General features: G+C 32.8%; 1 protein-coding gene across 1 annotated transcript; it reads left to right on the forward strand.

Moving 5' to 3' along the window:
- Positions 1-4,244: 4,244 nt before the first annotated feature.
- Positions 4,245-51,838, forward strand: LOC124372492 (cytochrome P450 4C1-like). Its single transcript, XM_046830896.1, has 12 exons — positions 4,245-4,442; positions 16,812-16,921; positions 28,684-28,774; positions 37,782-37,964; positions 39,958-40,027; positions 40,965-41,091; positions 43,069-43,267; positions 46,253-46,356; positions 47,188-47,256; positions 47,601-47,775; positions 50,837-51,013; positions 51,290-51,838. Exons 1-12 carry the CDS (start codon positions 4,286-4,288, stop codon positions 51,448-51,450), a joined length of 1,623 nt encoding a protein of 540 aa, XP_046686852.1. The 5' UTR covers positions 4,245-4,285; the 3' UTR covers positions 51,451-51,838.
- Positions 51,839-72,089: the final 20,251 nt, after the last annotated feature.

Raw genomic sequence — 72,089 nt, forward strand, 5'->3', positions numbered from 1 at the left:
CCTGTCTTACAATTGACCCTATGGTTATGTTAACTCTATTTAAAAATTAAACAATATCAGTTAGAATTGATTTTGAAATGCTTCTGTGAGTAATTTTGTTAACTACCGATGAGTACACTCTGCCCTTAGTAGTCACTTAATGCAGTATCTAGCTAAGACTCACAACTGAGAAAAATAGGTTCAAAGTTAAGAGAGTATTACTTTTAAAATAATATCCTAAATCTAGTTTTTTAGTTATCAATATTTCAAAATAATTTCTTAAAATTTTCATTAGAATATGAAAGTTCTTTTAATTCCTCTCATTTTAAAAGTAGCTAACTGAGTTTTTGCTTAGTAATCCCATCTTGGTCTCCAAAGTTGCATTACAACAAACAAATACTATTGATTGAAAGAGCCTGTTAAATGTAATCAACTGTTCTGTCTAACCATTGTTTTATGACAGCATAACCATATGTTTAATAAATATAACTTCTATTTTCAATTAGAATACAAGAAATGTTTTCTTTCTTTTGCCGCTCATTTATGGCCTTTGTGCCTTTTGTGTCTTTTGTGTCTAGTGTTTTATGTATACTTATACATAAGATCTTCTGTCTACTCCAAGACTTCTATCGAAATAATTTCTTTGTTCTCCAGAAATCTTTTGCAATTCTATAGAGAGCAAGTTTCATTACAAGGAGCCAGGATGTTATACTTTTCCTTTAACATTTTATTTTAGTTCTTACTTATTTCTTCAATTATTTCTCATTTTATTACTGTCTTTCTTTGTTAGCTGAGACCTAGTGTCCACATTATTGTACTATGCCTGATCTCTGTTTTGGATTAATCCAGTATTTTGTTCACCACTGGTGAGGTTTGGGGCGGGGCTATCAAGACTGCATAATTACCCTGCACTGTATCTGCTGCAGGCTCCACTAAGTCTAGACCTACATAGAGATTATCATTGCAATTCTAATGTTATCACTGCCAAGTTAATTTAAATAATTAGGCATATGTAGCTTGTTTTTTTTTCAATTTGCGCACTTAGACCAGTCTGATCTGGTATTTCCAAGACTATAACAACGCATTGTTTAATCATGGTTCATGTCGTGATCATCATCTACACGTTTTTCAGTAATAAAGTTGTTCTCACTTAAATTACAACAAATGATACGGAAGATATAACTTCCTCTACGATCCCGTAATATAAATTATGACAAACAATATTTGCTTTCGTAGTAAAAAAACATATGATTCCAATAGTTTAGTCCAAAACTTTAAAATTTTATGTTCGAGGGCCTTTCAACGTCAAGATGCGTCAACGTTAACGTAAGTTGTGAATTCGAACAGTTTGAAACATTATAAATATTCTTACAATATAGCAAACTTACCAGCTGAATCTTAATAAAACATATATGTATCAATAAAATGATATTAAAATTTTTGGTACAAACATTTGTTATATTGTTTAATGAAAACGTTAATTTCACACACACACACACACACACACACACACACACACACACACACACACACACACACACACACACACACACACACACACACACACACACACACACACACACACACACACCACACACACACACACACACACACACACACACACACACACACACACACACACACACACACACACACACACACACACACACACCGCACGCGCGCACACAATGTATCAAAAGTCAAGATCTTCCTAATTTTAATAATTTTTAAAAATATTAATGAATTTTAATTGATGTTTGCCAATAGCTGATACACTAGATTGTCTGTTTTCTAAGACCTCACATTCCTAAAGTAATTTTTATAAGTCTTTTTGTTAGAGGTATATTTTTTAACTTCCACTTTTATCTTCTTTAATTCATTTATATTTCCAAGTATATTATTTATCTTACTTGTTTTAGAATTGGTTATAATTATGGTAAATACTTTTTAAATAGCTTTTAATTTCTTATAAAATGAACCGTTACTCATAGATTGCTGAACAAATTTGCCACTCTTTAAAGTGGTTATTAAATTTTTTGATGAATCCTTCTTTCTTTGTTTCTAAAAAAAACTTTATTAATTAGGCTGAGAATTCATTGAAAACTGCTATCAATTTTATATTATTTAATTCACTGGGTACAAAGGTGTTGTAAGTAATCTGTTAGTTATGGTGTGGAAAACAGCTCGTTTGGGAGGAGGGTGAGTGGTTTGAATCATGTGGTGTGAATTTGCAATAATTACAAGTGGGGTTTCTGTAAATTCCGTTTTCTATATTGCCTATATTCTAATTACTAATACATATAAAACTGGTAAGGATAGATTTGTTTCAATTCCGGAAGTAAATTTGATTTCTGGTTGGGTCATTTGAATTTATTTGATGAGTATTGGAAAAATTTTAAGATCTTATTCTTTATTAAATATACCAAACATATCATAAACATAATGAAACCAAACTCTGAGAAATTTTTTTATTTAAAGTTTTAATTTAAAGTATTGAAAGTCATATTTTATTCCACATTTAGTTCAAAAATTGCTAGTAAAATGTTTATAATAAAAAATGATATTGCGTTAAATTTTGATGTTCCTTTAGCCTGTTGTAGAATTGGTTTTGAAATTGAAATGCGGTTTGAGACATGTATGAATCAGTTAGAATGAACTATACATTCTAATACTATTAACTATTATACTATTAACTATATACTATAACTATTCGTTAATTTCATATTGTGTTAAGTCGCTAGATATGAACCATGTCTTTATAATATTTAAATTAAATTTCAGAGTGACATTGAAACACTGATGTTGTGGAAATGTTTTGAATTGCTGAATTAACCATTTGGGTAATAAGTAAATGGGTGAGCTTACCCATGATACTATGAACCTCATTTTGTTTTTTGCCTTGTGGATCTTAGGTAAGCAATACAAACGCGGTAAACATCACTTTGAAATTATTAGTTTTCTGCATTATACTTTGTTCATGAGCAAGAACTTGTTAAGAAGATTTTTAGTGATTTTAACAAAAGGGCCTTATAAAAGTATTTCTTGAATTCACCTGCAATAATCAGTTTTTTCATAATGACTACAGCACTAATGATATTAATGGAATACTTTGTTTTCAACCTCATTTCCAAGAGGTTTGAACTGATATACTGGTTCATTCTGTGTATTGATAGAGCATATTTTGTTTCAAAATTATAATGACATCTTGGCCATTTCTTTAGTTCTACTCCTAAACATACGTTACTTTTTGTAATAGTTCACAATAGAGGTTTTTCGACGTGTGCAATAAAACCAAAGGGTACACAAATACAATAGTAACAAAATCAAATTTTAATTTTTGAAAATTATTTATTCATCCAAATTTGGGTTTAGATTGGTTAGATATAAGAAAGCACACTTCTAAATTTAAAAGGTACGTCTGAATGTAAGAGGTTGATTCATGTGGTTTCTTCTAGAACTTCAGGATCGTCATACATTAAGATACATAATTTTCTGTCTACGCCTCCTAAAACTTACCTGATGAAAACCACGAGGTTTTACTAGAACTAGAAGACAGGATTGCGTGTGAGGATAGGGGGGTTTTGTTTATTTATTTATTATTTAACTATTTATTATTTTTAGTGAAAGTTCGAAGGTCATTCCCATTTAAAGGTCTATCTCCCATAATAACCGGTAGCAGGACGATATGGTGCTTTCTCATAATTATATATTGATAATTAATATTAAATTTATATTTTTACCGTCACTAAAAATTATATATTGGTGACATTTTTACAATACCTTTGGCTTAGATTAGAAAACCAAGAGATCAAGGCTGGCCAAACTAGACGAACAAGGATCCGGAGGTGATGTACAGTACTCTCAATGGCTATCGCTAAATTCAACGACTACCCGGAATATACAGTTCAAATCGTGTTGTAGATAGTGCTTCTGATGGACACCACGAAAGGAATCAAAGAGGATCAAGGCTGGCCAAACTAGACGAACAAGGATCCGGAGGTGATGTACAGTACTCTCAATGGCTATCGCTAAATTCAACGACTACCCGGAATATACAGTTCAAATCGTGTTGTAGATAGTGCTTCTGATGGACACCACGAAAGGAATCAAAGAGGATCAAAATCGAACTCTTCCCCTATGTTATCAGCAAGTCAAGTACAAATATTGCTTATGACACAATTTGATGATCGATGTGTGGATTGCCCCTTGAGCTAGGACTACCGTCGTGGATCTCCAGTGACGTGAGTGGGGGTATATATAAGACCCAGCAGACACCGACACCACACTAGATCGGGCTCGGGACACGATGGTAGTGGCGTTAGTGTTGTGGCTGGCGGCGGCGCTATCCGTGCTGCTCTACCTGATCGTAAGGCGTATGCGCTTCACCCAGGCATTCCACTTCCCTGGGCCACGCGCCTGGCCACTCCTCGGCAACTGTCACCTCCTCTTGGGCACCCAGTCAGGTGAGACCTTCCAAGAGATCAGGATTTAGTTTTGAAAATAATTAATTGTATTCAAACTTAGTTAGCGTAGTTATGTTGAGAAATTGTTAAATATAATAATAACTCAAATGTTAGGATATTGTTCTACGGACCAAGAGGAGCCAAAATCTAAATGTAGTCCATAAAAATGTCCTAAAGGCAGTAGTCCATCTATTTTCGTTTTCCGTCTGTCTGTGTGTTTGTTTTTTGAAGTCATATTTTTAAAAGGATAGCATTCAATCTCAACCAAACTTTAGTAACACTCTTTATGTTACTCAATATCATCTATAATTAAACGTAGTTTGGTAGAATATGCAAATTTAATTTCTAAATGGTGACCATTTAACATGCTAAAACTAAAACTTCTAAAAATGTACAAATTTACGAGATAGTAACAAAATTAACTTTTTGCACAGCATTTATCACCAAATGAAATGACAATTTAAATGTTGATAAGGGTAACAAACAACTGACTTATTGAATGATGGTCCGGCCATGCAAGTTCAAACTAAAGTTTCTTCAAAATTATAACAGTTTAACAATAGACCAGCGTAAATATATTAAATCATGCAAAATAATTTATTGGATGTGATTTGTTCCATTGTACAATTATTACCTTTTTTGCGAAGAAACGTGATATTGGGTATGCATGGTCGGATGAAATTTTCAGAATGTCATTTATTGTTTACCCGATCTATTTCAACATTTGAAGTGTCATTTAAATTCTTGATAAATGTTGGACTAAAAATTAATTTCTTAATTTTTCTATTTTTTAGATATTTAGTTAATTGCCCTTTTGAAGTTTAATTTGCAAATTGATTCATAGATCCTGTCATGAAGAAGAGTTTAATGAAGTGTGGTGAACGTTAGTTGATTAGTTTTAAAAATATGGCTTTTAAATATAAAACACATATACTCAGATGGTCGCTGAAAGTGATAAACCAATGCTTGCATTAAGTTTTTAGCTCTTCTTGGGCAATAGAACAATTTCCTGAGTGAAAGTTTTATACCAATCTATATATAGCATAATATATTTTCATTAAAAACATGCAGCTTAATGTAGGTACCCTTTTATATCTATTGATTGAAATTTGGCTAATAGGACAGTAGAGTTGATTTCTAAAGAGCAAATATATTTTAGAATGCATTTAACGGATTCCCTTTCAATTCAAAAGTAATTAAAAGAAAACAAATCAAATCAAAACTAAACGCTTTCAAAATCTGTTATGCAATCTTATTTGTTTTTTGTCGATCATAATTTTGTTTCTGTATGATAAGTCTAATAATACGTTGAATTGCAATGCAAATTTGTATTTTGTAAAGAACTAACTAAAGTCATGAATAATTTTAACAAGCCACATTATAAAGCGGGTTTTCGTAGGTTCTTTCTGGGATATACCTGTATAGTCCTATTTTGTTTATTACAAACCCAAGAAATGTAGCATAGGTGTTTTCTTTTAAATAAAAAAAATGAAATAAAAAAAGATTTTAGGTACTCTAAAAAAACATTGTAGAGTTATATTAGTAAGCTTTTAGTATGTAATTAGCTTGATTAAGTTTAATTAATTAGGCTAGTAGCTCAGTAAAAACTTACTTCGTCGCTAAAGATGATACCGTATAAATCAAGTAATTATTCGGTAATAATTATTCGAATAATATTTTAGGTCTAAAATCCAACCAGTTTTTCATAAAAGTTGTTTGTTTATAAATAAACAACAGTAACTTTGGCGTATTTGATTTATTAGAATTTAATTAAATTTTCTTTAATGAAAGAAAAACAAAACAATAAATATTTACATTTTATGGTTTATGTTAGGAGACCATTGGAGGGTCTCCTTATCAAGATGATGTGAGTAGACTATTATCTCCTGATCCGTCAGCTAGTATCCTTGGACTTTTTCTACTGCGTTAGTTTGCCTTTTAAAGGAATGACTTTAAATGTATACTTTTAGGAATGATTTTCATTGTAATGTAGGTTTGTTTGATATGGTGAAGTCTCATTTAAAACTTCAGAAGTGGAGACAATATTGCCATCATCCCATTTTCCCCATTCTAAGTAATAGTAACATTAATATCAATCTTTACATCTACTGATAAACTACCGCATATAAATTGTTTAGTTGCAATAAACTGAAATCAATCAATCAATAAGAGAGAAGGAGATTATGACTCTAATCCGTATTTACTAAAGTCCAACGTACAAATTGTACAAGCAATTGTAATGATTTTGTAAATTCCCAAAATAAATTATAAGAAGAGCAAACGAACAGACTTCGCTTGTTTTCCTTTCTGTAGTAATGTTACTATGACCTACTATGTAAATTCACACAACCTTTTAATTTGTAATTGAAGCAATTACGAATAAATGTTCAAACGTACAGCATGGGGCAGAGATTGATGAAAACCCTCAAAGATTTAAAAAGCATTATTAACAATCAACCTCATACTTTCTAGTAGTACTACCTACAATAATTTAAAAGGTGTTTAAAAACTGTTTGTGTGTAGCGTAATGGTTAATCTTGGGTTCTTCTCGTTTATTATGTACAAAATAATTAATGAAGTAAGATTTTACTGTTTTTAAATCATAACGGGAATCAGTATGTTAGTTGAACATAGTTAAAATTACGTTGATTAATGATAGCAAGTGATGCTATGTATATTACTGGAATACAAAATAAGGCAAATTAGCTAGTTATTTCTTATTAAATGTTAACCAGAGAAGTATTAGTGATAAGGAAGAATCCGATAAATGGTCTGTACACAGTTCAGATCTCGAGCATAAATAAATAGTTCCTGCAATGATGCATTTGAAATGTGTTCACTGTTATTCACTGAAAGGTACCTTAATGCGATAATTGATATACAAGAAGAAGGTATCATAGTTAAATTTCAAAACGAAATCTAAAATAGACACGGAAGAAATTCAGAGGATGGCCGTGTATTAAGTAGGCCAATGTCACGCAGAGACAAGCGGCCGAGACCTACACCACTTAGTAAGTAGTAGCCTAGTAGGCGCGTGGATGGCAGGCAGCGTGTTCTGCGACGACTTGCGCTAGGTCGTGTTATCTAAACTAGTAGTTGTATTTTAACATAATTTTATCTGTTTATTTTATCATGACATGATTGGACCGGGTAGTGAAGATAATATAGGTGTGTTATTTCCACACAACTGAACCGATACCTATGTGTGAGATAAATGCACGAGATGACGAGGATATGTTTTCAGTCTGATTTACGATTGCATCAGATTACCGAAAACTTGGCAGTCTGTAATAAAAAGCCGTATTGCATTAAAAAGTAATCACTCTTAATTCACGAATAAACTATAAACATTTAAATCTATTGTGTTTATGCGGCAGTTGCCATGGATATAGTTTCTTTTATGATTGGATCAGATTACAGAAAATTTGGCAGTCTGCCGTATTGCATTAAAAAGTAATCACTCTTAATTCACGAATAAACTATAAACATTTTAATTTATTATGTTTATGCGGCAGTTGCCATGGATATAGTTTCTTTTATGATTGGATCAGATTACAGAAAATTTGGCAGTCTGCCGTATTGCATTAAAAAGTAATCACTCTTAATTCACGAATAAACTATAAACATTTTAATTTATTATGTTTATGCGGCAGTTGCCATGGATATAGTTTCTTTTCTGATTGGATCAGATTACAGAAAATTTGGCAGTCTGCCGTATTGCATTAAAAAGTAATCACTCTTAATTCACGAATAAACTATAAACATTTTAATTTATTATGTTTATGCGGCAGTTATCATGGATATAGTTTCTTTTATGATTGGATCAGATTACAGAAAGTTTGGCAGTCTGCCGTATTGCATTAAAAAGTAATCACTCTTAATTCATGAATAAACTATAAACATTTTAATTTATTATGTTTATGCGGCAGTTGCCATGGATATAGTTTGTTTTATGATTGCATCAGATTACAGAAAATTTGGCAGTCTGTGATACAAAGTCGTATTGCATTAAAAAGTAATCACTCTTAATTCATGAATAAAACTATAAACATTTTAATTTATTATGTTTATGCGGCAGTTGCCATGGATATAGTTTGTTTTATGATTGCATCAGATTACAGAAAATTTGGCAGTCTGTGATACAAAGTCGTATTGCATTAAAAAGTAATCACTCTTAATTCATGAATAAACTATAAACATTTTAATTTATTATGTTTATGCGGCAGTTGCCATGGATATAGTTTCTTTTATGATTGGATCAGATTACAGAAAATTTGGCAGTCTGCCGTATTGCATTAAAAAGTAATCACTCTTAATTCACGAATAAACTATAAACATTTTAATTTATTATGTTTATGCGGCAGTTGCCATGGATATAGTTTGTTTTATGATTGCATCAGATTACAGAAAATTTGGCAGTCTGTGATACAAAGTCGTATTGTATTAAAAAGTAATCACTCTTAATTCATGAATAAACTATAAACATTTTAATTTATTATGTTTATGCGGCAGTTGCCATGGATATAGTTTGTTTTATGATTGCATCAGATTACAGAAAATTTGGCAGTCTGTGATACAAAGTCGTATTGCATTAAAAAGTAATCACTCTTAATTCATGAATAAACTATAAACATTTTAATTTATTATGTTTATGCGGCAGTTGCCATGGATATAGTTTGTTTTATGATTGCATCAGATTACAGAAAATTTGGCAGTCTGTAATAAACAGCCATATCAATCTCTAGTTGGTCAGATTGATTGTCGATTCATCTTCAAAAGTGCATTATTGTATTACCAGAAATGGTTTAATATTCGTTGACTAAATATGGTTCTGCAGAGCATCGTTAAAATATTTCAAGATCTGTATACAATACAAGAATTACAAAGTAGTCTTAAACTCGGTTACTTTACATTAATTTACATGTAAATGTTTATTGTTTTGTTTTTCTTTCATTAAGGAAAATTTAATAAAGGTCTAATAAATCAAATTTTTTATTTTGTTTGTAATGTATCCAATCAATTCCTGTTTTATCAGGTCCGGTAGATGTGCGGCGACTTGTCCATAAAGCAAATAGATTCGCCGGTGCCTCTTTTCGTAGTTGCTCTGGTTGGCAGGTATAGTAGTTCATTCGAAGACGTAACTATGACCAGTGACATAATATTTTAATATAGACAATTTTCCATTAAACTGATATAATAATCGATAACACGAGAGACAATTAGTTTACTCTTTAATTATATCATGTAAATGTATAAACAAAACCGTCTTGAAGAATGAAATTTAGTCCCAAAGCGAGACTTTCCACGATCTATTTGGAATAGACTCGTGAAGTTAAATCTGTGGAATTTATGAATAATTCAAGTTTAGCTTTCTAAGCATTAGAAATAGAACCATTTCTTCTTGTTTGAACTTTGGAGCATTGTAAGTAACACTTATGCGATAGAGAAGAAATAAAGGCTCTGAAAAATTCAAACCAAGGTAAAGGTAGACAGATGGATAATTGAGTCCTTTCCATAATCTTAGCAAAGGCAGAGTAGTCTTGAGTAGTAACATTTATGAGAGTGTCTCGGGATACCCTAATCTTCATTCTCAGATTATGAACCAAAGCATCCATAAAAATATTAGGATAATTATGAATAAAACTTTAAATTGAACTAGGAATCAAATTACGATTCGATTTATAAGTTAAACTACAACTATAAGTTATGTACCGAAACAACAACGGTTCGATTATGACTCTAGCTTTGAACCGGACCATTAACCACTCTATGACCCAAACCTTGAATTGAACATGAGTTAAATTATGAATTAAACTACGACCCAAATCATGACCTGAAATATGAGCTGAACTATAAACCAAAAGCCGAATTATGACTCCAGCTGTGAGCCGAACCAATCTATGAACCGAACCTTGAGTGGAACCGTGAGTTGTTAAATCATGAATTGAACTACGACCCGAATCACGACTTGATCTATGTCTGTTTCTGAACTGAATTATAAACCAAGAGCCGAACTATGATTCTAGTTGTGAGCCAAAATCATTGGTATCTATACATGACCAAAATACGATAAATGTGATAGTACAACCGCAGATCGTAGATACAGCCATAATTACAGTATAAATTAATGATTATATTAAACTTGAAAGTTATTAATATAAATTTCTGCGTGCAATTAGCTTAAACAATTAACATATATTTTCCTACGTTTTTAAGATTTCTGAAATTATTATAGCTTCTAGTATATAGCCTTCATTATTCGTCAATCATATAAGTTCGTGGGAGCATTTGAGTACGTTCGGAGCACCTGGCAAGCGGCCCAGCACTTTACATGAATATGCCGCCGTCTTCTTGTCGCGCACATTCTTGTGGAGAGGTAGCTGTTTGAAACATGAACGTGTTGGAAATAATCTTGACCTGGAATTCCTTAGTAAGGTTAAGGCCAGAAAAGGTGAAAAACAGCGAGACAATGGGTGTGTACGCGAAAATTGGAAAATCCCACGTGCTTTTTTTCTTAGGAATTTTACACTTCGCCTGTAAAGATATGGTAGAGCAAAGTGTTACTTAGTGCCTTGAATTCAGGCAAAAGGGTTCATCTGAACGAAACAGGATGTGCTAGTATCAGGTTTATGTTGGCTTACATATATGATATACAACCATTATATTATATGATTATATTAATATTAATATAATATTTTAATAATGTTTTGTACTGCGTGAACAGTCTTACAATTATATTACATGTTCAGTGAAAACTAGTTCTATATATTTAAATGTTCCCACTATATGCAGAATTAATACTGAAAAAATTATAAAATTGTTCAACACTGACGTTCTGTATTGTTCAGTTCGAAAGTTGTCTTTGCCTCGAGTCTCTCATATTTATGGATATCCCGTCTTGGACCAACTCGCACTAGGGTCGACAGTACAAGTTGACCTCTAAGATATAGAGACAACGTAAAGTTAACAACTTAAAGTTCCTGAAATAACCTTTGCACGAATCTCTACATTCAGTTTTGAAAGAATTCTTCCTTTTGTGATCTAAACACGCCTCCAAATGAGCGTCGACGACCTTCACTGCGATACTATAATCTCGTCCTTGTTACTGTTGAACATATTCATCACGATTGATTTGAGACTGTTCGTTTCCAAATTGATTTTTGGAAAAATAATTAATGCATGTCAACTGAATGAATCACTTTATTTTTTAGATGCTATTTTGATTTTTATCTGATAAGAGTCGTGTGGTTAGCATATTGTATGAACATTCAATTAAATTTTGGATTGAATAAATGAGGACAAAGACCCGGTCCCAATATTGATCCTTCAGAGACACTGTGGTGCATCTCGACCCTACTTGACAGAACGTTGGAATTATGGACGCACTGCTCTCTATGTTTTATACAAGACAATAGTCATTCGCGCGGCAAACCACGAATACCACTAGTTCACAAATGGTGCAGCAGTGTAGCCATGGTGCACAAGATTAAAGCGGCCCATACACTAGACGTGCAATGCACGCCGTGCCAAAATTGGACGAAACGTGCCAGTGTGTGGAGGTCTCCGTGCTAAGCACGCCGTGCATTGCATGGCACGATGGCAATCAAGATCGGTTTGATTTTCGGCGTGCTGTGCCACCTGCCGCCGTGCCATCCTGCAAGTGTGTGGACCAGTCCCGCGCTACGTGCTGAGAGTGCAGTGTCTTTTGAGGTTATTTTTCGTTCTCTCGCGGCAAATACTCTCCTATATTTATCACGTCGACTGCTGACACAAAAATTTTTCGTGGCAACTAACCGTTGTTCCACCGTTATAGCTTTTCTCAGATTAGTGTCTTGTCTTTCGATGCGTGGCCTAACCTTTTCAACACATAACTAAATGTTTCGTCATCCATTCGCAAGTGGATCCTGTAATAATTTTTATGATTTTCACGTAAGCCTTTCAGTAGTCTCATATCAGAATACATTTCTCTCTCTTTTAACTAATTTTTCGTCCATAATTGTCTTCTTCTCTTCTTCACTTTGCTATCGTCATGAATCGCACCAATCAACAATACTGTTAATGCTTTATGTTTAGTAGTAAAATATAAGAGGCATAGTAGTAAAATATCACAGCACGACAATACTACACAATATATCAATACCACAACCAACTTCTAGCACGTCACGGGACTGACTAAACTGTCAGTGTGTGGGGCACAAAGTGCCATGCCAAGCACGGCGTGCCAGTATAAAAAACTGCACGGCGTGCAATGCACGTGTAGTGTATGGGCCGCTTAAAGGCTTTGGAGAGGCCGAAAAACCTATTCCTCATATTCACATATTCTCTCCTCTCCGGGTCATCTAAAGTACTGTGGATGAGTTCCGTTACGACATCGATGGTTGGTTTGTTTTTCCTAAATGTCGGCCGCTTGAGCCCGCCAGTAACATTTCCTACATTGCGTTGCTATCTGGCTGTGGTTGGCTACACACAATTCCAGAATAAATCCAACTGAAATTCGCTATAACCCGCTGGTTGAATTGTTTCACGACAAACATACATTGCGTTGCTATCTGGCTGTGGTTGGCTACACACAATTCCAGAATAACTCCAACTGAAATTCGCTATAACCCGCTGGTTGAATTGTTTCACGTCAAACATACATTGCGTTGCTATCTGGCTGTGGTTGGCTACACACAATTCCAGAATAACTCCAACTGAAATTCGCTATAACCCGCTGATTGAATGGTTTCGGGTCAAACTTACGTTGGATACACATAATTCAAGAATATCTCCTTTACTTTATTTGAATTAATTTTTGTTCTAAAATAATAACAAAGTTGTATTTTTAGTAGTATAATGGTAAGAACAACTGCTAGTTTTTAGCCGCGTTGTGTCAGGTTCGATTCCCGTGATAAGATCAATTTTTGTTTAGAAGGTTGAGACTGTTACTGTAAAACTTGACCACAGTGCCTCTGCTATGAAATAATTCATGCGATAAAGTGACAAATCAAAAGCAACTTCAGAACCCTAAAATACCTATTGTTTAAACCCCTGTAGTTAAGTTGCTGTTTTATATGTTCTTGATATCTGTTATGCTTGAACTCTGAACCCTGGTTGAAGCACATGGACAGGCGTTCATGAAGGAAGATATGTTGATACTCAAACGATACAATAGCAGTCAACTAGCTGTTCTACATCTTTTTACACACCGATATGTTATTATACACCGATACTGAACAATTTGTATCACATGTGTAACTACACACAGTAATTAACTAGCAACAGTGATATTGAACTAATATTATGTGTTGTTACACGAAGTTAGTTAGCTAGCTGTACTACATGTTTGTACACAATAATGTCAATTGTAGCTGTACTGATATTCAACTATAGCCGTCTAGCTAAATTTATTGTTACACAATTATAGTCATATAACACTAATATACGCTTTTAAGAAACGGATGCTGAACCGTATGCTGCTATATATCAGACCGAGTGAGAATTTATAATCGTTACTTTTCGTAGAAAACGCGATAGCGAGAATTTGAAGGAGGTCAGTATTCTGATTAATTAATTAATCAATGCCAGACGGAAAAAATATTATCTCTGACAAGAAAGGGTCAATTTATCGCCTGTGACCCCGGTAACAGACATCGCTTCAGACTGATTCGGCAGATTTAGCACAGGATTATAGACTGTCGGTTGTTCCTAGAACCGCTGAATACGGTACAGTCCGTGTAAAGCTCTTGTTGATGCAGTGTGTATTGTAAACGCCAGAGAGTGTAATACTGGTCTGCTATCATTATGCGTGAAGCGAACAACACATTTCATTCATTCCGTCCATGTTTTATCACGTTGATAATTTCACAATTTTCCTGACGTACCTTTTGTAAATAATTTTCCTTTACAGAATTGTAAAGGAGAAAAGCATTAGTAAATTTGAGTGTTTAAATATATCTGAACATCAGACGCGATTGGATAGTATGTTCGACTATGTAAGCCAATAAGCCGTATTGGAGTCCCAGTTGTTTAAAGATAAATCAGCGCCAGCCAACGATACGAAGATCGATTATTTGGCCAATACTAGCAGCTTTCAGTCTGTCTTGTTGGTTGACGTGATATAACTATTATTTATGTTCCTGACGGTCAGTTGTGTGTGGGTCAAGCTAAATATAAAGCATGATAAAAAGTATCGTTTTCTATTTTTAACACAATAGCAACACCTCGATTTCCTCAAACAATAGATTCTGTGTTTGTACAATATGCAAATACGCCCTCGTTCCCTAGACTAACTACAAGTGGAACACTCATTCTGCAATTTATCCGAGTTCATCATATGTGCACCATGACGTTATAGGTGTAAGTTACAGTCTCTGGAACGTATACATTCTCGGGGTAGTAGATGGCACATGCTGTTAACCTCTAGGTTTGAGAACGACCTCTAGGTTATTACGTCTCTTAGAATAAGAACGCACGACGTAAATCTGAAGGTTATGGCTGTGTACTGCTCAAGATAGACTTTTTTCCAGTCCCGCATTCCTGACGAGAAGGACCAATCAGTTGATAGGCGTGTGGCAACAGCTTTCCGGACTTTGGTACATTTTCAGCCCAAAAAACGCGGTGTCGTATCGTTTGTTTGAAAATCGCAGGAACAAACGAGGGATTGTGACCCTGTAAATAGAAGCTGCCTTCCCACCGAGTAACAAAAAGGTTTTATTTTATAGGGTTTCTGCACTAATCTATCAAAACTAGTAAATATCGTTTCTCAAACCAAATGTATTTCCTAAGTAAGTCTAACAGTTTTATACTATTATTTCAAAATAACTTTTTTGTATGCAGCTTATTGCTATTATTAGATTGGCATGCTTTTTAGATATATGAAATATTTGGAATGCGAAAGAATGATTAGAGAAATATTATTCTAGTAATTATAATCCAACGTGGTGAAAAGTATTTCTTTTGAGAATAGGAGTTACGGTTCGTTGAAACAATGTTATATGCTATATATGGTTAACTGTAGTTGTACATATGACTAATGAAGTAAAATGTATAATTTAGCTGAAAAGTTATGTTGTAAATTTAAGGCTTTAGAGTTATAACTTATATTGTTGTATTGTTTTTTTGTTCATATAATCCTGTTTAATAGAAAAGTAATTAGTAACGAAGAATTGGAAAGCGACCAAGATTTGACTCTCTTTCTCTCTTGTCTATGCTTATGGACAAAAAATCATTCTTAAGATAGTACATTGCCACAATCTACGGCTAATTGAAATCACTAACAAGATGTCGCTTAACCTGATTCCAGATAGTGACAATTTGTCTGTAAACTTTTTATGAAGGTATCATACGTAGCCTATTGTGACAAACATCGGAGATTTCGTTTTTAAACCCTTTCCAATCACCGTCCTGCATACATTTTCTGTTAACACACCTGTCTAGTCTTCACTAATTCCTTCGACGATTTAGAATCTTGTGTAAAGTTATAGTTTATTAGTACTCCTGGGCGACTAAACAATATAATCCGGGTTTAAGAATTTGTATATGTCAGCAGTCTATCAAAATAGCCAAAACAGAAATATTCGTGGGTTGAATTCTATGTAAAATTTCAATTCTCTTGGAGGATTTACTTATGGATGGTGTATACCTGTATATGTATAATTGAGCATACACTGTGTACAGCTAAAACTAACTTACATCTGGGCAACTCCTTTAATCCCCATGAACGGCATATTACTGACTGCTTAAGTTCAGATACTGGGTCAAGTTTCTTGTGAAGGGTTCCTGTTGGAGGGGGTAAGGCTCCTTTAGCATTAAATGTATTTGTAAGCGTAAACATGAAGAAGTAGCATCACTGGACGAGGCAGGGACAAGGCTAGATCTTCCCTTCTACCAAAATGACATGATTGAGATATAGTGCTTACTATCCCTCCTCATTGTGAGTATAACATGGCATCTTGACTGGAGGCGGCCCCAAACTCCTAAATTAATCATCCTGAAAATCCTGTCACTTCGGAAGCATCGCAAAAGCCCTTTTGGAACTAAGTGCAGTGATCGGTTTCTTTTCCAATTCTTTTCAGCTTCTTATATTCAGTACAAAGACTTCACTTCTCTTGCTAAGAAACATCGAATCTTAATTTAAAGTTCAGTGACAATGGAGAATTTTAAGGGATAACAGGATATTGGATATTTTCCATCGTGAACGATGGGAAAGATAAGAAATCCCATTACACATCCAATCTTACACGTAACTACTTTACATCTCTTTCTCATATACTTACATTTATGTATCACGGATCCTTTTCTCAAGTTCAATTCAAAATACGCATTTTAATATTTCGGTTCTTCAAATTTTGATATTTGGTGACATCTTAGTAATTGGAATATTTTCAGATTTCTTCCGCTTATGCAACCGCCTCGGAACGGAGAACCCTGGGGGTGTTTTCCAACTGTGGGTGGGAATGCGACCCTTCGTATTTCTCTACAAGAGTGACGTCATTAAGGTAAGTACTCTTTGGAATGCGTCGTGATGATAGCTTTAAACAAATTAGTGGCTTCTTAATCTTAAAGCCGTCGCAAAGATGCTAAACTTGTGCTGAGTCTGTAAATTAACAACACTAACATTTATTAGATGTAGAGTAACTAGATATTATTTCGATCCGCCAATAGGAATAATCCAATGAGAGATATAGTGCTATTTAGCGGCGAGACAATTGCATATTGGCATTGCCTAGATCATGGTGATTATGGTGATCAGTTCAACGCACTGTATTTGTGGCAACCCTAATGATGTTGACTAATTTAACACAGTACTTATAAAGGTTAGATTAGTGGCAATGGTTCAATTGAATTGCTAATGCATTAATATTAATACTCTGTAACTGAGTTATTTAACACACTTATTTCCCAATTATCCAATTTTCCAATAATTTGCACACAGGCCACTAATTTCAAATAATTATGTGAAGTTAATATTTTCACACACTAACTTGCTATCTGATAGAATAATGTATTTTTTGTAAATATTTTTGATACATTTCTGAATGATTTAATATTAATTTGCAAAAATAATTCATTGTATTTAGTTGTAATTATATATACTAACTTAGTGTTGATTAGAATAATTATAATGATGTAGTTACTTAGCTGTTAATTAACAGATTCTTTCAAACATCTATTGCTCATTAAGAGGAATTTTAATGTAAATCACTTACAGAAATGTATAATATAATTACATATAAGTTTTGCCAATCAGAAGAAAATGTTGAAAAGAATATTGGCTAGTTAGACGCCAGTTCACGTATTTCTTTCTAATAGTGATAATAGTCTCACAAACTGACCTTTTTTGGACCGGAATAACTAAACTATTCCTAAGTTACTTATAAGATACCAATACTTATGAACAATTTTAAAACTAAACTTTATTGTTAACATTTTGTACATCTTGGACCGTTGGCAGACTTCTCCATTTTTTTGTAATTGATAAAAAATAACTTCCCACAGGTAAGCATTAACGAACAACGTATTCTCTGGCGTCATTCATGTTTAAGTCTATTGTTGACAACTTGTTCAATCGATTTAGTTTTGCATCTATTAAATATGTGGTTAAATTCGAGTGACATTTAAAATTTGTTTTTATTCTATTTAGGTTCTAAATGATTAAGTCTTAGGTATTCACAACCATTGATTTGTATTTGCTTGTGCCTCAATTCGTATAGTTAGTGATATCTGACTCTTACAGTAAACATTAAATTCAATCTGTTTAATTTTCCATGTTTGTTAGACGGATCTGTGTGTGAAAAATATCACTGCTTACTGCTTCATTAGCATTTTATCTATTATATTTGGTACAAAATCAGTGTATTTAACGAACAACGCAGTAAAATGTATTGTTTGTTTCTGAAAAATGTTAAACTATTATACATGTTTAAGAATTGAAATATTGTATAAAGATATTTAAGTATTTATGCTAGAGTGTAATAATAGAAATAAAATTATAATAAAATGTGTAGTGTAGTACAATAGATTTATCGAAATTAAAATTAACGACTTCTAAAAAATGAAGAATTAAATAATTGTACTGAATGCGTTAAGCATTCTACAATTAAATGCACTGTTGTCTTGTCCTTAGCCACTTATTGCTATTGATGTCCAAAGAGTAAACAAACAGGTTCATAGCATGTTTACAAACAAGTCCCTTGCCAATATTCATTATAACCGCTCTGACATTGCCGTCGGCTCTTGGCTGTTATTGTTCCATGACGGGTGTTATTATTTGCATTAAGGACTTATAACTAAGGCCTGGCTTGGCTGGATTTTAGGCGCACCAGAAGTCCCCTTTGCCTTCGTTGGAGCTATGAAAAATAGTCTTTTTGCCGTTTATATAACGAACTAGGATTTATGTCCCATCTTGAATTGTTTTCCCAACATTTCGATCTTTTTAGCATCTAATCGGTATTTTTCTGTTCTCTCAGATCACAGGAATTGTTATTTATTAGTATTTTAACAGTGAATCAATCGACTAGACCTATCTGGCGCTTCTCACCTTGAGTCAGTTGTCATAACTGTTGTATTCTAAGGTCATGACAGTTTTGTTGGTACAATTTGGCACCTGTTTTTTCGAAATTTGTTGCAGCTCTTTATTACTACATTTCACTACCGTTAAATAAAATACGTCTTCACTTTTCAACGTTTTTGCTGAGCCTAAACATTTTTAGCCGAGTTTAGTATTTTGTAAAGTGAGTATCTTTGCCAATAACATTTTCCATCTATTCTTTGCATAGTAGAATTTTACTGGCCCAACAATGTTGGATCTCTTAGGGTGATAGTTAGTATTAAGTTCGTTCTAGTCATTTGTGTTGATTATTCGAGTGGATAATAAACATGCAATTTAATTGAGCTAGAAATTCAGTAGTTGCCTCATAGTGAAATTTTCTTGATTTAAAAATTAAATTAATCTTTTTAGAGGTGTTAGACGAGCCCTTGCCTAGCCGAGCAAATGTTAAAGACCTTTTTCTTTCTTAATCTCAGTTGCTAACATACAGAACATATTGTGATGAATCTTATTGCATGTTTAGACACGGTTGCTAACTTTGGCAGAATTTATTTCTATTATTATGAGCAAAAGAAGGACCTCAGCAATTTGTGTGTAAGTAGGCCTACCGTATTCTTAAAATATACTTGCACATATTGGAGAATGCTTCTTAGTTTTGTTTTCAATAGGATATTTATTGCCAGAAGTAATTAATTAGGTTAGGACTATTTGGATTCTGGGCTCAAAGTAGCCATATACAAAACATGGTGTCATATTTAACACTTCTCGCAGTATTTATGGCTGACACTACGTGGCTAAGAGTGAGTCGGAGAACGATTGTTGCCTGAAATACTAATACGAACGTTAGATTTGTTTAGTGTAATTGTTCACCATAAGAAGCTTTTCGAGATCCTGGATATATTAGAGATGATTTATGTCACAAAATACTGGCCAATATGATGACTTTTGGAACAAAACATTTGCTATAATGGTGGATGGTTGCTTTTGTTGAATCCACTTGCAGTTTATCTCCGGGTATGTGTGATTTAGCTGGATCTAAATAGTCTGGAACTAACTGTGCATTTAGTGCTTGCAATAAAACAATTAGTACTCTGATGTTTATCGACTACAAATAGAACACTAATTTTATGGTCTATCCATATATATGTACAGAAGATCAGACAGTACTTTAGCCTAGTAACCATTATTATACCCTACTCCGTGTTAGAGTAGGACCCATTAAAGAGCGTATCCATCCTTCACACTTAATTTTAAGTTTTTTTGTTATGTTATAAAGTTCATGTTTTGGCTTAATCTCAAAGAACGACAAAATAAAATGTAAAAGCATTAAATAACTAATCAATGTGAATTTAAAACACAACATTTATTATCCTTATGACAGTACAAAAGAACCAGACAGTAAATATTTAAACTCTATCTCTTGTTTAAAGACAGTAAATTGACATTGAACAACAAAAATGAAAATGCAGCCTCATGGAGAGGAAACAACGGCAAGTAAAGAGTACAGAACAAGTACACATTTGTGCTGATTGCCGTCCTGCCTCCTCACACAAACATTGGTTGAAGCTTGGCACTGTAAAGCAGCTTACTAGATTTTACTGCCTAATTTCACATCATATTCTTCTCTCGGAATCAATGCGTAAAATTACAAAATCTAGAACCGTATTTAGATACGTGACGTTTAATTAAAATCGCTGGTTTTTTAAATTTGTATAAATCATCTGTATATAAAAATTACTTTTCTCTTTTTACACAGTTTCTAATTACTCTTTTGTAACTGTATTTAATCAGTTATAATTATAAATATGAATATAGTTTATTACTATTTATTCTACGTACAAATTATAAATATGTAATAACTATTCAACTCTCCCTATTTTGTTATATCCACAGTTTCATTACATACTTATTATACTTGTATATTTAGAAAATGTTGAATGCAGAACCCACGACCCTATCATGTGATTTTATTACATAATAAACATAGTAAAAGGATTACCATTTTTTATACGGTAACTCCTATATGGGGCCAGGTCAAAATTCACTGCTGTTAACCATTTTCAGGGTCAAGTTATCGTGTTATGTTTTACCATATTTTCTTGTGCTTTTCATATTGTTTGAATAAAGCTTATAACTAATTACCATCTAAATACATACAGTATGTTTAACCCAGGTTATATTTAGATACTAATGCCAAAAAAGAGGCGGTAGCTGCAAGAAGGGCACATATCGCTATGTGCCCTTTTTGCGGAGAACGCAGAAAACGATCCACCATGTCTTTGTACATGTGTCCTGAAAATTTTTGTGTTGATATCTTATTCCATGAGGTTGGTACGCCTGCTTTTGTGTTAGCATGTCGGGGTGATTTTCCGTGTCAGCTGACCGTGAGTTGTGTTTACATCTACATCTTTGTTTTGCTGTTTGTTTACAATACTTAAAACCACATTTTATTTCTAATAGTTTTACAGTAATAATAGTAGATCTTCTCTTAGTTTTTTTTGTTAGTTACTTTAGAGTTGACGTTTTTCAGTTTTTATAAGAGTGTGATAATATAACGAACAGTGAACTCTCAGAAACGGTATTCGATATGAGTGATAGTGGAGAGATTTTAACTAACCTAAAAGCTGTGCAGTTGGGTGGTAAGAAAGCAATTAAAAATAACTGAATGGAAACGGAAATCTAAATAAAACTGCTAGAAATTCAGGTAAGAGAGCTATGTTTTCAACCTCTAAAAAGCTAATAAGTGGAAAAGAGTTTACGAGAGTAACAACTTGCTGCTTAAAGAAATGCTGCGAAAAGGTTACCCAAGAACAACAGATTGAGATGTTTACAAAAAATTTTTGGATAGTTCTAACAAAGAATTCAAGATACTTTTCTGTCTAGCTGTATGAAAACCCAAAGTTTTGAAAACTGTGGCTACGGAATCAAAGAAAGAGCGACTTCGTAGTTCGTGTTACTCTCTAAAGGTAGATAATGGACATGAACTTGTAGTGTGCCAAAAACTGTTGATGAAACTCTTTAATGTGTCAATGAAAAGGATTAGAATAGTCCAGGACAAAATCGTAAATCACAATGGATCATTTTCTGATCAGAGAGGGGACCCTTTGTAATAGACCCTATAAATTTGAATCCTCAGTATGGGATCTACTTCTTGAGCATATAAACTCTATCCGACACAAAAAGAGCCACTACTGTCAGGAGAAATCTAACCTGAACTATTTTGATGATCCATGACTGAATGTAAAGACGTTACATGGTATGTTTTCACAGTTCTACAAAGAAAAAACCGGTAAAAACCTAATAATGAAGTACAAAACATATTTCAAATTTTTTAAACAACAATGTAACTTTAGCTTCCGTCATCCAAAGACAGACGTTTGCGACTACTGTACGGAATGCCAAATGAAGTTAAATGTAAATCCTGAAGATGAATGCAAGTTGAACTTTTTGGTGCACAAGAAAAAAATTAAGGCCTATTCTAAAACTAAGACAGAAATATTGGAAAATTGTAAAAACGGACCCTACTACATTGGTTATAGAGTTCGATTACGCACAAAATTTGCCTCTTCTCCCTAAGCTCAATGCTACAAGTCAATTTTATAAAAGGCTTCTTTGGCTTTACACTTTTAATGTTCATATTCACAATGACAACACATCCTACATGTACACCTTTATGGAAACAGAAGGCAAAAAAGATGCCAATTCCGTAGCATCGTTCTTGTATGACTGCTTAAAGAAGAAACTTGTCGAGTTTCCTAGAGTAAAGAAGATAGTGTTTTCTCTCAGATGGTGCCGGGGGCCAAAATAAGAACAAAACAATAGTTTAATTTGGATGCTGGTTCGCAAAAGTGTACAACGTTGACATTACACACATGTTTCCTGTTCGCGGCCATTCCTTTTCGCAGTGCGACAGGAATTTTGGACTCTTCAAAACACTGTTGAAGAAGAAAGAAGTGATAACAACAGTGAAACCGTACTTAGAGTCTATGGTTCTAGCTCGTTCAAGCAATCCTTTTATTGTTACACATGACAAAACACTGATAAAAGACTGGAACTCAGCTCTCAACACCCTTGCTTGTTTGCCACCAGTGTGTAAAGGCAGGAAATTCAAAATTCAATCCTATGTTCAAATGAAATACATGGAAAATGGCACTCTTTTGGCATCCACAATCTATTGTGCCAACTTTATTCCATTTAAAATATGGAAAACTTCTACCAACAGTGAAATACTGAACAATGTTCAACAAACACTAAAACCACCTTCTCCACCAATGATGAATGCGGCAAAAATTAGAGACGTAAGAGATTTGTATAAGTTCATTGATGACGATGGTGTGGCATATATAGAAATGCTTTTCGAAAACTTGACTGTTGAAGAAACCCCTCCGACAAACGAAGAGATCAGTGACGAAGAGTTTTAGTGCTATCAAACAATAGTCCCTATTGCAAGAGAAAAAAACTTAAAAAAAAAACTTGTTGTTTCTTCAATATTTACTGTGAAGCCTTTGATATCATGTTATAAACCTGTTTTTTGTGTTCATAAATGTCTTGGTTTGCTTAATAATGAGTCAATACATCATTTACTTCTCACACTTCTCACAGCATAAATTAACGTTAGGTGCAAGAAGGGCACATAACACTGTTTCTAAAATGTTTAAATTACTAAATTCCTAAATATTTATTAACTCATTACTTAACTCTCTAAGTCTTATTCAAATATAATAAAACTAATTGATTTCAACCATTTAAAAAAATCAGCATAATTCTTAAAGCATTTTGAACCTATTACAAAAAATTTGAACCTTGTTTTCTGAAAACCTAGCTTTTCAGCTATGTGCCCTTCTTGCAGCTAACGCCTCGCCATTGTGTGTCTACAGTTAAATTTGTTTTGCTTCTCAGACTACAAAGTAATTGATTGAAAATGACATAATGACAAGAACAAACAAGAGCAAGTGACATAATATTGTCTAGAATATGCTAATCGAGTGCCCAGACGGTCAGAGGTCGCCCTGTGATGCATTTCTGTCAGACTGCAGCTCTAAACTGAGACATTGTGCATGTCAATGACTCTTCGCGAACTCTATTGTAGGCGAGACTGAGTGCAGTTGCAAGTGCATCGTTCTCTGCTGGCCTTGTAGCCCAGACAGTCGTTAGCCTTGACGTTGCACTTTAGTTTCAAGGTGCATCGGTCATACAATGCAAGGAAATTAGAGGTCTCATTTCTGTCTTCTGTTTGAAGTAGTTATTGCACACCTTGGTTCTTAGTTACGTAAAGTAAAAAACCAGGTTGATAAAGACTTAATGATTTAAATGGACATTAAATGGACATTAAACGTGTTAAATTAGTGGTTATATAAAAGGATTTTGATACCTAAATGAAAATTTTATTGAAATTATTATTGGAACCGGTCTGTGAGATTTATCATGATGTGTTATATTTCACGGCTGAGCGGTAGCGAAGATTTTCACTCGAAGGGCAGAGAAATGTTGTTTCTGTTTGTATATTTGTCTGTCTGTCCGCACGACATCTTGAAAACTAACTGAGAAGCTCAGAGTATGAAGCTCCATTTTTACATAAGCAGAATGGCGTTCGATGATGGAGCATGTCCCTCCAACTGATGTGGCTAAACGTTAGTGAACATTTGTTTATAAGCCTTTTGTGTAATCGTGGACAAAATATCAGTATAAATATATTTGGAAGCAAAATGAGTACAAAAATTTGACATTTTTACATGTAACACAGAGACACATGTAGTTGTAGATTTTCTCATGCATTCTTTTATATTATAATAGATTAGTTTTACAGGTTAGGGGTGAGGGAGATTTTTCTGTTCTCAAAATATAAACTCCACACTTGCGATAACAACAATTTTCTGTATTATATTGGAATACCTAAAATTTTTTAAAAGCTTTTTCACATAAGAATGCTTCAATTTTTGGACAAATACAGTCAGCTCTCAAATGAACAATTTGGATTCAGAAAGGGCAAATCGACGACAGACGCAGTAGTGAGTCTTGTCGATATGATTGTAGAGGGAATAGAATGTCGGAACCACACAATGAGTGTGTTCTTAGACTTGTCCAAAGCATTCGACTGCGTTGACCATAGCATACTGCTCGACAGACTTGGGTCCCATGGCATCAGAGGCGTGCCCCTTAAATGGCTTAGCTCATTTCTAAGTCATAGATCCCAAGTTGTCCAAATATCAAATCAATCGTCAAAACCAATAGAACTGAGGTACGGTGTTCCCCAGGGATCCATTCTCAGTCCTGTGCTTTTCCTGCTTTATGTCAACGACATAGGATCATCACTTCTGCATGGAGGACTAGTGCAGCATGCTGATGATACGACTCTCTGTTTTAGTGCAAGATCAAGTGAAGTGTTGGAACAACAGGCCTTTGTTGACATCAATAACTGTGTACAATACTTCCAAAGCCTCAATCTCACAACAAACTCCTCAAAATCCAACGTTTTAAATTTTGCTTTGCGCGATGTAGGCAACCATTGTGGATCTGCCGTCTTGTTAGCTGATTCCACACTGGAAGAAGTCCTCTCTTCAAAATTCCTAGGAATACACCTTGATCGAGGGTTGACTTGGAATGAACACATCAATCATGTTTGCGCAAAAATTTCCTCAGGCATTTATGTCTTGAGATCCTTAGCAAAATACTGCCCAAGTCAGGTACTGATAACGGCGTATTATGGCTTAATTTACCCCCATTTGTCTTACGGAGTGGTCCTGTGGGGAGCGTGCGCAAGCTCTCAGTTTCAGAGAGCATTCAAACTCCAAAAAAAGTTATTCGAATAATTGCAAAAATAAAATTCAGAGAGTCGTTCAGGCAAGCTTTTAAGGAATTACAGCTGTTAACTCTCCCGTGTCTGTACATTTTAGAAACCACTTTGTTTTGTATGTATAAGTGTGCCTTAACCAGAGGCCGGGACATACATACGCATGAGACACGAGGTAGAGAATTACTACGAACTGCAAGCCACAGAACAGTGGTTTTTGAACACCTTTTATTTTTATTAACAGACTGCCAGATTCAATAAAAAATTCCCTAACGCCCAAGGCGTTCAAAAGGCGCCTTAAACACCTATTGGTGTCACAAGCATTTTATAATGCAGGGGAGTTTTTAGCATTTAACTGGGAGACCGCCCAATTACACGACTGATTCTTCTCTTTAAAGTGGGATATATTGGCGAAGGATGAAAGGTGCATAAGTGTAAAATTGTATGTGTAAATGAGAATTTTGTGACATGAATGTAAGAAATTTTAGATTAAAATTTGTGACGTTTGCTATACATTGTAGTATTGTCGCTGCAATAAAGCTGATTAGATTTGATTTGATTTGAATATGTTTTAATTTTAAGTAATAAAATGCTGAAAAACATATAAACCATCAAAAAATCGAGTAGGAAACACTGGAAGTTTTCAGACGATATACAGTGGGGTATTTGCCCGAATTGTCCAGACAAATTTATTTCAGCATTAAAAATAGTTCAGTAATTATGTTGGCTAACTGACATTATCCTCCATTGTCATAAGGGTTTGTTTTAAGACATTTTGCATATTATGGTGTAATATACACCAGAAACCAAAAAGTTAGATCTTTACTACAATGGTTGTGAGATAATTAGATTGAAACCGGTGTCATAACAATCATGATCCCTTAAAGTCATATAAGCTTCTTAAACCTTATGTTTTACAGTTAAGAAGAGGGTTATGCGTTATAAAAGTAATGGAAACACAAATAGGGGACTTGTTACACGACAATCTTGATAATATATTACATTAAAACCACGACATGACCACTATAACAACATAACACTAATTATCACATTGCATATTAAAATTGAAGTACTTATCATCTATAATGTTAGAAAAATAAGTTGTTGATTAAATATTTTTCACGAAAATTGGAATTTTAACTTTAGAAATGTTTTTTTTTTGAATAAATCTCAAAATTAAAAACCACAAACCGACATTTTAATTTATGGCGCTAAGCCATAATAGCTAAAAACTTATGAGATCTTTTAAAGTTTAAAAAAATTGAGCAAAAATAAAAAATAATGTTATGAATGTAATATATTCATACGTGTAAACATAAAATATCTTGATACGTGCTTAATAAAATTGTATTATACAGGCTTAGACTGTCCTTTTGTATTTTATATTTCCATATTCTCCTCTCCATGAAGAATAGTTACGAATGACTGTAAAGAGGGCAGTTTACACGTAAATAATAGCAACCTTTATGGGCGTAACCTCAAGACACGAGAATATTTTACTCCCGATACTATTTTAAATTATTTTTGTGTAGTGTCATGTTCTATTGTGCAGATTATCTACGCTAGTGTAACAATATATGGGTTTTTTTAAATTTGTTGAAGGAATTATAGTTATTTACTCGCAAATTGTTACGAGTAATTTACTAAAGTAAGCTGGCTGAAAAATTGTCCCGATTGTAATACGTCAGTTTAAAACAACCTTCAAGTTCATACTTCATTTGTTTAATATAATAACCACAGATTTTGTAAATTAACCATAAAATTAAATAGCAAATCTTAAATTTATTATGTTTTAGTACATATTTATGTGTCAATTAATTAAAAGAAGACAATACTTCTAGTTGCTCATCAAATATATGCCGAGTAAAAAAATATTTCGTGCCAAACCGATTAAGTCTTTACGTAGATGTCGCTATCAGTAGAATTTCCAGCTGTGGGAATACCCAATGGGCAATGCCAGGACAATAAAAAGGGTGCAACACACATATTTGATTCTCTATTTATTAAAAACCATAATTAAATTTTACCTTCCTTCGCATTCATAAATTGTCTTTTGACCGGCTAAAATTGCCAAATAGCCAACTGTGCGATACAGCCAGGATGTATCACTCTTTCTTTATACAAGACGACTCAGTGGTGATCCCACGCGGGGTTTATGGCCGACAGTCGCTCTGCTGCTATACCGTCCCTTTTCTATATCATCATAACGAGGCTCTGTCGATTTAACCACATTATTTTAATGCTCTGGAAGTACTATTTTATAGTTTTAATTTTATTTCCAAAACTCTGCTATTTTTAGATTTATTCTTATTATTGGCTGAGCGTCAGCGACATCTATCACTTGAGGGGTTGGACATTTTGTTTTTCTGCTTTTCTGTCTGTCCGCACGTAATGTCAAAAACAAACTGACTTCAGGCTTTAAAATTTAACATGAAGCTTCATTTCTATGAAGGCAACATCGAGGTAGGTAATTGTGCTTGTCACTCTAAAGGATTTGGCTTAGCGGCAGCGAACGTTTATACATTGGTCTTACATGGTCTTGGTTTATACTGGTCTTAACTTTTTCTGTGTGGTTGTCTGTCTGTCTATCTGGAGGGCATCTCAAGAATGAAACGAACTATTAACTTGTAATTTTGCAGGCCTGTTAGGCGGCACGTGGTATGACGTATTCCTACCTTGTTATACATTTGGAGAAAATTTTTCTGTAATTTGATGTGCCAAATGTATATCAATATACTTTTATGCTAGTATTCATGGATCTTAATGTATTATTTACAATACGCATATGTGGCCATAATTAAATTTTTCGAACACATTCGTAGTGTATTCGTTGCACTATTTAATGCGTTTTCTCTCAGTGTCCAAAATATTGTATTGTTATAATTGTGTTTTCACAATTTCACAAAATTGTTATTTTTTAGCCGCTGGTAACGTCATCCTCACACTTGGAGAAGAACTTTGAGTACAGTTTGACTCGACGTTGGCTTGGAAACGGACTAATTACGAGCAAAGGTAAGCGAACACTGTTAATACTATAAATGAAATAGTCTAAAATATGGTCTTGTATTTAAGCACTGTGAATTTGGAAACATTTATTTTTGTAGTTTTCAACCATGTATCATTTCCAATCTTACCATACGAAATAGACGATAAAATGTGTTCTGTAGTAACAGTTTTAGCGGTGTTATAACTTTAATTATGTCATATAAAATATTATAATCAAACTGGGTATGTAGGTATATACGTGTATTTGAAATTACTATGTTTTTCTTCGTGCCTTGATACAATTTTAAAATATTTTCTGTGATGAGATGATAAATATCTTCTTTATAACCTTAGAAAGGTTAAAAACGTAAAAATATGTATTTAGATTTACAAAATTTGACAATTAAAATATATTACTTAATCATAGCAAATTTCAATGCTTCAGTTTAACGAGTTTTTTTAAAATAAAACTATTTGTCTATACAAATCAAACATAATACGGATAGGATTTTCGGACAGTTGTTCCAGTTGATTTATAAAAACAAATATTTTCAGGCTCTGTCTTTTTAAATAATATATATATATATATATATATGCATACCTCAGACTAATTCTTATATATATATACTTTAGTAACATGAAATAGTATTTATGCATGCCTCAGACTAATTCTTATACACACATACATATATATATATATATATATATATATATATATATATATATATATATATATATATATATATATATATAATGCAGACTTGGGAACACGGTAGCTGTAGTATTTTCTTACTGGATTAGACCATAATTGATATGATAATAACATTTATTCAGATAAGTTAATTAATCATTCTTATTCAGTAAAGTTTTCAGGTGATGACCAGTCTCATTTAGTACAAAATATGGACTTAATTTTAATATTTAAAACACTGTAAGCAATGTAAATAATGTTTTTTATTAGCATATTTTCAATATTTCTTGCAGTTTTAAATATAAAAGCCATTCAAAGTATCGGAAGGGAATAGTTACGTATCAACGAATCGTAGAATAAAACTTTATATGTTTTATATATCTTATAAGGTTTTGGAATGGGGATCGTTGAAAGGTTTAAGCAATACTCAGTAATACAACAACTATATGGTTGAATACGAACTGATTCCAACTAGACTTTAGTACCATTAAATAGTATTTATGCATGCCTCAGACTAATTTGATCGTAAACCTTATAACAAACCCATTTTAATATGGCGTCCGTTATGAATGTGGGGGAGTAATATATCCGTTATAAAAATATAGACCAACAGTGAATAATGTTTTATTTTCAGTAAAGTATTTAACAGTTTCTCTACACATCTCCTGACATAGCAGAGTAAACACATTCATTGCATTAATTTCTGAACCTGATTATAACAAAACTTTTCATGATTGCACTTAATAACTGGACAAATTTAAGCCATATACATTTATTAAAAATTGTGAGAATAGTGCATCGTGTATTAGTTTGTGAAAACCTTTGGTTATTTAGAACCATAGATTACTCAAGTTAAGTATTGAACATGGTACTTTACAGGTTTTGGTACAGAACATTTTTTACCTAGGTTTTGAACGCATACGTAGGTAAAATTGTGTTTAAAAACTCTACATTCCTAGAAAATAGTTATTTACTTACACCTATTTCAATATCTTTAAATGCAGTATAGTGGGCGAGGCTTGAAAAATAATATGTTAAGACGTTAGTCCTTAAATAGTTTTTTATTGCAACAGAGTTATATAAATGAAATTTTAAAGCTTTTATTTAAAAAGTTACAAAGTTGCTTTTTTACTTTTAAAAAAATATTATTGTACAGAATAAAACAAACGTATAAAAGTTTGATAATTCCAGATGAGAGCCACTCATGAAATCTATCAGTCTTCAAACTGTGCCGAATATTATTTATCACTTTGTGTGCACCACAAACTAGGACTAGGTGGTTGGGGCGCTTTATGTCACTTTACGAGAATATATTAAAGAGGCTGACCTAGTTAGCAGTGCAGGGAAAACTAATAAGCCCTTTGAGATAAGGACACTTTATATTCTTTTAACTTTCCTCATTGTTCAAAACAGCAGTTTATTCGCAATCTAACCAAACTATCCCTTATGAGAAAAGTAATATTAGATTTATTGTGTGTGCTAAAGATCACATCCTATCACAACAGGTCTGAGGTAAATTAAATAATAAAAATAAACCATATTGCCACTGTTTAACTGATTGTCATTATATTATAAAGCAAGACATTAACCGATAACTTCGATCAAGTTCAAGAAAGAAATTCAATGTATGATCATAATAATTATTACAAAATCTAAAACTTACAAATAAAAATAATATACTACCTTTGTATAGTTCATTTATGAAATAAAAATTGTAACATATATCATCACAAAACTAATTATATTCTTTAAAGTAAGTTTTAAAATATTACCATCATTATCCTCAATATATGAAAACTAAGTAAAAAAGGGGTTTTCAGACGTTTGATCGCAGAAAGGAAGTTTATATCACGAGTAACAATGTCACATTCACGTATAAACGTTTGGTTCCAGCATTTCGGAAATTAAAATACTACTTAAAAGTAAATGGTCAGCGGTGGTTGTATATCTATAATTGAAGAAATACTTATACTCGCGATGAGGGACATTTCATTCTCATTCTGTACAAGCAATGTTTCACGCAGACCGCGGATGAAGAAGAACCTATTTTTGCAATGTCACCAGAAATTAAAAAAATAAGTGAACAACAATTTTTAACACTATTATGCGTTAGTTATTCTCGTGGTTTATAAAGTTCTAGAACATGTACAGAACAATAGTTACTACAACACAATAACCAGTTGAGCCTTCGGCGGTCACAGCGTGTTCAGCTACAATGATGAGTATTCGCCAGATCACTGTTATTAATGACATTGATCGTTAGCTGTCATTGTATAGGTTGAGTGAGCAAACGATAATGATTCATGTGTTTCTCACAGTTTCATATGCATTTTTGTGCACAACAAACAGAGTTATATTTCAACAACACCGGTAGCCTTACCGTGTATTAGTTTTGGAATCAATGGTATTATTGATATTGTACGCTGCTTGATATATGTGATCTTGTTTTGGGTTTGGTATAACGGTATGTCCATCTAAGTATTTCTGATGTCGTGCAGGGCTGGAGACACGTTTCCGGTCTGGCTGAGTTGGGGGCGGGGGGGGGGGGAATAGAATTGGGGAGTGGTTTGTTTTAGCAACCATTGCTTTCCAAATGGATGCTTAGTTTGTATATGAATAACTAAACAATTATGTATAAAATTACTTTGAATTATAGTTATACAAACAATTAAATTTACAAGTTAAATAAACTAATACTAATGCGTAAAATAACAATATGCATTATTATAATTTCGTAGGTAAACATCTTATAATTAAGTCCGCAACAATATATTTACTATCAACAAACGTATTTTCATTTTTGTTCTTTAAAATAGTGTAATTGATTATTTTACATTATATGTTATTAAACAATTCGTTGAAACTAAAAAATTAATTTTCTCCAAGCCAAAAAATGTTATAACGTGAAAGTTGAATAAAACTTACAATTTAAACCAACATTAATTTATCTTCCTCATGAAACCTTCATTAACATTTTCATCAAGAACGACAAAGGAGTTTAACTCTGAAGACATTCTCCGAGATCACGTTGTAGCGTATCTTAACACAGAGGATGAGACGAGAGGAGATATGAATATTCCGGCCACAGTTTCAAACTTATCTTTCAATTCTGCCTTGTTCTTAGATTATTTATTTATATTCCATCTGCTTACTAACAGCTTTCTTTTTGGAGACACAAAGAATAATTTACGGGGGTTTCCTGAAAGAGAGTCTTAAGATAAAACCTAAACTTGAATGTGATAATGGTGTGACTATGACGCACTTAGTGCTATCGGTGGTATCGCAACTTGCTAGAGCAATATTTTATGCACACTGTTTATTCAAATGATACGTTTGTAAACTTTTATATAGGATGATGTACCCAAGATTTGAGAATATTAGAGCCCCAAACATATAATTTTACGTTTAATGGAATAGAAAGATATTTTGTTATTGTGTATTGATAACAAAAACAAAACACAATTTAAATTCAGGATGTTCAGAACATTTAAGATTTTTAACACTAAGATTTTTCTCCTACCCAAACTCGGCCATCACTTTTCTCTGAAGTCAAGATTGACTGGGAAGTGGTCTGAAAGGTTTCTACAGTGACATTACCGAAATGCTTGGAAGACAACGCGCTGACGTCTGCATCTATAAAGACTGAAGCTCTCCGGCGTTGTTAGCAACTGCAGAGAGGCTCATATAAAATTTGGTGGCCATTTTCTCTACGTGCACCCTTCGATGTTCGCCTTGTTTCTGACATACAAAGAGAGCCTATGTTGTATAATAGAGGAGCTTTCAAAAATATACAATAAAAAATACACAGAAGGACAGGAATTTAGATGAGCGCAATAAAATGTTTTATTCAGATAAGCCTATTTTATTTTATTGGCATGTACTAATATGTAAAAAAATCCTTAAACAAAAGTGTAATTTAACCCACTAGAAATGGGTTCAATCTCAGATACTCTCTCTGGGATGATCGACTAAAATAATTTAATTTGTGGCTTAATGGAGCTGTCTGTTTCTATTGTTATGGTTTCTAAAAAGTGTAGCTAGCTATCAAAGTTCTATACATGTTCTTCAAAGTTTTATAGCTATTACGAGAACAAACATTTGCAGTTATTGTTTTTTCCACAGTGTGTATTTAGTAATGGAGGCGTTTAAATTTAGGAATACACACAAAGTAATTATTTACGAATTTCAATAATAACCTACGAGTAAAAACGTTAATAAACTAAATCTGTGGGCTGGAAAATATAGCTCTCAAAAGCACCTTACATTACTTTGTATATAATACATGATCTATTTCAACAATTATCGTGTATGAAATTAAAAAGGATAGAACAAGCAGACACGATATACGTTTTAAGACTACTATTCAAAAGTTTTAAACAAATATGGTTGTATTTAAGTCATAGTTATTTGCGGTGTCCTGTAAACAATGCAATCATGACAGGATGCTTATGTAGATGTGGCAAGTTGTGTGAGGTCAGTGAAGTGTTCGGTAAACAAATAAACAATGTTGCACAACCAACTTTAGGCGTTGTTTACTTTGTTTGCCAACGTAAACGTACATACCGCCGCCGCGTCTCGCTGCCACGCAATCGGAATATGTAAATACCGTATAATAATTGATTGGCACAGATTATTATACCTTTATTGATATTTAGTACTTAATTTAGAGTCTGCAGTCTAATCTCTTCCTCATAGATTATATTGATGTGTTATACATTGCAGTGTCATCTAACACGTAACTACGAGTACAATGTTGATGAAGTAATCAAATCATACCACAGCGCCCTAACCCTCAGGAAACACGTTGCTGTGTGTTTTATGTCAGCTCTATACACACACTCTCTCAACCGTGATCTTAAAAAACGAACAGTAGTAATTGTAAAGAACTAAATACTTTCTTTAGTGTATCTATGAGTCATAATAGGCCTTCTCACACTCACCACCAATCGCTGGCAACAGTAAATGGAAGAAACTAAACAGCGGCAAATCAGGCATGTTTGTTCATTATTAGTTTGTTCACCCCAGTACTTTGATTTATTTGTTGTGTTTTGTGACTCGACTCAAGTGTGTCACAATAATTTAGTATGATTTTGTTTATTTAACATAGATTGTGTTTGTTAGGTTAGTTATTTACCTCAATGGAAATCAGATTACACATCTCAAAACGTAGTGTTACTGGTTTTTATATTACTGAACGAGCAAGTGGCCGGAGGAGTACTCTGTCCTTACGTTGTAGTACGCTTGTCGGAATGTAGCCTATTAATTTTTGACGTGACAACGTCTTAAATTAGGTTGCGGCTCGGAGTCACTCATGAAAAAGTGTAACGCCCGGTAACGTTACGATGCCCGTCCAGTGGGTCCGCCGCACGGGATCCGTACGGGATAAAGCAGATAACTGTGGGTCCGCCGCACGGGATAAAGCAGATAACTATGTTTATTCGTGAAAATGTGGAGTGCTTAGATTCGTCATTTACAACAACTACAACAATAAAGGTAAATAATTGTACACTGATATTTCATTATCGTAAACTATGATTGATTGATTAATTGTTAGATTGACACAAAAGTTGAGAAACTGAGTTTATAGGTTATGTCATACTATTGACAAATGTTGATAGTGTTAAGTAAATTATTAGTTTAAATCACTCTGCAATCAATCGTAATTCAGTCGATTGAGAAGAAACAGCGCGTATTGCTAGTCAAACATTTAAAATAACAAATTATAACCTCTAACCTGTCATAACAGTGCGACCAAACAAACGAACTAAACCGACCAATCACCACGCGCGGAGTTAGAATTTAACTGTGTTTAGCAAGAATTTCAAATTCCAATTTTAGTAAATGTTTTATTCAACTTTACCATTTACAATAACAAATTTTAATTAATTTCAAATTATGTACAACGTTTTAGTAAACAAAATATATTTCTATAGTTAAAATTTGTGCAATTCTTATTTTCATTCAATTCCTTGTTCCTATTGTGCAATTTAATAATATTCATATCAATAAATATTCTACCGAGAAAAAGACGTTGTCACGTAAAATCTTCGCCCGTAAAACCGACTTTACAGGCAATCATAATTTTTTTTGCTTATAACAATAACAACACATTATTAAGACGAAGACGATTTGAAATTTATGTATCGGGGTTTTTTTATCTACATAAAATTGAGAAAGGGTCATGATTTTAGCTGAGTCAAAGTAGCTTATCCGGTTTTTGGTATTTATTTACTCTAAACACTTAAGCTCTTCTGAATTGAGAGAACAGTTTAAAAATATTCACAATAAATATACGGACCTCAAGAGCGAGAGACTGCGGAGCTATGTATGCTAATACTGTTGGAAAGGTGTTGTGTCAATGTTTGTGTAGCGCCTGTAATCAAGGTGAATACTGTAGCTGTACGGTGTTGCTATTCTATTCTAACGTAGTATCCCTATAAATTGAAGGCGTAAGTGTTGGTTTTGCTACAATTTGCTTACATCCACTATGTTGTATGACAATATCTAAATTTACTATAAAGCATTACGTGAATGTTAAGTATTGAACATGCATAATTTAAAAATGTTTAACCGAGCATTATTAACATTACAAGATATATACGAAAACTCGAACGTATGTAGAACAATTGTGATGTACAATAATCGATGCTAAAACATGTTTCATGAATTACAACTTGAATAGGTACATCTGAAAAACTGAAAATGCCAAATTAAAACTAAATACCTAACAAAATAGATATGATTTTTCGCAATTTTTAGTTATAACTATTTGTTTTCTTTTATTTGGATAACGACATATAACAAAACCAATAGAATTTGATGTTTATAATACAATGCTCCCATCGCGTATTCGTGAAAAAACCACAAATCCACCAGAAGATGACGACTCTCCATGGTCAAGAGGCCAATGTCTTGCCTTACAACCTATTTCTCAAGGTCAAAATAGGCCTAGAAAACTTGACGACCATCCAAGAAACAAACCTCCTCTGAACTCCCTTAACAGGTTAAGGGTGTACCTCCTATCTGTATTCCAGATGATAGAGTCATATTCAAAATGAAATTCCACAAATGACTGATACAGCATTAGACGGGCCTCTTTTCTTTGAAAGTGCCTCCAAATTCACTTAATTAGCTCAAGAATGAGTTTTGCTTTAGATACTGCATTATTACCATGCTGAGACACCCCAAGTCTGAAACAACCATCTTTATCACCACAAGCTGGTAAAATATATACCTTCAGAGTAAAAAACATCACCAAGCCCTCCCCAGGTGGTTCGAGGGACATATTGTCCTTGGTCCAATGTTTCACCATGATTTGACCCCTAAGATCTCCAAGGATCCAGTGAAACGCACACCCCAAACTTTACTCTGAAAAGCTTGCGTTGCAAATATCACTGTATCCAAAGAACAAGACCTGCAGAGAACCCAAAAGCAGCCAGTTTCTTTAATATTAAATGGTGGGAGAGGTTATCAAAAGCTTTCTGGAAGTTGAAATATATGGCATCAGATTAACTTTGGCAAGTTGATTAACTTTGGAGACAGATATGGATATAAACTAACTCATGCATAACTTGCTCACGACTTTAACAACTGGAACAGCAACAGCCTAAAGAGAATCGAAATGAGATATTTTAAAATGCCCACTTAAAAAGAACGAATAGAAGCAAACGACGAAAGATCGATCGAATGATTTAGAATCTAATATATATATATATATTTTAAAAAATTTTTATATATTATTATTACTAATATACTGGAACATAAACTCAGCTGATAATTATTTTTAAATAATACTAGTAGGTCTAATCCACCCCTGTTGAAATAGATATATTTAAAACTTTCAAATAATATTTGTATGTTAAACAAAGTACATTTCGGACTTATATCAAAATTAATATTTAGTTGTAAACGATCAAAGGATGTTCTGAAAAGATTAGATTACGATTTGAAGTGAACTTTTAGGAATCTGCAATGTTACCTTTATACAGCAATCGTCCTCACACATACATATGTTTGTTTATCATTTCGTTACAAAAATATTATGACATAACGAGAAATAAAATGTAAGCTAATTTACAAAAAGTATGTTAAGCAGGTTTAATAGCTATGTGAAAAACAACATTAAAAGCTACAGGTAAATAATGGTTGACATAATAATTAGGCTATCTAGGTAGCCAAATTAGTAATTAGGTAGCCTAGTCTAGTGTTAAATAGATTAAAAACAGTTTAAACAATATTAAAATACATTTATAGCGGTAAAAAGAATAATAATTACTCTGTGGTTATAAAAAACAAACTTAAAAAGTATTTAAAACATGATAAATTATTATTTGTCTTCCTTAGATGAAGAATGGCAGAAACATCGTAAGATGTTGACTTCCTGCTTCCACTTCAACATACTGAAAGAGTTTTCACTTCCGGTTTGGAGGCACAGTCACGTGCTCTTGGAGAAGATCAGGCAGTCAGGAAGGACTTCAGTCGACATTGTACCATTGGCCAAGTTGTTGGCTTTAGATATCATATGTGGTAAACTTTTATATTTTTAATATCGAATTAAAAGTCAATTAAAAGGCAAAACACTTGATGCAGTTAATACAGTGTAAGGTGTAATACGTAATATTATATTACGTTATATTAAATGAGCGAATGAATGAACTGATTTTATTTCCCAAATATATGTACAATATTACAATCCAAACTGTACAATTAACTTCTAAATTTTTATTACATTACCGAACGGAGTTTGAAATGAGAACAAAGAATAAACATCATAAGAAATAATTATCATAGAATAAACATCATAAAAATAACATAATGTATAAAACATTGTCCTCGGGAAATGAGCCTGCATGGGCTATGATGCCTGTGCGCAGACTCGAGTTGCTCACGCCTGAAGAAATAACGGACTGGATATATATAAAAAAATGAATATAAAATATAATACAAAATAATACACTATTATATACCACATACATACACATACATACATACACATACATTCATACACACACATACATATAAACATATACATGCAGACACATACATACGTGAATATAGAATGAATATATTAAAAGGAAAAAACCGTGTAATTTTGATTTGTACCTGTTTTAAAGCATTGAATATTATTAATTTAAAACAAATTTACATATAAGCAACAAGGGTAAATAAGCAGGGTCACCGCAGATTATAATGGGGTAGTGATAATGAAAGGATGATGGGATAGGAGTGGTGGCTGTTTACATGTCAAACTGTCCGCCCGTAGTTCGTAGACAACACTGCCTCGGCCTCCTCAATAGACAATGATAATAACCACTGATTAACTTTCCTTTTAAAAATAATTGTAGAAATTTCATTGAAAAAACTAAAATTTGGAAACTGTTTACTCATATTTATAAAAAGCACGTGAGCTAGATAGTATGAGTTGGTGTTTGAATAAGATTTAGTTAATTGCAGTGGTAGAATTCCTGTTGATCTAGAATAACGTGTGTTATGGGTGTGTTGAGTTCTTTACAAATAAATCATCTAAATTTGTATACATGTGTATTAAAAGAGATTTTATAAAAAGTTGTCTTACTGTAAACATTTTAGTTTCTTGAAATAAAATGGATGTTGAAAAACTATGACATTTTTTAAAAGCTACTTTCAATTAATAACGATGTAATACGTCGTAAGGAGATAATGAATAGTTTTGACCAATGTATTATTTATAAAGATATTGCTAGGTAAGACACATTTTAAAAAAGGTCAGGGAGATAGATTATGAAGCAAATTAAATTTTAAAAAGTAAAAATATGATATTTGTAAAAGTAAGATTGGTATTTTCAATAATTTAATTGATCTGACAAATTGGTTACAACCCATAGCGTTACCATGTTATAGCGTACATACGCTATAAATTGGTTTCATTACGCAATCAGAGAATATAAAACTTTCTTAGAATTAGTCGTTTTAAGATCCTGACTTTACAGGGGATCAACAACATGTTTCCTATATCACACGCCACATCAAATTATTGTTTTTAGCCATTTTCTGTGAGCAATAATAGTGAACCAGCTGCTACTAATGCTAAGAACAGCGCGGGATTAAATCCTATGATCGTTTTTTCTTGTTTTTTTGGTCTTCTGATCACATGTTAGTTTGATTATTAAAATATATGTAGTATGACAGAAACAGTCAAGTATATGACAATTTATGTACAAAAAGTAAGGGCTCTTTGGTGTTATTGTAAGTAATATTTAATTGAAAATACAACAGATAAATAAATAATGAAATGCATAGATGTTAAATATTATAATTAACCACTTTTGTGAAACATTTATAAATAGTGAGATTAACTTTGGAGACAGATATGGATATAAACTAACTCATGCATAATAAATTGTACTGATTCCATGTTACATTAAACATTCATCTGTCCCTCACTCGATTAAAGCGATTGGCATAATGCGCTTCATGTACCACTTTATTTGTTCCATGTATGAGTACTTGGTGATTTATAAGATGTTATATTTTGATGCAGAGACCGCAATGGGGATCAATATAGGGACCCAAGCCAATTCCGGTTCGGAGTACCCGTCCGCTATATCCAGGTTGGTGGTTTTAATTTGAACAGTTATTATTGTCATCTTAATAATACCTTACATTACAAATAATACTAGTTATTCTAGACAGTTGTTCATAATTCACAGATTTCATTATTCTACATTTTGAAAAATAAATTGATTAAATATTATTTTACCTCTCAGTTTTAAACGCTGTGTGTGAGCATACCAAACACATGTCAAGCCAAATTTGAATAGTATGAAACCGAATTATTATTCATTGGGTAGAGACTGCTCTCTTTATAATTTTTATAAATTTAAAAGCTAATTAACATTTAAGAAGAAATTTTGTTCTATATATTTGATAGTTCTTTTCTGTTGTAAAATTAATTTAAACGTTTACGAGAACTGTTTTATTCAAAATCTATTAAACATTTAAATAATGGTAATTTTCCTTATTTTAAATTTAAGTATCAAATTAAATTTTTAAATTAGGATTGCTCTCAATAACAACTTCTGTCATTTGGATGTGTTAATCAGATTTTAGTAAATGTATTTAAACGTTTAACCTGTAAAATATTGGTAGCTGTAATTGTATATTTCTCTACTAGTCTGTAGAGTAAGCTATTTTGCTTCAAGATGTTGTTTTAACGAGTAGACGATCATATAAATTCCATCGAGTTCTAAAGTTGACATACTAGAGAGCAACGGAAGATATTCTTCATAATTTTTCTCAATAACGATCGAGAATAACAATAAGCAAATAATTTAAATTCAGTGGAAACATTGAAATACAGCACCAATTTCTGTCAAAATATATTTGGTATATTCACTCACAAACTCTGTTTAATTGATGCTGTAAAACTAATTAAACGTGAAAGTTTTTCATTTTTATAATTGAGTACAACTCATTTGCCTTAGGGCCAATAACTTTTAATTTGATCTGTACTTGAACTGTTTTTGTCATGATGTTATGATGTTTTAGGATGACGGAAATCCTGAGTCACAGGTTTATCACGCCTTGGATGAAGCCTGAACTGCTCTTTAACATGACCGCCAATGGTAGAGAGTACAACAAGCTGCTCAAGAAAGTCCAGGAGTTTGTTGATCAAGTGAGTTATAACGTAGGACCAAGAGATTGGCACAAATAGTTTCATAGTTATATAAAAGCATATTTTACGGAGTTTTAGAAATTGCAATATTTTTAACATGGGCGGTAATTTGCCTTGTTCACATTAATGTGGCAAATTGTATCTTGCCACGAATCCATGAATGAATGAATTATGTTGCAAACTTTGTAAAACAATTACAACCACAAACTAATCTAACAAACAACTATGTGAACTTTGACTTACAGTTCTTGCCATTTTTTTATATCACACAAATTCGTTTTAAAATACGACACCATTGGAGAACTTAAATCTCAGGGTGAAAATTTAAAGCATACATTATTTGAAGGGAATAGTGTACTTTAATCCTCGGTGTATTTTACACAGAAAAACACTAACAAGAAGAGCACTATTTGTTGTTTGTAGGTGATAGGAATGTTTCTATTGCCCATAATAACAAAAATTAAAATTCAGGAATTCCAATATGAAATACTCGTAGTATTCCCAGATATATTAATAATTAATTAAAAATAAACTAACCTTTTTCTAATACAACTGTCCAACGTTAGTTTTTATATCGGTCCTATATGGATCCCATAAAAGTTATTCAGAGAGCTCTCAGACATTTCACTGGATTACGACTGGATCATGTGCTTTGGCAAGTGCTCTGAACGTTAACGAAGTGTGTAATGATACGAGTATATATATAATAATAGCTATGTCAATTACCATTTATTGACGAGAGATAAATAAAAATAATAAATAAAAAATAAATAAAAAAAGTCCATCTACAAACAATTTTTGGTTTTGCTTTCATTTTAAAATTTTATTCAAATTTATTCATGTATTCAACTGTTATGTGTAAATATTTTATCATGACACACGGGTATTATCCTACTATATCAGGATCACACTCAAACATACAATTCAACATTCATGCATCCTTCATCCATTTGCCAATTTTCCACCTACAGCGCCGAAGTCAATCTCCTGATTGGGTGATCTCCCAGTCAAATGCCTAGTCAAGTGCTTTCACTAAGAAAACCATGAACTTTGGAGTTCCTCTACATCGATCTAAAATAGTTTAAGTGTTACTGAGTTCGTGGGAGCTATTCAAACAAATACAGGGAATATTGCATAGAAATTACAAAGAAAATTTAATGATGCTACTATCATTTATGAATTAACATGTGGACACGTGCTGTTCGTACAGAATAAGTTGCATGATATCAAGAAAAGGGAATTAAGTATCTATAAAAAAACAAGTTATATAAAACTACTTAAAAAATGTATTAATATTAAAATTATGAACGTGTAGATTTTAAATTTTAATAACCTAGTTCACAACTATATCTAATTAATATAGCCAAATGATATTTGATTAGTCAGTATTATTGATAACTTAAAAAAGATTGGGCCTATTACATATTATTGATTTAGATTTATAATAATATCTGTAACTGTATAAACAGTTATGCTGCACACAAAAAATAAAAAAATGTAGTAAATATGTGGTAATGAACGTGGCTACGGCTTCATTGTGTTGATCACCACATATTGTCTGGATTAAATAAAACTTTTTTTGCGCAGACTTAACCTTATGCCTTAAGATTTTTTGACACTTGAACTAAAGGATTTTCATATCCTCGAACGTAGTGTTCTATCTTCCAAAAATTGAAGACGGAAAATATGTCCGAAATGATTTTACATAATCCATTGTCAATAGCAAAACTTAAAAAAAGTACCTTCGTATCCTTCTTGGCCTTTACATCGTTAATTTTAAATCGAATTGGAATATTCTTAGTTTAACGATTCTAAATTACTAATAAATAATTAAGTCATGTTAGTTCAGCCTTTAGATATAATTTTAATATTAGTTGTTGTTGGTGAATGTGTAGTTTACAAACACAATAGTTTTAAATTCAGGATTCACAGAAAATGAAATGGGTAACTAACAACGTTTTCTTAATTTTATTTCAGATAATAACAAAGAAAAAGTGCGATCTGCGCCAAACTGTTATTACCGCAGCTAATCAAACTACACCGAGTAAAATTATCACTGATGCGGAGAACGTGATGATGTTTATCGAGAAAGAAACTTCAGAAACGCCTCCCCGAGACTTGTGCAAGGATTGCAACCAGCCTGTGTGCAAACCAAATGACAGCGTACGGAGTCCAAGTGAGTAACATTGAACAGTGCAATAACTTAGAGTAACAAGAGAGTAATAGAACAACCCCTAGTTATTACCCATGTGGTAATTACCTGCGGAATACATTACACGAGAAATGTGTAATTAGTTAGATGAGCACAACCGTATAGTATTTATAATTAGAGAGTTCAACTCGTCCGCTTTGATGAATAATATTACTGCTACATTTTCATTTGAAGTAATCAGATTTTTATGGTAAAAAACTCGCATTTAAATAAAATATGCATGTTTGTAAACTAAATGTAAGTTGTATAAGATAGTGTCAATGTTTTATTTTGTTCGAATAGAGTTGAGTAAAATTAAAAAAGCCCTGCACTGTCAAGTTTAATGTGTTAGATAGAAAACCATTGATGTCTTAGACAATCCTTCATGCAGGGATATTAATTTTTGAGCAGTTTTAAACTTAAAGACCTTTTTCGTATACCAATTCATTCAATGTTCCAATTGATCCCACTTGCTTATGGTGTCTTGTCATAGGAAAACGTTCATCTTAAAACCCTGTTCAACCCAGTCTGTATTTACATCTACGAGATCAAGTTTATTGCCTTGTTAGAAAAATAAGCATATCTCAGGTCCTATCCAAGACCATAATATATATATATATATATATATATATATATATATATATATATATATACACACAAAACACGTGCGAAACACTAAAATGTATTGTAGACGATAAAATAAGGTGTATGTTATCAAATTGTATGATTAACACAAAAATGCTATTTCAACATTTATTGATAAGTTAATGTTTATCAGATAGTAAGTAACCTTTTAAACCATTATTTTTCTAATGGTATAATATGTCCACTAAAATGGCACACGTCGGCCAGTCACCCATGCTCTACGGCTCTGCATTGTGATTTTACAGATATTTCGAACTGCAAACAAAGTGATTATCAAACTTCACTCAATGTTAAGTTTGGTTTCAAAGTTTCAAGCAAGTTAAAAATAATTGAACTCCTATCACTCCTTTCCTTATAAGTATGGATCTGCCTTGTATTGATATAGAATGTGCAAAACCACATTGTACATGCTTCAAACTAATGAAGCTCTGTCAAATGATGTCGGAATTAAAATAATCAACATCTTTTCCGTGATATTCGCGAGGAGCGCATGCAAAGCTATTTAATGAGAGGTTATAGCGGCTTCTGACGCTTCGTCTCTCTTAACGTGAGACTTGAATAGTGTTGGGAGAGGGGGCAGGGGTGCTGACACAAGAGTTTACATTCGAGTATCTGTTACATCAATAATCAGTTTGTACAGGAATAAAACCATTAAAACAAGGCATACACTATGTTGTGATGTGATTACTTGTATGTAAATAAAGCTGTTTTACTATAGTGACATATATTTAAAATTTTATGAAAAAGGACTCACGGTTAATAAACATATTATTCATGATTTAACTGTACAGTGCGCCTTAAATCCACACAATTTTATTTTAGAAACACATTTTCAAGTATAAAATGCTCTACAGGTTTATCACATGGTTAAGATACACATTGTATCAGCGGCGTCGTTGTGGACGAGAAGATATCACCCAGCCACAGGATAAAACGTTTTAAGTTTAATTTTACAGACAAATTTGATATTGATTCACATGTCGTACATAATTTTAATTTAGAAAGTATATATTTGTATTTATAACTACTATACAAATCTGCAGAAATAAAATTAGTATAAATAAATTTAAATCTTGGTGAATACATCGTGAATGTATGTTAACGATGAGTTACGCGTGTTTTTTTGTGGATTGCCATTCAAACATTATCCGTCAAAGGCTTGGAAATAGTAACATTACATTATTCAGGTTTATTTAATATGTATTTCTCGAAGTTTTGATAAAATCTACTCTGTAAATATGAGATAGCACCTACTGAAAAGTAGTTATTACTATCAGTTACAGCATATTAAAAATATTAATTTGTTGTTACTATTGTTAGTTGTTATTATTATTATTAGTGTGGTTATTTAATTTACAAATAATCCAGGAAGAATTAGTGTTAAGAAGTGTATGTGATGAAGTCTAATTGATTGGGGATATTTTATATTGATTACTGACTAGTTGAGCTTCCGCCAATGTTAAACTTAACCATCCCCATCAAATCACTTTTATATGTGTATGTGTATTACTGAATTTCCTTCTGGTGGCTAAATATGGATGTTCATAGACAACAGAAGTTTACGTGTTTACGGTGTGACTGTAAAAGGAATTTAAAATTCTTTTAAACACTTATGTGTCTATGAATATTATATTCCTTGCAGGATATTAAAATAGTGCATTATGTAAGTATTAAATGTTATGCTACTTATTGTGCAATTAAACTTAAGGTTATAGAAATTGTATCGCTCGAGATTCAGAATAAAAAAAATGAACAAAATGGATTTTCTGTGGACTTTTGTGAAGTACGTAAAGGTTAACCCAGAAATTATTTTCACGCCTGAATTATTTTTAACTGGATGGTAATCAAAGCGATTGAAACCATGATGGGAAACTAAAATAAAATTGTTTTGTCTTATTTAGGTAAACTTAATTCCCAAACCATAATAATTACTTAAAATAAAGTTTCCATCGGTTGATAAAAAGTAGAAGTTCTCTTATACAGGTTCCAATGCATACTTCAAAATATCATCGATGGTACTAAACCGAATCTGAGGGAAATAAGTAACATCATTTTCAGTTGGGTCCTTGAAAGCATGCATTTATTAATGTATTTGGAACAGTGTACAATGATTGATGCTTCTTTCTAAAACACTGCGAAACAATAATAAACCTGGTTGCAAGACAATAATTCTCCCTTAATGTGGTAAGTTTGATGCTTCATGAAAATTAAGGCCCCTAGGTCAATATTTTTTAGAGTGATTTTAATAATGGATTCCATGCCTATTATTTCCATTGCCAACAAAAGTGTAAACCGAAAATTAAAACTATTATGACAATTTTCCAGTAAGGAGGCTCGCTCTGTTGGATTGTCTCCTGAAGATGTCCCAGGATGATCCCACCTTCACTGACAAAGATATCACAGACCAAGTGAACACCTTCATGTTCGCGGTGAGATATAGTTTGTCAATTACAAATTACCAGGTTGAAGTAAGCACGTGATAAGGTTCATCGTGAGTAAGACTGTGTATTATTACTAGCTGAGAGCAACTGCTTCCTAACAAATATATTTGGTTTATTAAGAATCGATAAACAATGACAACCAAGAGTGTCCTATAGGTTCATGTGGAGATCGATTTACAAGTATTTTAGTTTTGATTATATTTACAGGCTGTTGGAGTTCAGTTCCTCTTCCCTCCTAGTGGTTTCACAACGCTCTTTATAATCTCACACTTTTCTCAAAATTTCAATTCCAAGGAGGGCTGAAATATAAAACTACGTCACCAGTGTCAGTATGAATTTTCACACTTAGTTGTATTAGAGTCGTGTTGTTGCTATCTTATTTGGAATCGGTTTCATGTCATTTTCATACCGTAATTAAATATGTAATTGAAACTTAAATAACAAAGAAATTCAACCTCAGGGACCCATAACTTATATTTATTTCAGAAAGAGCCTGCTAACACAAAACTTTGCTAAAGAGGAGATAACTTTTTACATTGTAAATAACAAACATTTAATGAAGGCCTATTTTCAGCCATAAACCAAAAACCGAAAGTACCACTTTAATAAGGAGTCAGTCGTACTTGGTCGGGAAGAAGTTCTCACACAATTCTGCTGTGTGCTCTTGTAGTTGATAATCATTCATCTTTTGTTAAAAATGCCATCGGTGTAATGTAAATCTCAGCCATTAATTTTAAGTTTGTAATTGATGAAAATTGTGCAAAAATTGTTCCTATGAAACATTTTATATTACTAAGTATCTATTTTGATATGTTTCAGGGCCACGATACCATATCATGTGCAGTTTCTTTTATACTCTTTGCTTTGGGTCACCACCCTAATTGGCAAGTAAGTATAAAGTTTGTCATTCCATCAGTTTAATCTTTAACAGAGGAATTCAAAAAAGGTTTAATCAAACTCATACATGGTCATAAAGTATAAAATATAAAACAGTATTTGGGATGGAATGTATATGTGTGTTTTGCTGTTTTCATTACTATTGTAATTTAAAATATATAATGGCTAGTTAAATATTTGTGGGGTACAGACTGGAGAATTAGGTTTACTGGAACCTTATGATGGAACAAACTAATTATAAAACTGAATGGAAGATGTAAAGTAAGAGCAAGGATTAAAATTCCATGAAAATGATTAAATATAGAATCTTATATATAACGAGGAAACTTTTGCAGGATGCGATTGTGGAAGAGTTAGATATCTTGTGCCCCAATCTGCTGGATGCGGAACCTGACTCCCGGATGTTCCTGAAGGGGTTGCCAGTGCTGGACCGCTGTATAAAGGAGGCCATGAGACTCTACCCTCCCTCTCCCATGGTGGGCAGAACCATCAACACTCCCCTAGACACACGTGAGTTTAGTATCTATCTTTTCCAACAAAATACTGTTATCTGATGAATTATCAACAATATTATTCATTTAATAAATTCACAATTTTACAAATTGCTTATACAATAACAAAAAAATCACTTAGTTATAAATTATCAAATAGAACAATACAACTGTTGTTAATAAACATAAATATAATAATAAAGATAAATAAGAACAACATTATGAAAAAATAGTTTTATATAGCACGTTAAATTTGTGTTTATGCCATTAGTCTAGAAAAAGCTAAGAGGCAAAAAGAGAAGTGATCTTTTTACAGATGAAACATATTGACAATTGTGTAAAAGAGAGCTGAACATTTTTTCGGGAAGACAGAGGTAAAATGTTCTATTTAACCTTATTTAGAAGAGATAAAGGACGGAATTTAAGTTACTATAATGATATTAAATAATTATTTACAGGTGAGACCAACAAATTAGAAAAATATATGCATACAATAGGAAATACACCATTCCTAAATAGCCTAAACATTTCTGTTTTTTTTTATCGGTTAAGAGCAGGCTTTACTTGATTTAAAACTCTTTTTAAGCCTTATTTGTTAGAATAATAGAAAGTGTTTAATTTTAAAGTGAAGTTAATATGCAACCTTACAATTTTGTATTGTTTTCCATTTTTTTGTTGCTTGTTGTTGAAAATATAACCTCTAACATTTTAAATAGTTTGTTAATTCACATTGTTTTTATGAGGCAAAACTCAAGATTGTTTCATTATAGCTTTAATAACTATATTTTTACAATTTATATCTATATGAGTAAAAATATATAAAATAATGTCAGATTTTCAGCGTGGTAGACTGTTAACAGTGTTGTCCATTGTAAAAGGTCATATTTAAATGTCGACCAGTAGCTATAAGTAAACCAAACACTATTCTTAATAAGTTCTTGTATCAATTTAATATACCTCACTTATGAGCACAACTGTTTTAAAAAACGACAAAACTATTGTATTGATTTAATAAAAGTAAAGAAGTATTAAAATACTGATTGTTCTTCAGAGGCTGTGTATGCTTGGAAAGATTGAAATTTGATACTTATAAAAATCTTGAAATTAGATTAATTAATTAAATAGGATGTACAAAATCTATTTACATATACCTTGAGAGCAATCTCGTGCCTGTCAACAATAATCCCTTAATTGAATCATTTCAAAATTATGAATTATTTTTGTTAAGTTGCATTGATTATTTTGTTATAAGGTCACTTCGGTTAATTTTGGAATATCTAGTAAAATAATTTATAGGATTTTGGAGTTTATTTCATGAACAATTACCAGAAGGGAAAATAAGTATAGATATCTATAATTTATTTCGGGCCTAGTAAGGATTATACTGCTGTTGTGCCGATTGTGATACAAGAATTTTCCCTTATTAGCTCATTAATCTTAAAATAATTAAAACATCGAAGACTTATTTTAGGTTATAAAATTTGAAATTGATAAACATTTTTATTAAAATTGTAAACTATAAGCTGAGCATTATTGTACTATTTGTTTATTTTTTGCAGAATCTCATAAACGGTTCCTTATCATAAGGGTTGGTAGTAACTGATTTTATTTTAATGTAAAAGTATAAAAATATAAAAATTCAAATCATTAATAATATACTATTAGTAACTTAAAAATGGTTTCATTTCACCATTTGGTTAGTGCTTACAAACATTCATAATAAAATGTAATATGACAATTAATCCTGTACTCGACAACATTTAACCAAAGTTGCTTAGGTAAAAAATCCACAATGTTTTAACGATTTCACATAAAATACGGCGCCTGCTGCTAAGTTAATGTCTTACTGAGATTAATTTACTCGTTTAATGTTTGTAGAAGATCGTAGTTTGTAAAGTTTAGAACCCGAGATTTCCAAGTATGTGTTGGATTTTTAAACGAATTAAAAGTTTAATTCAAACTTATTCTTACAATTTGGTAAGGTTGCTGTCTCTACGAGGTTTTGGTATACAAAGTTTGGAAAGCAAACCATTGCAAACAATTTCTATATAGTTTTCTGACGTCAACTTGACAAATGCGGCAACATGGAGCAGGTTACCGACTATGAAAAGTTTACTACGCCTTCCAAGTTCTCGAAGTAGCTTCTTATACTAATATATAAAAATCAAATGGTGTCTGACTGAATTTGGAGTTTTTATTAAATTACACAAAAACTACTGTAGCGGTTGTAGTGAAATTTTACACCGGCAATCTAGGACCCAGTTTAAAATATAAGTTATTCTTATTTCGGAAACCCTCCTTGGTACGTCCCAATGTTCTCTAAAGATTCGGTAATCCCATCTTAGTCTCTAAAGTTGCATTACAGGAAATCATATTCATTGAAAGAGCCTGTTATATATAATCAACTATTCTGGGTAAAAATTGTTTTACGACATGATAACCATAAGCTTAATTAATTTAAAAACTATTTTAAATTTGTTTATATTTATAGTTTTGAAATCATAAATAGTAACATCACTTTTTATTTCAACCTTTTCTGCAACCGCTGTTGAGCACAGAATAAAACAATATCCAGATTATAAAATTAAGTTTTAGTAAATATACAATTTGAATTGTACATTATACCAAATATTAGTTATGCTGTCCTTGTACATGAACTAGAAGTACCCGTGAATGCCTACAAAATTGCGTGCGAAACGTGGGTAACTGCCAGTAATATTATAAATTGACAGCATTATAATATATAACATGGCTACTTTATGGTAATAGCCTTTTGTTCCTATCTGAGTACACGACGTGAACACGGTGAACTGTATTGTCGACCTAACAAGGCTCATGTAGTGATTCAGTTCTACATGTTCTATCTCCTTGTCTGCAGGCATCGCGTACCCAATACAAACTTACCAACTCTCTGTACATACTTGTATATCACACTTATGTATTCCGTTATGCACCAAGTGCCTCAACTGAAATTGCCATGTTCAGTTCCGCGAGAAAAGTTTATAAAAGTGTATTAAACACTGTATTTGATAATCATAAAAAATGAATCTGTTGCCAAAAATGTTTTTTTTTTATTACAGCCGAAGGTACTCTGCCGGCAGGAACGACTGCTATAATTTTCACGTTCTTGTTGCACCGCGACCCCTCAGTCTTCAGCGACCCTAGCACGTTCAATCCTGACCGCTTCCTCCCTGAGCTTCCTACCCTCGACACTTTCTCCTTCATGCCATTCAGCGCCGGACCCAGGAACTGTATTGGTAAGTGAAGTAATTTAGTAGGAGCTACAAGATTTTAAACATTACGCAGTAGGTTTATGCTGGAAACTCTCAACATATCTTTTGGTGCATTCTTGCTTAAACTCTTTACTCAAAATGTTTGTCTGAAATTTTGGTTAGACGAATAGATGAAAGTGAAAGTAAATGAGGTGAGATTAAGCTTTAGAAGATTTAGTTACTTAGAGTAAATCAGATCCAAATAAAACATTACATTATATGAGCATATTAATTTTACTACTTTAATATTTTGTGTTCTAGGAAAATCACTGGCAATAATAGAGCTAAAACTCATAATGGCAATGATTTTGAAGAAGTTTAGGGTAAAGTCCCTGCAGGATTCCGAAGAATTGGACCTTTCCTTTGAGATAGTTCTGACCAACAAGAGCGGAATTCATCTCCAGTTTACTCCGCGAACTTGATTACGACGAAGGGATCGTAAGATGTGAATATCAGCCCACCGGTGAAGGATGTCTATGTTTGGCACATTATTATATAAAACATGCTACAGTTTTAGGCGGGGATAAATCCATCATTGTACAGTATTAACATAACAGGAATTAGAAGTTATACGTTTAGCTCTCTATTATTAAGTGATATTATTAAATATGTTAAATAAGGGTTATGTACTGTAGTAAATTGAGGCTGTGATAATAAATATTTATATTAAATACGTTAATGTAGGATGATTGTAGAATCAATTAAAAGCACGCAATTACAAAGCTTTTGATACTATCACTTTCCTTACGTCAGGTGTTATTATAATGTAACTCGATGTATTGAAAAATATAATAAAGAATAACAGTAAAATGTGTACTTATTTATAACTTTGTTAAAATTGATATTTTGGAATTAATTGGTGATAAATGTTAAATTAACATGTTATTGCTTATAAATATATTATTTCTAAGATTGTATAGATGTGACGTGTTCAAAAAAGATACACTAATAACTATCATAGTGATAATCATAATAAGAGTATAACCAAAGATAATAAACCATGAATACTTGCATCTACGTTTTCATAGACAACTTTAATGAGATTTACTGTAAATGTCAGTTAATAGTATCACGCAATTAATGACGGTGTTGATAACAAATTAATGAGTTCACTTCGTAATGTTAGTTGAAAACTAAAGCCATAACCAGAAACTAACATTGCTAATCAGTTGGAACGTCCGATTTAAAAGTAAGTATGTTCATACGTTATCAGCAACATACAGAGTAATCACGGAAAAGGAGACACATAGTAAGGAAAGGAACGGCAAGAGATAGCAAGAGCACTAAATCCCAACATTCTGTATCAGCAAAATACAGAGGAATGGCGGACAAGGAGATAAATAATCAGGAAAGGAATGGTACGAGATAGCAAGAGGACTTTTAATGCCACCATTCTGTACCAGCAATATACAGAGGAATGGCGGACAAGGAGATAAATAGTCAGGAAAGGAATGGTACGAGATAGCAAGAGCACTTAATGCCACCATTCTGTACCAGCAATATACAGAGGAATGGCGGACAAGGAAATAAATAGTCAGGAAAGGAATGGTACAAGATAGCAAGGGCACTTAATGCCACCATTCTGTATCAGCAACATACAGAGGAATAGCGGACAAGCAGATAAATAGTCAGAAAAGGAATGGTACGAGATAGCAAGAGCACTTAATGCCACCATTCTGTACCAGCAATATACAGAGGAATGGCGGACAAGGAGATAAATAGTAAGGAAAGGAATGGTACGAGATAGCAAGAGCACTTAATGCCACCATTCTGTACCAGCAATATACAGAGGAATGGCGGACAAGGAGATAAATAGTAAGGAAAGGAATGGTACAAGATAGCAAGAGCACTTAATGCCACCATTCTGTACCAGCAACATACAGAGGAATGGTGGACAAGCAGATAAATAGTAAGGAAAGGAATGGTACGAGATAGCAAGAGCACTTAATGCCACCATTCTGTACCAGCAACATACAGAGGAATGGCGGACAAGCAGATAAATAGTCAGGAAAGTAATGGTACGAGATAGCAAGAGCACTTAATGCCACCATTCTGTACCAGCAATATACAGAGGAATGGCGGACAAGCAGATAAATAGTCAGGAAAGTAATGGTACGAGATAGCAAGAGCACTTAATGCCACCATTCTGTACCAGCAATATACAGAGGAATGGCGGACAAGCAGATAAATAGTCAGGAAAGTAATGGTACGAGATAGCAAGAGTACTAAATCCCACCATTCTGTACCTTTCGAACATTTCAGCTCCCCATATGTGGATTAGTTGGATCGCTTACAAAAGTATCCAACTAACTATAATTTGAAATTATATGTATGTCTGTATACACAAATTAATGTTTTAAAATTTTAATAAAAGGATACTAATTAATTATCTGTTTAGGTACAGTCATAAAAGAAATAAATACGATAACCCACTGGGATCAGCATTATTTATATATAGTATTTTGCTTTAAAATGTGTCAGGATTACACATTATGTAGGTCTACAAAAGATCTTAATAGACTGTATTGCTTACCATTCCTCTAAAAATCGGCTCAGGCGAGATACGAATAGTAAAATTATAAATATACAAGGTATATACAGTGGCTGAAAATTGCATGAAAAGTGGCCGCTTGATCACACAGGAAACAAATGTGATTTACATCTAAACATATTGTAAAAGATACCACCCTGAAGCTATAATAAGACGTATATTTTGTAATATTATACATTTAGTTAGGTTCTTATTAGCTAAATAGTCACGAAACATTATAATTCTTTAACTTTAACCCTTTTAAAGCTACGAAGTTTTAAGTAAAACACAAACAGACAGGCAGACAAAAATAAGCAGCGGAGGACCCGGTCATAGTGTAAAATGTTTGACTGAACACAAGGAACGATATTACAAAGCCTGCCCAGTGAGTTCAGGGACACTGCATATTTCCGTTAATAGAATGAAAGTTTCAGAATACTTATTTATTGTGATATTCCTAAAATTCAGCTCTTTGCTTAGAAAATTTGGTTTTAAAATTTAATAGCTTCTGTTTTAAAATTGTGTAATAAAAAAACAATGAAATTATGTAAAACCCCCAATGGAATACGCTGAGCCTGCAAGTGTTTTTGGGCAGCAATCTACATAAAATATGCTGCCACCCACAGAAGTGCCTTTGCAATTAGCCTAAGTGTGTCTCAGTGAAGGAGGACGGAGGTAATGTAAGCCGTATGTAATGACCCAACTCCTCTACCAGTGCAACCAGAGCTAATGCTGTTTGGCCACTGCTGTATAACGTCTTTAATTATTCCACTCAGAACATTGTCTGCCTTCACATTGCAGAATTATCAGATGCTGAAACAGCTTACTTGTTATAAACGTTACTCTTAAAGAAAGAAACATTAAGTTCACTTGAAATATAATGACTGAGATTAAACGAAGCTACTAATATAAATAATTGAAAATATCATGGCTGTCTATTAGTTACTCGGCACAATATATGCGAGTACAATACATTCATGTGACTGAGAACACAATAAGGTAATAACGGTCTAAGGGGAAATTTTACCTACTTGCTATGTACTATCATTATTAAGTTCATGCAAATTTTCTAAATAATCGTTTATACGGCTTTTTGTGATGAAAGCCTTGTTGTTTATCGAGCTGGAGCCTAGGAAAGCATAGATGTTAGTGTTCGTTTCCCCCCTTAAGCCACTTTTTAAATCCCATATCACAATGTCAAGGAAGCTCACCAGTTTTGAAGTGCTTTATGTGAAAACATTCACAGATTTGTTCATTAATGCACGTTTTAGAACAGTGATCAATAATATTTTTAATTCATCAGGTGTTTTAAATTCGTTACTGGCGCAATATGAAGTAAAAGTTAGATATTTACTTTGTCTTTGCTATTTGCATTATCCTACTGATAACGCACTGTATACTTAATATTTAATAAAATCTAAGTGTAAAGAGATGTGAGATGTTTAAGCCATTTTGTCTAACTTCAGTTGAAAGTTAAACTGTTAAGTGCCATCTAAATTTGGATTATGAAGCATAAATATCCAAATTATATGTAATTTTAAGTAATGTTTCCAATTTTTCTCTTCATATAAACATTCCTCGTATTTGAAAAAAATTTACAAAAAGTATTTGCCGAATCGGTCCAGCCGTTCTTTAGATTAGTGCTCAGCAACACATTTTGCGATTCATTTTTATTTTTAATATTTAAGTGCTCATGTAGAACTCTAGGGCAAACTTGCGGACGTTCCTATAAATAGCGTTAGTCTACTCAAGGGGGCACACCTCAAGAAATATTCCATATCTCATTACATATTAGGCAAGAAATTAGATGAATGAGTTAAAGGGGAATTATGTTATTAAGGGGAATTTACATATCAATGAGGCTCACGTCAGGTTTAGAGCACAACCACATAACATTGTTACTCAGTCTTGGTGACGTAGTTGCCTAACCAACTTGAAGTTACTTAATGTATATAAACTTCATCTTCCTTTGTATTCAAATTGAGGCGTTGAATGTTTTACAGCCACTTGGTTCGTTTTATAAAAAGATAGGCTTTAGAATGAATTCAGTTGGTGGAGTGTAAAATATTCATATACTATTTACACTCTTATAAATATTATAAATGTGAAAGTTTGGATGTTTGATACTTAATCACACAAATCCTAGTGAATGTACTATGAAGAAATTTGGCAGTAGTGTCAGTGAGGTATTCGTATAAAAAGTGTATTTTTATTCTGAAATACTACACACATACTCTTAAACACAATTTAAAGAAAATGTAGTTAGGTTACTGTAAATATAGGCAATATCTTTACAGCTGATCGAATTACAGATCGCCTGTAATACGTAGTGTAGGCTACTGTAGTCTTTATTTCCATGAATAAATATAAAATGTGGTGTAACGCGATGGCAGCAGTGACGATTTTAAACCAATTAGTTTATTTTATATTTTACTCAATGAACAAAAATTGAGAATGTGTAAATGTAATGAACTACAAACGGGTTTCCTCTGACATTTTAGGACGGCATATTTACAGTAGCTGAGGGAACAAAACCGGAGGGACCGGGCACTAACATGATTCAACGAGTCATTCCCTCCCGGGCCACAATTTGAGGAAACATGCGAGTGCAGTTTGCTGTGGGCTCGTGACCATAGCAAGTGGAATCACAATGGAATATACCAGACACTGATTGTAATTATTTATTTTTTATTACAGAAAGTCTTCAACAGGATATCGCAGTTTTCACTGATACTGATTAGGTATATATATATATACTATATGTATATATTCCAGTAATTCTTAGACCGAACCAAGGAAGTTGGATAACTGCTTTCCTTCAAAATTAAACGTTTTGTAAGTGTATTCCAGGAAGTATAAGTTATTTTAATAGCTATAAATATTGTGTAAGTCAACTCATAATCCTGGCTGCTTTCATGCAACACAATTAGAGCTACGCCTAACAAAGTCAATGACCCAAAAATGTCACTGTTTTCTGAATCTCGTTGATCGATAGGTTTAGGCTGGTCTTAAACTAAGAGATTATTCTGTCTATCTATGAGAGCCGATACACCCACGATAAGGAGGTAATATTGCACGTACCTGGACTGGTTTTTAATATTTTCATATAAACCTAAATTTTGTCATTCAGGCCTGAGACGAGTTTTCTAACTAAACTAAGTCTAAACTAGAACCGGATATCTGCATAAGGCAGCATCTAGAAATGTTGAGTCGATTTAAAGTTGAAACGTATTAAATTATACTTAAGTTTCTGCTCTAAATATTGATCACAAGGTAATCACTTTTGCTGTTATATGCTCGAAGAGAGTACTTCGTTTACGTGTATTTTGTGCGATTAACCTAAGAGGGTGAACGTACTGTGTATGAACATAGAGGTTTTTCACGTTCACATTCCTACTCCATCTATTTACAGTGTCCAGTTTGCCATCAAATTTAAGAACTATCTCAGTTTGTTGGCACACATAGGACTCCTGGCTCTTCAATTCAATATTATATTGCAGCGTTTATCAAGGAAGACTATGTCGAATTCTAGTTCGGACACTACTAGCATAAATAAAGAGCCATCGTTAGTGTTGAAAGCAAATGTAGGCCTGCCATTAAAAGAAAGGACAAAAGGGAGCTTTAAAATGCATGAATTGACAGCGAGTGTTGCAGGACAAAGGCTTTTCTCAGGAGTTAACACACCGTGTTAACTACTGCGTAATGATACTCACTTATTTTGGAGTATATTTAAATCACTTCTATTATAAAATATAACAAAACAGAGGAAATAGTATAAATATATACTTTAAAATTGTTCAGTCATAGTTATGGAAGAAAGTATTATAAGAACATTCTGGAATAACTAAAGACCAGGAAAGAACTTTATTTAGATAAAAAACTTGAAAATCCTAATATTAAACATACTTTTGAACATTAAATCATGAATATTCCAACTTTTACAACTTGCGAATATATATATAGATTAATTTATTCATATGGTAAAACCGCACATTGAGTAAAAGTTAATACTTTCCTAATTTATATAACTACTTAAAGACATGGTTATAGCAACTATAGTAATATTTTTTTTAATTGCAAACAAAAAGGATTGTTGTTATTATTGATATGGTACAATTGTGAAGTTTCGGAAATTTCTAAGAGCTCAGTGCCTTCTTATTATATTTTACTAAGCCATAGATATATAACATACGTTATATTTACAAACTTTAGAATTTTCTGAATATGCGATTGTATAATGTTTAATAGGTATACCTTTCTTTCACTACAGTAGTACATAAAAATTTACAGAGAACTGCTACGTGAGCTTTCATTTTTCTGAATATAAAATTACAATTAAAAACGTACAATACATACGACCAGTTCTTATGATCCCACTCAGTGTAAAATTGTTAACAACATTCATTGCTTACTGAAATCAATTACATCTTCTGTATATGAATTTAATAATCAAGAATGTAACTCTTATTAAACAAATTTAAATACATAAAAGATATTTAGAGTTCACTTTTTACGTGAAAAGTGTATAAGTCGAATATAGAAGAAAATGTGGTAGGTAAACTGAACTATCACGTAGCCTACACAAACATATGCCCTGCGGTAGTCCCTGTCACGTTCTAGCTATAACCTACAGTCACCTGTGTTCTAGAACTGCTTTAGTTAACAGTTACTCCAACACATTTATTGGACAAGATATTATTTTTTATGGGATACTCTTATAAACACCTTCACATTTGTAACTTTATAAATTTTCTATGACCTAAAAATATTTTTCAATTTAAAAAGAAGTAATTTTTTTTAATATTTATTGAAGTATATATATATATATATATATATATATATATATATATATATATATATATATATATATATATATATATATATATGGTTTACTAAGATAAGAAGAAAAAAATAATTACGTAAATATAGTAAGCACATCCATACAAAACCTGATAACCCGTATTTTAAGTCATGGTAAGTTTATATTCTCTGGAGGATGACCAATTACGGACTAATGGGAAATGTTCAATGAAGATCTAAATAAAGTTGTACACTTCTACCATGACTGTAGGTAATTTTAATGTAATTTATTATATTTTATTTATTCCTGTTATTGCACTTTTATATAGTTTATTGTTGTTGGTATTTATTATTATATATATATTGTATTGTTGTTAGTATCTGGTTTTTGTTAATTAATTGCTGTATTTGCAGAACACATCTTGCAGTTTCATTGTTTATGTTTCAATAGTTTATATTTTTGTTTACATCTTGTTGTTTATAAGCTTCATAATGTTATTGTATCGCATTCTCTCGATTTATACACTTATTCTTTTTTGTATTTTTATTGCCTTATCGCTTGTATCAGCTATTGTGTAATTTATTGCAAAATGGTTTGTCCGTTAATAAATAAATAAATAAATAAATAAATAAAAGGGAAATGAATTCTAAAGCTTACAATCAAGAATAAAATGCAACCTTATAAAGTACATGGATTTACTGAATAGACCTTATGATCGTGTACGCGCGTTTTGCAATACCGACACGAACAAACAACCGAGTTCAAACAAATATGCGTTACGATCAATCAATCAATCAATTCTTTATTGTCATTAAACAACATACAACATTGTAGTAGACATTGTCAAATAGGTACATAAAATATACTCTATGCTAAACATATAAATATAAAGGTCTACATAAAACATATAACATATTAGACTAGAATGGTAGGCTATGTATTGTTAAAACTTAAGGTCACTCATGTCAGCAGTTTCCCAGTCCTAAACACAATAAAAGGCTTTAATTTTTAACCAATTTTGTAAAACCTTTTTTTAAATTATGTACAGTAACATTCCTATCAGCTAATGGTAACTTATTAAACAGTTTGACCCCAATGTAACCATAACTGTGTTTGTTTTACTTAGTCTAACATATTTACAATCAATTAGGCCCTTATTTCTAGTGTTATGCTCATGGGAACTACCTCTTAGGTTATATTCATCCAAATGTTCTTTAACATAGATCAGACATTGGAGAATATACATTGAGGGAACAGTAAGTATGCCTAGCTCTGTAAAATGTGATCTACAGCTATCCAGAAAGCCAATACCTGAAACACATCTTATTGCTCGCTTTTGCCATTTAAAAACCTCCTTTGCACCAGGGGCGTTTCCCCACAGGATTAGGCCATACAATATGTGCGAGTGGAAAAAGGCATAATATGCATTTATGACTAAACTATCATTTGTGTACTGTTTTAGCTTACTTAGTAGGAAAACTACTCTAGATAAGCGAGTACACAAGGTACTTGTGTGATGATGCCAGCCCAATTTACAGTCTAATGTAATTCCTAACAATTTCACAGTCTTATCATCTAAGTTACATAAACTAAATACAATTGCCTCTGTTTTACTACTATTTACAGACAATTGATTGGCACAGAACCATAGGTTAGATCTCTCAACCATATAGTTTTTAACAATACAGTTAGTTTCAGAATTAGCGCTTGAAGTTAACAGTGTCGTGTCATCTGCATATAAAATACATTTATCAGGGATAAAAGCAGGTAGATCATTGACAAATATCACAAGCAGAAAAGGTCCTAGGACAGAGCCCTGAGGTACCCCACTTAAAACTCTTAAAACATCAGATTTTTCTTCAGAAAGTTTTACAAATTGATATCTATCAGTCAGATATGTCTCCATTAACAATAATTCTTTTCCCTCAATGTTATAAGAATGTAGTTTTTTTAATAAGAACATTATGAGGAACTGCATCAAAAGCTTTACTTAGGTCTAATACAGCAGATGTTTCTTTTTTGGCCTCAAAACCACTCATTACATGTGATACAACATCTTCCACAGCCTTAATAGTAGAAAGGTTTTTCCTAAAGCCATATTGAGAAGGGGATAACATTTTGTTGGCTTCAAAATAACACTCTAGTTGACTTTTTATTGCACTTTCAATCACCTTAGATATTACAGGAATGAGCGTAATAGGTTGATAGCTATTAGCATCCTGCCTATCACCTTACTTATAAACTGGTACTGTAACTGTTATTTTTAAACACTTAGGGTAGGTACCTTCATGTAGAACCCAATTAATCAGGAAAGTTAGAGGATCTACTATGCTAGAAACAATCTTTTTTAGAACAAAATTAGACATACCATAGACATCCTCAGCTCTAGAATTACTTAAACTATTTACAATTTTATTTACATGATCTACAGTAACTTCTTTCCATTTAAAAACATTTGGAGGAGGTGCATTCCATGTTGACAGTAATATATCAATAGGATCAGAGACATTATCATGACTTGTAGTACTGTTAACATTAGGCCTACTTCCTACATTTATAAAATGAGTATTCAAAGCATTGACAGAAATAGGTATAGGCCTATCATACTTATTTGTTGAATTAGACAGCCTTCCACACTCAGAGTTAATGATATGCCAAGCTGCTTTACATTTATTTGTCGCATTCATAATATAGTTTGCCTGTTTTTTTACTATCTTAACTTGAGACCTGTAAATTTGCTTTAACCTCAAGTAACTGATTTTGTAGTAAGTTAGGATTAACAAGGGACTTATTGTAACAGATTAACATTATTGATCTAGTATTTTTCAACTCAACAGTATACCATTTCTTATGTATGCTATGAGACATTACTCCAGTTACCGGTACATCATTAGGCTGCGTAGGCTTAGTTTTAATTGGACAGCAAATATCAAAACAGTATTTTAAAGTTTCCATGAAACAATCAAATGCATCTTCAGCCAAATTATAAGGCAATAGCAAATATAACCAATTAATATTATTGAGCATGACCTTAAAACTATTTACAGTGGAATCATTCAGTAGCCTAAAAGATTTATTCTTAATATTCATTCCCTTTGCACTGTCAGTACCGGTACCACCATGATGCCTAGTATTTATTTATTTATTTATTTATTTACATACGGTATACACCATTTCACATTTGTTATAGGTATTGAGAAAATACAAGAGGCTTGATATAAACAACTTACATAAATAGTTTACATGCATACATGCTAAAGCAAACAGAAGCAAAAAAATAAGCAAAACAAGTGCCAAATAACATCAACATCGTGAATAAAAAGAAAAATTACAACAGCAATATAGTTCATAAACAAGTGCAACATGAAGGTGGAACCGTAAAAAAGACTTAATTAAAGTACCGGTAGCGTAAAAAATATAGAGTTACTTATATACTACTGAGACATACATATGCATATGAACAAATACAATACGAAAGAAAAAAATAAAGATTAGCGTAGCCTATGTTCATTGATATATATAAAAAAAAATCACAAGAAACCATTTCCATTTAGCAAAATATAAAACATGCTACAATACATGCAAATTTTGATGCTATTATAATAATATATGAACAAAAGTGTTATTTTAGGCTTAATACTTAATATTAATCCCAAATGATCTGATATATGAGGCTGTGTTACCTTACAGTCTACATCTTCATAGCGAAAATTAGTAATTATATTGTCCAAACAAGAGTTATGTCTGGTAGGCTCAAAATTTAAACAAAAAAAGTCATAAGACCTTAGCCTATCTAAGAAACATCTAATCTTAAGATCACTGTTCCTAGGGTCAATATTAATGTCTCCAGCAATTACAACTTTGCTGTTTTTGTACTTATAAGACTTATTAAAAAATAAAACTCATTTTTCAAGTTTGTCAGTAAAAATATTTATGACAGAGTTTTGGGCACGGTACACTGCAACCACAATCAGATTAAGGTCTGGGAATGCCACCGCCGCAGCTTCGAATTGTTGCTCCTCACATAACTCCTTGACATTAATGCAAAGAAAATCAAAAGTAAAGTTAGTTGCCACATAAATGGATACTCCACCATGTTTTATGAAAGATCTGGTAAAACTTGTAATTAACTTGTATCCTGAAGGAACATAAAAATGTAACTCTTCCTGTGAGCACCAATGTTCGTTTAGGCAAAGAATGTCACATTGAATATTCTGCAGAAAGAGCTCCAATTCAAGCAATTTATTTTTAACAGACTGAATGTTCAAATGATATAAAGAAACATCACTTAAGTTATGCGTAGGCCTACTTTTAGTTGCGTCAAGTTCGTTATTTGTATTGTAAGTTGATCCTGCATTAGTTTTAGGCACTAAGTGAAAACCCGTCTCTAGTCTTTCTGGGGGGGATCTTCGTTTTTATCCAAAAAATAACTAATAGGATTGTCAGATAAAGTAGTTACTGAAGTTAAACCTTTAGTGTTTGAAGATGAATGCTGCTTGTTTAAATAATTAGGCCTAAGCCTAAATCTTGAAACTAAGACTTCATTAGGCCAAAAACTAGGCGAGAAGACATCATTTAGTATAGTTAAGGGTAGGCCTACCTTGAATGACGAATACTGGTCAGGGTATTTCGGGGTTAGTTTTTCAACTACATAATCCGCTTTCTTTTTGTCATTTAAAAAGTTCTTCAAATCATCACACTTAGTTTCTGGACTCAGTCTTGAAACAAATAAAAAAGTTTTATTACCAGTAGTTTTTAGGCTATGCTCACTTTCTAAAGTTCCAGTGATAAAATTTGTTCTCCTCCGATCAACGGTTGGCTTGTTAACGGTAAGCCTAGGCCTACTGTTGTTTGATGCACTTCTCTTTCCCTGGCGTTGTTGCCATGTTCCTTTGTCAGCCTTATGAGGTTGATTGTCAGTTCTTTTAACCACAGAGGCGAAACTCTGCTGGGAGTCATTATTTACACTTGGGCCAGAGCTATAACCCGGGTCAACAGCTAGGTTACTAGGGTAGTCTTCGGGATTGGTTTTCTGTACAGTTACCTTTGTATTTGTTGTTTCATAAGCCTTTAATGAGCTTAAGTCAGTTCTTGAAGTATTATCAGCACTGGTATACTCACGTGAAACATACTTAGGTTGATCTAACACCTCTTCTAAAAGCGAAGTTTGGTTAGCTTTTATACCCTTTATCCTGTTGTTTTATTGTTCCACATTTTTGATAATATTACTCATAGCTAATTGATTATCAGAAACTTTCGTCAATTCATCCAGAATCACTTTAATCTGAACACTACAGTTACATTTAGAGTAGCAACTTTCGTCGTTTGCTGCAGCTTTCGTGTCTTGAAGCCATAGCTCGCACTCCACACAGAACCAGCGAATTTTGTCTTTAATCGCTTCAAAGCTGTCGATTTTTTTTGATCAAAGTTAATACAGTTAGCATGAAACCATTTATTATACTTTCCAGAACATTTAATCCAGTACAAGTTATTTTTACCGACTTTTTTACATAACTGACACTTGCCGTCGTCTTTTTCGCGCGCCATCTTGGAAGCCATCTTCGAGAAGGATTTCATTAATTTATTTATTTCAACGGTAAACCATTTTGTACAACATAACTTATAACAAAGGTGGCAGCTATCCATAACCAAGCATTTTACTTAATATTAATCAAAACAACAAAATCAAAACACAATCAAAAAAAATTAACAATAATAACATAAAGGATTATGGCGAGTTAAAATAAGGTTTATAATGAGTGTAATGATATCCATGGAATCTGAACAACAATAATTGCAAGTTAACAACAATAATAACACGTAAAGAGTCTGGACGAGATAATAATACAAATAGCAGCTAAATAACAAAAATTATATAACAATAATACACGTATAGAATCTGAACACAATAATAATAACAACGGAAACAGTTAACAACAAAAGTTATATAATAATAATGGCGAGTTACATTATGGTCTATAGTGAGATGATATTTATATAATCTGCACAACAGTAATAACACGTATAAATCTGAACACAATAATAATATCAACAGAAACAGCTAAACAACAAAAAATATATAATAAAAATAATAATGGTGGGTTACTTTAGGGTCAATAGTGTTATGATATATATATATATATATATATATATATATATATATATATATATATATATATATATAGGAATCTGGACAGCAATAATAACACGTATATAATATGAACACAATAATAATAACAGCTAAACAACAACAATTTAAGAACTAACACAGTTGCCCGTCATAGTAGCTTCCCCAAGCGCGATCGAAATGTCTGATAAGAGGATCCAAAAAATTCCACACCACCTGAAATCTCATTACCTTCTCTCATAAGTCTGGGAATACAGCTGTGGTAGCTGTAAAGAGAAGGAAGTGCCCTCTTGAAAAAGATGTCCCCGGAACGAGTGGAAGTCGGAATTCGAAACTCGAGAAGAGAGAGAAGACGAGGGCAGTATAGAGCACCGTTAACCATCTTATGAAGAATCAAGATGTCCGCCATCCTTCTTCTAGTCGCCAAATGTGGAAGGCCAAGGGAGATCCTCAAACAGTCAACAGGCGTCTCCAGGAACTGATAGCCAAGACGTAGTCCGATGAGCCTCAAGAATCTGATCTGCACCCGCTCAAGAGTATCAATGTGCCCTGTCAGGTAGGGACATCAAACAACAGATGAAAATTCTAGGATCGGACGCACTAAGGTTTTGAACAGTGCTGTCAATGTAGTTGGGGATTGAAAGTCTTTCGATGTTCTGCATAGGAATCCCATTAGTGAATTGGCCTTGCTGCATATGCGTGAGATATGATTCCACGGACTGAGATCATGAGACATAACGACCCCAAGGTCCTTAAAACTGCAGACTTTATTTAGTGAGGAGCCGAAGAGAGTGTAGTTGAATACAGTGGGTGAGTCCAGCCGGGAGTACGTGAGTACAGCACTTTTATCAGCATTCAGGTCCATCCCATTCCGCTGACACCAGGCTCCGATATGATCTAAAGTATCCTGTAGTCGCTGACAGTCCTCAGGAGAGTTCACTTCGACAAATATCTTGATGTCATCAGCGAACATGAGACAACCCTTTTCTTTCTTTTTTTTTAAAAAAGGAGAGACCGATCCCCTTTTAAGCCTTATTCTGTCCGTCCTCATGGGCCACTGGCCTGTGCGAGGGTCTTATCAACCAGAACAAGGGGGAGAGTCGATTCAGTACAAGGTCAATGGTACTGATAAAAAGTGCAACGGTCACAGACAGGATTCGAACCTGCGCTAACTCTAACTCAGACTCAAAGTCCAACGTCTTAGGCCACTCGGCCATCGGCACTCCCGTAGAGATAACTTCGCAAATATCATTAATGAAAAGACTGAAAAGGAGAGGAGCCAAATGCGAGCCTTGCGGAACACCAGACGGGGCTGGAAACATTTCAGAGTAAGAGCCGGCAAACTTCACAATCATTCCCCGATTAGTCAAGTAACTTGACAGCCACTCCAGTAGAGATCCCGTTATACCATAGCCTCTCAGTTTAGAAATGAGAAGATTGATTTAGAAACTGATGTTCTACATTCATCTCCCCCTTCTAGAAACCATTAAAATACGTTTTTCAAGAAAAAGGGTTTTTCAAGACCTATTTACCGCAATCAAAGAGAGTCTTTTCATATTAAGTTTACTTTTTGACCTAATGTTTTAAAACACTTATGAATTTAATCATATTCATTTAGATATCATCTTTTGTACCTTTCACCAGATTTTTATAAGTGGTTCAAAGTTAATTCTTCATATATAAATATGTATATAATATATATATATATATATATATATATATATATATATATATATATATATATATTATATATATATATCAAAATCTAATTTATTACAAAATTTGAAAACAAGCATATTACACATAATATGAATGAAAATTAGTCCCACATCGGCCATAGAGGCTTGTGCGTGGTGACGAGTCAGTTTCTAGTTGCTGTGCACAGCGGTATCATAATAGTTATCATTAATAATAATAAACTATTTTATCTCTACAATTATTAAATATCAAATCTAAAATAATCTGTGTAATTTGTAGGCCACAGACAACATTAATTATGCCACAATACCCAATAGTCTAATTATTTTATATAAAAGATCATATAAAAATAAGGTATGTTATTTGCTATAGTTTCAATCATTAAATTGAACAAAATTAATTAAAATTAATGTTCAATTATTGTTGAATATAATATGTATATATGTGGTTGTTCTCGTATAAACAAGATCTTAACCATGATCTACAAACTCACCTATGTTAAAAGTCAAGAATTTTTAAACTCCTTAATCGCACACCATGAAAAATTAAAGAAGTGTCGTATTATAAATGGGTTTTTTTCTATAATGATGTGCGGAATTTATTGTAGTAAGTTAAACTATTAAAACGTTGTATACAACTTTCATAGAATTCATGTATGTATAATTTAGTATTAATCAGCTGATATTGATAATTGCTAATAATGGCTCTCTGTAATCTGTGTAATATACTGAGTGACTTCATGTCAAATTGGATTGTAATTAGTAATAGGATATTGCATCAAAGCATTGGTGCTGTGAGGAGGGGGTAACGACGGAGCGAGGAGTTGGTTTGCATGCAAACCAATGCTAATAGTTTTAGGGCTACGAGTGACGTAGTTCACATTTAAAAAATAATTGTACTTTTCGTAACAAATTTACACACATACCTTTTTAATTTTTTGTATCACATTCGTAGACTTCCCTAAAGTATATGTACCTTTAAATCGCGGCCTGTTGATATAGTTTCTGATCAACTAATACAAGCATACATATTAAACAAATATAATGTAATATACTTGGAATAATTATGTGATTAAATTGTTATTAAATAAATTAAAATGAAAAAAAAAAAATTGGCACTATAAAGTCAGATCTAAAAGTTAGTAAATTAATGCACTGTAAAACAAGTCGTTAATGTGCTTAGTTGCGATCTAGTAACAATCAAATACCTGCTTCCTTCAATGTTTTCATAATTCGGACCAAACTAAAACATTACAAACAATAAAAACCTGTATTTCGTGAAAAAATTAATGTTGCTAATTTAGGTTAAATATCTCAATACAAGGACAGTAGAAAGACAACCATATAACATTTAAAAATGTTAAACCGACCTCAGATTATGGAAAAATATTCATCTGCCCTTCATCTACAGAGCTGAAATAGTTGTGTGCTAGAGGTTTATAATAAATTTATAGAGGGATATAAACCTAATAATTATTTAAAATTGCAATAAATCTGCACTGAATATCATAAGAATGTTTGTATTCAAAGACTTTTTGACATTTTTACATTAAAAAATAAATGCATGAGCTATGATAGGAAAGAAACAATAAAAAGGACCTTTTTATTTTAATTAACGTATTTCACAAATAAGATGGCGTACTAAGTATTTTACGGGGGGTTGTAGTACTACCAGACTCTGAGTACGCAGCAAATTATTGGTGATCATAGTAGTATTTGCTTCGCCTAGCAATGTTTATTTAGTTGCATCGAAGAACTCTAGTCCAGAAGCATAATTCTCAGAATATTCGAGATATGTGTCCCAAAATACTAGAAACTGTGAGATTTGTGTCTGAAAAACCCCAAAGCAAGGATAAATTTTAGAATTAATTGTAACATTTTATAGCGATGGATAAATTCTAATTTGCGGACTGTTTGCCAAGGATAACACGTTTTAAAATCAGGATTTAATTTAAATAATTATTGGCTCTTTATTAGATGCAATCAGAAACACCGTGAGTAAGACATGGCCTAAGGAACTCGTCGAGGTGGCGAGGAAATAACAGAAAATACCTCCTCCCCTCATTGTCTGGTGGTTTCCAAGATCAACCCTTGGAACAAACGTTCCCCACAATGTCGCGCACAAATTCAATCTTCATCAAAATCATTTTAGTGGAGTGCCACAATGATCACTCTGATACGTTTATTGCAAATAGTGCAAGGAAGCTAATTTCCGTAGTTTGTACACTAACTTCTTGTATCAACTAGTTGGCGATTTATTAAATTGCAATCATTGAAATAAAGACATAACAGGCTGTCTTACTGTTCAGATTATTAACTACATCTAATGGTAAGTTACTATTTTGCAAATGCTTTGGGTAAGATAGTACGATAATCGAAGTATGGACGCGTCCTACCGAAAAGTTATATACAACAAAACGGAGCTTCTTGGGTTTAGCAGACATACCTTTAAAACAGATGGTGGAATATTGTTAGTGGACCTAATGGTCCACTAAAAAAACTTTGTCCCAGAAAATTTCGGATGATTCTGGAATGTGGTATATCCTCCCTCAGTAATCGGAAGCCTAAGAGGAAATTCTCTTATAGGTAAACCGCTTACAAAAAGACACAGGACTATTTTCGTTCATGCTAGGTTGGGTTAATACCCACCCGCCGCTGTGGTGCAGCCCTCTCTCAGAATTTCAACCACTGCTCGGCACTCGCCCGCTTGCTCTATCCCTTGACCTGGCCACTGCCACTTAGCGCCTAACCTCACACCAAAACGCAAGCTCCCTGGATACGTCTATGGCTACATTAGTCTGTTAAATTAATACTTTACACTTGTATACACATAAATACAATATACTCGAGGAGGTCCCCTCCTGCGCGTGGCTACTCAGATATTTGCTTCTGCGCAGGTTTCTTTGCAAGCGGTTTGTCTATAATCGTTGATTATGATTTACTCGTTTGTTTTGCTTTGGGGCCATCCTGGTGAATTAGTTTTGAGGTTAGTTTTGCTAATGACCATCTCTTGTTTGTGTATTATGCGACTTTGTAACAGAATGTCCAGCCTATTAAAGGCAAAATGAGCACACCTCGTTTCAATAATTAGATCAATTAATATGTTTCAGGGTAATGTAATGAGGTAAAACTGTGTTTACTATGTAAAATAAAAGATTCTCAGGAATTTGAAAATAGAAAGCGCGTGAGGAAACATGATTATTAATTTTACTACATGCATTTCCATGATGTTTGTCTAAAACATGATTGCTGATCTTTATAGGGAATGCAAATAATTTTCTGTCTGCTGATTTAGTTTAATTGAATCACATTCATTGAGTATTAAAAGAAATAAAATTATTATGTGAAAGATGGGATGGATAAGTTGGGTTGTCATGAAGTTGAGTAGAACTATCCGGTGGTCGCACGATCTTAGGTGCTTGAGTTTGAGTTTTGGCTGCAGTGCTTGAAACAATACTAACAGCAGACCAATGAATAAGGGGGATTGGCAGGATAAGAAAAAAGTAAGAGGAAAAATACCGGCTTCTTCTACTATTTTAAAAACAATAAAAGAGAAAGGAACTTATTTGGTACGAATGTACTCATAATTTGTATATTTCAACGAAGATTTCTGTTACCATAATATACAGACCAGTTACTTTTCCATACAATTTCCTTAATACCTTCATTCAACGATTGTTGATATAATAGGCTACATAATACTAGTTCCGTTACAGCCTAAACATTCTTACTTATTACACGTTTATTGTTTTAATTCAACTAAAATAAGCACTTTTTATGGATAAAAATATGTGATAAACAGCACACATTCTTCTATTGTCGACATTAATTGGTTTAATTAACTGTGTAATTACTAAAAAATCTGCTCACATATATTCTCCAATTAAATATGCTTAGACTATTTAATTTGGTTACATCAAGTACAAAAATCCGATCACTTCCAAAACCATTAAGATGAATATTAGTCAGTAACTGTTAAAACGACGTTTAAAGTTTAGAGATAGGTGTGGATTTTTGGACCGTTACATCCTTTCTTCGAAATTTTAAAAGTATTTGTGGTATAGGATTAGTGACAACTAGAGATTTCTGTACACAGTACCTGATTTGTTCATAGATATTACCTAAGAAGATTATATATATATCTTATATATATATATATATATATATATATATATATTGTGATATATATACAATATATATATATATATATATATATATATATATATATATATAAAGCAATTAAGAATATATAGATCTAAAATATATGAGAGCATACACTGGTGGGAATAGTTGTTATGTATTGTTGGCTTTGCGTCTTTAAGATCAACAGTACTATGTGATTGTGGCCTTAACATTACATGAGTCTCATTGATATGTAAATTCCCCTTAATAGGTATTTCAATATTTTGTGATTGTGCCGTCATTATATTTTATGTTTCCATGAAGATATTGAATACTATGGAAATGCAGAATAACGCAGAAAGAACGTCGAATGAATACCGGTAAAATATATTTTTGTGTAACAATCATAAGACAATAATATTACAGAGACATGAAACTATGGAGTCGTGCTTCGATTTTTCTACCGTGTGTGTTAAACTACAAAATGGTTAATCTCCAAAACTTTTCTTTTAAATATAATATAATACATAGTTTATTATAAAAATTTAGTAAGAAATTGAATTTTAGTCAAGATTTGCAGATGCATTAGGAAAAGAATTATAATTTGTGATTTGCTGTCTCAAAATCAACTATAGAACTTAAAAAATGAAACTTTGAACTATAAAACTGTTCCGTACATTCCGGTTACTAACCAAGAAAGTGTTTGAAAACGCAACTAATGTGCGAAATTATGGGTAGTAAGTAAAATAAATGGATCGCTTAGTTGAATGCAACATTCCAAGTCAATACCTCGAAAGTTTATTATTTTATAGCCACCAGGCAGATAGGAGAAATTTTGCCGGCCTTCTGAGTGATAGGCTTCAATGACGATCAATAAATCTTATGGATATACATGCACTATCATCGTTGAACTAATTCTTGTCGTTGTATGATCGTTAAATGTCATCTCCAGATGTTACTCTACGTAAACGCTCAGCCAAATCCCACCATCAAACACAACTTTTCCTAAGTAGAAATGAAGTTTCAAGCCTATAATTTAATTAATTTTCAAGATATTGATAACGCTTAGTCAAATCCAATAGAGGGAGATACACTAATAACTATCGAATTATATCTTGACTGTATGAAATAAATCTTTAACAGAGGATTGAAGGCACATACAAAAAGTAATATAATGTTTACTGTTCTGTCACACTTTAAATTGTCAAATAACTGTATTAATTTTGTTTACAATTTTATGTATTCTGTGATTTTCACTTTGCCATCATGGTTAAACACTAGAACAACCAAAACTATGTTTACTGACGTTTAGCCAAATAACATGGAGAGACATGCACCTTCATAGAACTCGATGTTTCCTATCTAAACTTTAAATCCTATAACTTGTTTGTTCTTTTGAGAGAATGTGCATCGAATCTAAAAAGGTTACTTTCTTACACTTTTTACAAGTGTCAATTCTATATCACTAGAAGTTTGTCCAATTTGTAAATTAGGTCAATTTTGAATTCCGAGAAGATTGGCAGAACTGGAGAGGTGTATTTAGCGATGTAAGTCCGTCATTACACGGAAGGCCTAAGGAGATGTTTAAAATGCATAACGTCACTGAGAGTGTTGCAGGACAAAGACCCTCCTGGCCAGTTATCACGAGGGCTTGAGTCCTGCGTAATGATGTAGAGTCAACGTTCGCTACGTCCTGAGCCTGCTTCAATCCTTCTTTTTTGGAAATGGACAATCAGCTCCTTATTATAACGGATGCTGTATAATAATAGTAACTGTAACACGAT

Source organism: Homalodisca vitripennis, chromosome 1 (genome assembly GCF_021130785.1).
Source record: "Homalodisca vitripennis isolate AUS2020 chromosome 1, UT_GWSS_2.1, whole genome shotgun sequence".
NCBI lineage: Eukaryota > Metazoa > Arthropoda > Insecta > Hemiptera > Cicadellidae > Homalodisca > Homalodisca vitripennis.

Excerpts from the sequence above, each read along its gene's own strand:
- LOC124372492 (XM_046830896.1), top strand. The coding sequence starts at position 4,286 with ATGGTAGTGGCGTTAGTGTTGTGGCTGGCGGCGGCGCTATCCGTGCTG. Across the intron at positions 4,443-16,811 it reads CCTCTTGGGCACCCAGTCAG|ATTTCTTCCGCTTATGCAAC; the intron begins GTGAGACCTTCC and ends GAATATTTTCAG. Across the intron at positions 51,014-51,289 it reads CGGACCCAGGAACTGTATTG|GAAAATCACTGGCAATAATA; the intron begins GTAAGTGAAGTA and ends TTTGTGTTCTAG.